Source organism: Myodes glareolus, chromosome 6, assembly GCF_982192425.1.
Source record: "Myodes glareolus chromosome 6, mMyoGla1.1, whole genome shotgun sequence".
Taxonomy (NCBI): Eukaryota; Metazoa; Chordata; class Mammalia; order Rodentia; family Cricetidae; genus Myodes; species Myodes glareolus.
Window position 1 is genome coordinate 33,401,310 of NC_142031.1, and position 72,089 is coordinate 33,473,398.

Genomic DNA, 72,089 nt, shown 5'->3' on the forward strand with positions numbered 1-72,089 from the left:
CTTTCACAGGGGCTGCCAAAGAAAACATAGATATTTATACTTCAATTCATTACACCAGAAAGGCTACAGGTATGAAGCAGCAACAAAACTAATATTATGATTGAAGATCATCACAAAATGAGGAACTGCATTTAATGGTTGAAGCTTTCAGAAGATTGACAACCAGTGCTCTAGAGTGTAGCCTATGCTCATATATTATTTTTTCAATAACTGTGCGCAGTGTTTTATCATGCTTTTGTGGTAAATTTCTACTCTTATTCTGCTGGTTGAGTAAACTCACTTCCTAATTTAGATAGGTATATCAATGAGGTCTCTATTTTCTCTCTGGCTGTCAGCATAGGTGACATTGTTTCTTGTTTTTATTGAGCTCCACATTTTTCTCTGCTTCCATCTGTGCCTCTCCCTTCTTCAACCCTCTCCCAAGGTCGCCATACTCCCAATTTCTACTTCCTGTATATATTAGATCCATGTATGTCTCTCCTAGAGTTCTCATTATTGTCTAAGTTCTCTAGGATTGTGATTTGTGGGTTGGTTTTCTTTGCTTTATGTTTAGAATTCACTTATGGTGAGTACATGTGATAATTGTCTTTCTGGGCCTGGGTTACCTCATTCAAAATGATGTTTTCTAGCTCCATCTGTTTGTCTGCAAATTTCAAGAATTCGCTATTTTTTCTGCTGTGTAGTACTGCATTGTGTAAGTGTACCACATTTTCCTTATCAAGTCTTCAGTAAGGACATTCAGGTTTTTTCCAGATTCTGGTTATGACAAACAATGCTGCTATGAACACAGTTGAACACATGTCCTTGTGGTATGATTGAGCATCATTTGGATATATACCCAAAAGTGGTATTTCTGGGTCTTGAAGAAGGTTGTTTCCCAATTTTCTGAGAAATCACCACACTGATATCCAATGGGGCTGTACCAGCTTGCATTCCCACCAAAAATGCAGAAAAGTTACCTTTAACCCACATCCTCTCCAGCATAAATTGCCATCAGTGTTTTTTGATCTTGGCCATTCTTACAGGTGTAAGATGGAATCTCAGAACTGTTTTGATTTTCTTTTCTCTGATGACTAAGGATGCTGAGCATTTCCTTACGTGTCTATCAGCCATTTTAGATTCCTCTGTTGAGAGTTCTCTGTTTAGGTCTGTACTTTTTTTATTGGATTATTTGTTCTTTTGAAGATGATTTTTTTGCGTTCTTTGTATATTTTGGAGATCAGACCATTGTCTGATGTGGGGTTGGTGAAGATTTTTTTTTCTGATTCTGTAGGCTGTCATTTTGTCTTATTGTTTGAGTCCTTTGTTTTATAGAAGCTATTCAGTTTCAGGAAGTTCCATTTATTAATTGTTTCTCTCAGTGCCTGTGCTACTGGGGTTATATTAAGGAAGTGGACTCTTGTGCCAATGCGTTCAATTGTACTTCACACTTTCTTTTCTATGAAGTTCAGTGTGGATAGTTTATGTTGAGGTATTTGATTCATTTGGACTTGACTTTTGTGCATGGTGATAGATATGGGACTATTTTCATTCTTCTACATGTTGATATCCAATTATGCCAGCACCATTTGTTAAATATATTTTCTTTTTTCCATTTGATATTTTTTGTTTCTTTGTCAAAATCAGGTATTCAAAAGTATGCGGATTAATATCCGGGTTTTCATTCGGTTCCATTAGTCCTCCTGTCTGTTTTTATGCCAATACCAGGCTGTTTTCAGTACTGTAGCTCTGAAGTAGAATTTGAAGTCAGGGATTGTGATGCCTCCAGAAATTCTTTTATTGTACAGGATTGTTTTGTCTATCCTGGATTTTTGCCTCTCCATATGAAGTTGAGTACCATTTTTTTTCAAGGTCTGTGAAGAATTTTGCTGGGACTTTGATGGACATTGCATTGAATCTGCAGATTGTTTTTTGTAAGATTGATAGGGGCATTCTTACTTGGATTCCTTGGCATAATATCATTTCCATCTTCAGGGGCACCTGCCCCTGCTCTAACAGAGGATCCAAATTCAGTTTCAAACACCCATACCAACTGGCTCATAATTGCTTATAACTCTTCCTCTATGGGAACAGATACCCTCTCTGGCTTCCGAGAGCATCTGTGTGACTGTGTGCACAACCACACACACACACACACACACACACACACACACACATACACAATTAAAAACTGAGAGAGAGAGAGAGAGAGAGAGAGAGAGAGAGAGAGAGAGATGTACATTTTATTTGGTGGGTCTTTGCTTAATACAATTTCAGTTTATATTATACTGCCTTGTATTCCCTGGTAATGAAGTCCTTTGTAAGCCTTCACCATCTCTTTATCTCCTTATATAAAGTTCTTGATCTAGTTCACTATTCAGCAATCTCAGACCAAGTGGAATTATACGGGTAAGGAAATAAACTTTTTAGTCCTGTTTTAAATGGACAGTTACTCAGTGAATTTTAGGCATGAATTCTGTCTTTTAATATGAACAAAGACTGTGATGTCAACAGCGCCAAGCACTTAAAGCTCTGGTAATATCACTCCAGGAGCAGAACAGAACTCTATCAGCCCACAAAGAGTTTGAATTGTTAAGCATGCATTCCACTGTGTAGTACCTTATATTCTAATGTTATAGAGATTTCAAATAAAAATAATATTGAATTTTGCATGAAAATGAATGGAAGTAGAAAACACTATCCTGAGTGAGATAACCCAGACCCCAAAATATGAATATGGTATGTAATCACTCATTAGTGAATTCTAGCCATAAACAAAGGACATTGAACCTATAGTTCATGATTCCAGAGAAGCTAAGTAATAAGGTGAACCTAAAGAAAAACATAGATAGATCCTCCTGGAAACTAGAATGTAGTAAGAGGAGCGGGTCATTTTTGTTCAGTCCCACCCGGCTAGCTTATACCCAAAATAATTAGAGAGAAACCCTATTCATTAAATCACTGCCTGGCCCATTAGTTCTAAACTCTTTTTGGCTAACTCTTACATATCCATTTAACCAATCTCCATTAATGTGTATCGCCACTTGACTGTGGCTTACCGGCATGAGTCTCATCAGCGTCTGTCTTGGGCAGGAGAAGCACAGCATCCACCACACTGCCCTTCTTCCTAGCAATCTGTTCTGTCTACTCCACCCACCTAAGTTCTGCCCTATCAAAAGTCCAAGGCAGTTTTCTTTATTCAACCAAGGAAAGCAACACATAAAAAGAAGACCCTCCTACACCACTAGACAGCAGACAAAATTGCCAGGCAAAAGTTGGGAGCATGGGGGCTGGGGGGTACAGGGAAATGGAGAGGGGGAGAGAGAGGGAAGAAGGGGAGGTTTGGGGAGAGCTTGAGGAGTGGGATGGTTGAGATGGAGGAAGGCTGAATATGGGAGCAGGGAAGGAGATATCTTAATTGAGGGAGCCATTTTGGAGTTGGCAAGAGGCTTTGCTCTGGAGGGGTTCCCAGGAGTCCATGAGGATGACCCCAAATAGGACATTGGGCAGTGGAGGAGAGGGTGTCTGAAGTGGCCTTGCCCTGTAGTCAGACTGATGACTATCTTGAATATCACCATAGAACCTTTGTCTGGTGATGGGTGGAGACAGAGTCAGAGACCCACATAGGACCACAAGACTGAGCTCCCAAGGTCCATTTGAAGAGCAGAAGGAGGGAGAATATAACAAGGAAGTCAGTACCATGAGGGATTGTTTCACCTACTGAGACAGTGTCCCTGAGCTAATGGGAACTCACTAACTCCAGCAGGACTGGGAATGAGTGAGCATGGGATCAAACCAGATCCTCTGAATGTGGTTTACATTGAGGTAAACCACAATTACTTACATTGAGGTAGACAGAGGGGCCAATGATAATGGCACTGGGATTTTTCTCTACTGCATGTACTGGCTTTTTGGGATCTTATTCTCTTTGGATCCATTACTTCCTAAGCCTGGATGTAGAAGGGAGGGCCTTGGATTTCCCACAGGGCAGGATGCCTTGCCCTCTTATAGGACTTGAGGAGGGTGGGGCAAGGGTGTGTGGGGGATCAGGAGGGAAGTGGGAGGAGGGGAGAAAGTGGGAATCTTGTTTGGTATTATTTATAAAGTAAGAAAAAAATAATAATCTAAGAATGTCAGGAAACATGAAAAGCCCTAAGATTTTACTCAGTTTTCAAACTAGGTTATTCTTCCACAGGTTTTTCTTTCCATATTGAAAGCAAAACATGTTGTTATTGCAGTGAGCATAAACTTAGTTCTTCACCCTCTTGTCCCAAGAGAGAGACGTTGATAAATGTCTCCACATGCGTGGAGTCACATTACAGGGAAGAAATTACCCCTGTGAGAAACCAGACAACATATAGTGGGCAATAAGTAATGTGACCATTTATTTAACCAAAAATTTATACTATACTAGGAACAAAGCAGGCCTTTTGTTTTCTAGGAGACTATGTGCCAACTTTCTCTCTTGAAGAAAATGTCAATACGTCTATCTTCAAATTTTTTGAAAGACCATCTAGACCAGTGATTCTCAACTTTCCTAACTCTTTATCTCTTTAATACTGTTCCTCATGTTGTGGTGACAACCAACTCTAAACTTATTTTGTTGTTATTTTATAATAATTTTTGGTACTATAATTTTTGTACTGTTATGAATAGTAATGTAAATGTCTGTGTTTTCCAATGGTCATAGGTGACCTCTATAAAAGAGTCATTTGACATCAAGATGGGTCACAGTCCACAGGTTGAGAATTATAGGGAACTGTTGAGAACTTGCTTTATAGGGAAATTTCATCTTTATGTCCAAAAACTCTGAAAGACATTTCGATCAAATGTACCTACCACCCTGATTGAAAAATGTAAAAGATAATAAGAGGCACATGGAGGATTGGTTCCAACTTCGCAGAACATCTTTTACTATCTCAATAAAACAAGCAAGATATTTTATTTGAGATCACTTCTGAGTGTCCATTATTTATAAATATTTTATCAGAATCTTAAACAAACTTGAAGCTTTTCCCAGAATATTTTTATACATTTATTTAATATTTGCTAGGTAAATATCCTACTTATACTTGGGTTTTTAGATAAGGTTATTCTGAGGAGTGTAATCTTATGGAGGAGCTTATGTGAAATGGTTGCAGTGAAGAGAGGAGAACATTGGAAAATGGTTAAAACATGGGAATAGCAGGGAAGTCTACAGCAATAATCATATACCTGAAATACTTCTTTCATCCTTATGATGCATTTATTCATATGCCTAAGATGAAGGCAGATCCTGAAGAAAGCATCTTTGTTCAACATTTTTCTAAATGAAATTCTCTAACTTCAGTGTTTATCTCTCCATTAAATAATAAACTATTTATTGTCCAAAATATTTCCCTGTGATATATTTGTTTTAGTGTATCACAGCATAACATAATTTGACAATGTTCATATTACATTACCTTTCTTGCTAATCTCATTTCTCTTTTCTGGTTGTTTTTTTTCAATTTTTATATACACATGCATATGTGTACCTTTGTGCAAGTGTGTGTGTGTGTGTGTGTGTATAATGTGTTAGTTTCACAAGTGAGGATATGAAGATATACATGACAACTATCATCCTTGATTTGACTAATATAGCTTAATATGATCTGTGATTTTGTTTCTTCCTCAAGAATCTACAAAATACCCTCCCTTTTGCTGCTCAACGCATCCCTTAAATGATAGCTTCTTATTCCTTGATTTTTATCAGTACAAACATATATATGTATAGATACACGTGCATCTGTGAATATATATTGTCTTTTCATTTATATCATGGCTCCTGCTTCTATGGCTCAAGTAATATCATGGAAGAAGGGGCATCGAAAGTGTAGGAGTCAGAATACAATGAAGTCTGTAGCCATCAGATTCTATGTAGGCATAAATACATCTTTTAGATTTCTAGGGGTAAAACATAAAGAAAAATAAAAGCAAATTGTTCCCTGTTTCCTACTTGGGTTTTTAGATAAGGTTATTCTGAGGAGTGTAATGTTATGGAGGAGCTCTTTTCTTCATCTGTTCTCCCCTGATTTGTCTTTATTATTCCCTGTAGAATGTTTGTGTTCTTGGCTACTACAACCATCTTTTACACACTTTCCGGGAAAATCTTTTCTTGACCTTTCTGAGTCCCAGGACTGTGGGAACTGGGCATCTGATTACACACCCAAAGAAGTTAAATTCTATCATTACTTGACTAAAAGTTTGTTTTGATTAGGCTATCTTACCTCTGCCTGGAAGAACATCTCAGCATGCCAGAAACATCCCTGACCCACCTCCTTGTATGTATGTTCTTGTTCATGGTGTGGGCTGCTTTGTGTGATTCTCAGTGTCCTAAGCTGCCCTGTGACTCTCCTTGCAATGTTTTCTTGTGTTTGATTCATTGGCTACACACTGATTTCTACTCTGGGTGCTGTGCGGCTTATCTTCCCTAGGTACCCTGGTAAGAGCTGAACAACAAGTAAGACTATAAAAAGAGTTCGTGAGTAACTTCACTTTTAAAATTTTAAAATTTAACAAACCAGAAAAAATGTATTGCTACTAAGAATGGTGAAAATCTATTCATCTCAATACTTTCACCACATTTCCACCTTAAAGTAGGCTTTCTACCTCTGTATCCAAGACCAGCTTGAAACTCACTATGCAGACCAGATTGTTCTCAGACTCACAATGGTCCTTTTGCTTTATTCTCGGACAACTAAATGGTTATAAGTTATAGGTGGTAGCTAGCAGCTCTAATTTCTTAAATACATCTGTCTTGCTGAATGCCTTTCTTTTTCATTTTTAAAGATTTATTTCACTTCTAATTATGTTTGTGTGTCATGCGGAAAGGGCTTCTACGTCAGTGTAAAAGCTTGTGCTGTCCAGGACATGTCAGAGCCCCTAGAGCTGGAGTTACTACAGATAGCTGTGAGATTCCCAAGATAGGTGCTTAGAAAAAGTAAGGTCTTCTTACAGAGCAGTACACACTCAACCTACAGAGCAATGCCTCTAGTCCACACACCAGCATTAAAAATAATAATTTAAATGTAATATATTTGAAGGGCAAGATAAATATGTGAAACTACGTTCTCATAAATTATCATTTCAAATGTACATGTTTATAAGAGTAGGTGAGGTTTTTGTTATATTAACACAAAAATACTTGTTTCTAAAACAATACCTGGGAATATAGAATCGCTTGGGTTTTTTTCTACATTCTTAAGGAATCACTTGGTCTGTAGACTGAGAATTCTACAGCGCCTCACTGGAGTTATAAGTTAAGTATGTCCATATTGATCCCATCATCCAAAGAGAAGCAATGTCCAATTTAACACTGACTTAGAGAGATAAAGCTTCAAAAATATTATTAAGCCATACTATCAGAAATCTTCCCATACCATTTAGTCTCCCTGAACAGTGGGTATCATTTTCATTTCATTTTAACAGATGGTTCCCTCACTCCCTACTTGCCTAAAATGTACATCAGCAGACTTATATGTGAAACTCATATCACCTAAACTTCAGTATCATTGAGTTTAGTTACTTTCAGGAGTCAGGGTATAGTCAAATGCAGCTGAAGAAATAACAGAACTAAAAGAAATTATAATGGAATGTTGGCAACATAAATTGAAAAAAATTGAGAAAGAATAAAAGGAGAAAATTAAGACAGTGTATCTCTGTGTAGCCCCACACTTGCCATGAACTCACTGTTCCTTGCCCCATCACTCTGAGTTGTGGGATTATAGGGACATTAAAGATATGTGTCACCACACTTGTCAAAGAAGAGTGCATTTTATATATTTTATAGCTGCCAAGTATCAGTAGTTAGGTGACAATAATAAAGTGGGGAATCTCTGAGATGGGCTACGTATATCTGTACCTTATTTGGTTGGTTCATTTCATTTATTTAATTATTCATTTAAAATCTTGTGTGATGTCTTCTCTCTCTCTCTTTCTCTCTCTCTCTCTCTCTCTCTCTCTCTCTCTCTCTCTCTATCTATCTATCTATCTCTATCTCTCTCCTACTGAATTTCTTTGATAGTGTGGATGAGTACAGTATGAGTGTGCACATGTATACCAAAGTTTGTGGAGACCAAAGGTAGATTTTCAGCCTTCCTCAATCATTGATCATCTAATTTGAGAGTCTCTTGCTAAACCTAAAGCTCAAATCAAGCTCACACTTGATTTTTCAAATGTGGCTAATCAATAAACATTAAGAATCTACTTGCCTCTGTCAACCCCACCACCACCACACTGGTGCAGGTGTGCACCTACACTCTTGAGTTTTTTGAGTAGGTGTTGATATCTGAGCTCTAGCCTTAATGGGTTTGCACTAGACATTTTACTGACAGTGAGGTCTCCAACCTCTGTTTATTTTTCAAAAGAATGTTGTATTGTAGTTTAGGATGACAGTCAACTGTATAGACTAGGATAGCCTCAAACTCACCGAAGTCATTCTGCCTCACTTCTCAAGTGATGAGCATGTAGGTACCTTGATTGACCTCCTGTCTGTACCTTGCTTCTTTGGATGGCAAAAATAAACTGAAGGTTACCAAATGAAAGGGGCTTAAATCATGACACTTCCCCTTTCGTCATGTTTGATCACAGCATCACATCTTGGCACCCATCACCCTGTTGTTTTCCTGAGTGTGCGCAGTGACAAGCCTTGGCTCCATCCCTGACCTCACTGCTCCCCTCACCACCTCCCAAAACAGCACCCATGCATGACTCTAAAAAGACACTTCCACTCATCTTCAGTCTTCAAGACTGTGTCTACTAGAAGTTCTGTTGATAATTATCACACTCTAATTATCCGGACAGTTTAGAATTTTTATAGTTTAACGAATTTCTATAGAGAGAATACTCTCTTTGTTGTAACAACAATGCTGAGAAACAGTGGGTCAAACACATGTCCCTGGTCATGGGGCGGCCTCAGGTAAGCTTAAGAAGAGTAGCTCAGAATTCTTTTGTAATTTCAGCCCAGAGACTGAATTCTCTCTTATCGCTCAGGTGGGGCATGGATAATTTTAGTTGCTTCTGGCCACTATCTTAAGCTGTAAAAACAAGCAAGAAACAGGGAAAAGGTATAGATTAAAGAGTGCTCAAGCAACTTCCCAACCAGAGAAACAGCATTTGAGCACTGAAGAAACAGAGTATAAAGACAACCTTACTGTTTGGGTTATCAGATAGATGGTTGATCCCCAAATTTTCTTTTTGAATTTTTAAAGTCCCTTTGTGTAGTGACTGTTCCATGTATAAGTGAGAGCATGCTGTATTTGAAGTTCTGTGTGAAAGAATCAGGCAGACACCATAACAGGCTCCTCAGCCTTCTCTCAGAAATCAGGCCTCTATTTCAGTTTCCTGAGACTGATGAAGCAGTTTCTGAGGAAGAGCCATGAACGAAAGACAATCCAATGTCCAACACCACAAACGGCAAGAAGGATACCTGGTTCATTCAGTACTGGGTCAGGCCAGGCCTGAGCCAGTCTCCACAGTCAGTAAGCTCAAGGTGATAACCAAATAAGAACAAAGCCTGAGACTTGTCCAAGACTGTCCAAAAATGGAAAACTGTAGCCCTCACCAGCCCCTAACTAGCCCTAGTCAATTAGAATATACTAGTATGATTGATGCTTATTTAAGCCAATCATATCTGAGATGAGTTAATTACCATAGGCCCTCCCTTTTGCTATGCTCAAAAGGAGACTAGGAATACATGTCCAGATCTTTGACATCTTGCCTTTGTGTAGGATAGTCAGCCCAGCATACTGGAATAATAAATGTTCTTGTTGACTGCATATGTGGATAATGATCTTTTGTGAAACTTCTCCAGGACACTAAAAAAATTCTTGGACTTTTCAACTAATATAATATCCTGTAGGTTCACTAATCTGCTAACAGATGACAGAATTTTCTTGTACCTAAAGACTGAATAGTATTCTATCATAAACATAATATATAAGAAAAATCAAGACCAGGAGAGATGCTGTTGCAGAAGACTCGGGTTCTGCCTTTCATTTCAGCTCCAGGATCTCCAACTCCCTCTTCTGGTCTCCACTGGAGCATCAAACATGCATTCCACCCCCCCACACACACACAAAATTAAAATTAAATGAATCTTTTCAGAGGAAAGTCTGTTCATGTACATCTTTTCAATTATGAGCAATGTTGAAAGAAACAAATAGGCCAAATAAATTTCATTTCATATTGATGCTGTTTCCTTTTGGTGTTTATCAGGGAACTGTTGAATCACATGACACTTCTATTTCTAGGTTTTTGAACAAGCCCCGTATTTTACATAATGGTTGTAAAATTACCTTCCTTTTAAACATGTACGAACATTCCCTTTTCTCTGCACCTGCCCCAACATTTATCTTTCATCTGCTGCTAATAGTCATGGTAACAGGTGCAAGGAGAGGACACATGATGATATTAATTTGCATATGTCTGATATTAAAGAATGTTAATCCTGTCTTTCAAACACTCCTGTGGCCGTTCCTGACTCCTTTTGAGTGGTGCTATTCAGTTGCTTTTAAATTAGGTTAATTCTTCATACATGATTAAATTGTTTTAGCTCCTTCTACGTTTTATGTATGAGCCATTGGTCTCACATACAATCTCTAAGTACTTTCTTCTGTCTCTAGATTCCCTTTCCATTCTGATAACTGCTGCACTGTGTCACAGACAATTTCCCACCTGTTTTCATTTTTAATATTTTTATTTTTGAAATTATAATGTAATAAAAAGATCTATCCATTCCCTTTCCTCTTTTCCTCCAAACCCTTCAATAGACCCCTACCCATTTTTTCATGTTATTGGCCTCTTTTTTCCTATACGTGTACATATGTGTGTATATATATATATGTGTGTGTGTGTGTGTGTGTGTGTGTGTGTGTGTGTTTTTCTAAATAGAACCTGTTCAGTCTGTATTGTGTTACTTATATTTACATTTTCAGGTAGACATTTTCTTTATTCTTGGTAGACTCACTTGTCTCTTTTTTTCTTTTTGCCTGTACTTTTGAACTTTCATCCAAAAATATTGTTCATATTAATTCATAATATAATTAGTTCATAACTAATATATTATCAACATTTCATAAATGTTTTATGATTTTGATAATGCAATCAAGTAATTTATCTATTTTATATTAATTTTTCATTTTATTTACTTTAAAAAATTATTAATTTTCATTTACTCTGTATACATATATGTGATGAGGAAGATACAAGTGTGCTACATGTGTGTGGAAGTCAGAGTTCTCTTTCTATACTATTTGGGTCCTGAATTGAACTCCCACCCTAGGCTTGACAGCAGGCACATTTACCCACTGAGCCATCTCTCTGGTCTTTGAGATAATTTTTAACTGCTCATATTTTTTCATGTGGCTATCAAATGAGTATTGATACATGATTTGTATATGTATACATAATTTTTGTTCAATTAGTTCTTAATAAATTCAAACCTGCCATTTAGTAATAATCATTGTTCTGTACTTTCACAATTTTCAACTGCATGTTAATTGGCAGCCTAACCACTGTAATAAACAAGAAATCTAAGTCTATAGGGATTGGTTTGAATCACAGCTTTGTGGGAGTTAGATGTGTGGGCATCACTGATTTAGAATGGTTCCTGTAGTCATGAGGAATAGCCTAGTAGCAGGGCCATGGGGTATTATCAAATCCTGAGGTCTGTTTTAATGGGAATTACTCAGTGTTAACGTATAAAATGAGAAAAGGCTATTGACAGAGGAAAGATTGATCAGGCACTCAGCATTCCTAAAGTTTGTATCTGTGAGTACTGGGCTGGTGGCTAGGTACACAGGTATGTCTTGGAGTATCAGACTGTAGAGTCTAGCCTGAAGACGTAGTAGGTGACTGTAGAGATTGAGACTGTGAGGCTTGATAAAGTCTGAATTAAATGGATGAGATTTAGCTAGCAATAAGCACATCCTAATATCTTGAAGAGATCCTTGATGATCATAAAGTTTGGCATAGAGCCAAAGCATGTTGGGGCATCCTGGAACATGGGAGAAAGGAGGAGACAGGCCATAAAGAGTTGATGTAGGTAGACCTTCTGTCTATGTGTCATTTTTATTGGTTAATCAAGAGACTGTTTTGGCCCTTTGATAGGACAGAAAATTAGGTAGGCGGAGTAAACAGAACAGAATGCTGGGAAGAAGACAATGAGGCAGACACCATAGAGCCAGCCACCAGGTCAGACATGCTAAATTTTTCCTGGTAAGCCACCACCTCGTGGTGCTACACAGATTATTAGAAATGGGTTAATCAAGATGTGAGAGTTAGCCAGTAACTATCTCTCTAGAGATAATGGGCCAGGCAGTGTTTAAATGAATACAATTTGTGTGTTGTTATTTCCAGGGCTAAGCTAGTCATGCATGAGCCATGCAGGATGAAAAGCAGGCCTGCTCGCCCCTTCACTACAGATGGCGCCCACATGGATAACTGAATCCACAGAAAGCATGAGAAAGCTTGGGAAAGAATAGAGTAAAGCATGGCTTCTTGGTAGCAGCAATTTCTCAGGTCTGCTCTGCTTGCTAGATGCAAGCAAGGCTCTCATCTAAGAGAGGCTTCCTGACTCAACTTTAGGTACAAAACCTTGCAGCTTTTTTAAGAGGTCCTGCCACGAAATACTTAAACGGTGTTGATGAAAAACTGAATGCATGCTTTTCAGGTTTTCAGCCTTAACAGGAAAAAAGCTGTGCTGTTTTAAAATGCTGACTTTCTGGGCTGTCCTGCCATGGCAAACTCTGACTCTTATAGGCAGGGAGTCCGACTGAATGTGGTCTGTGAGCAGAATGCTGCATCTTGCTTGCTGGCAGGGACCTCGAAACGCCACAGAGTTGTGGCAATAAAAATGGTTCCAGTGTTACCTCTTCCATGAGGCTGGAAAACTAAGGAATGGGCTGGATCTAGCCATCAAAGCCATGGCTCTCCATATTGCTTAGTAAATTAAAGGCTCATGTGGTCAGAAAAAGAGAGGTGTACAGTAAAGAGAGATTCAAAGAGGAATAAAACCTCTAAATGGTTTACAGTGTGTTAAAAATATATGCAGGATAAAAGTTAAAGTTCTAAAGTTAAAAAGAAAGAAAGAGAGTACTTGGGTGTGGTAGTGCACACCTTTAATCCCAATGCCTGGGAGGCAGAGACAGACAGATCTCTGTGAGTTCAAGGTATTGTAGCACACACACCTTTAATCCTATCATTGGGGAGGAAGAGACAGAGGGATCTCTGTGAGTTCAAGGACAGCCTGGTCTACAGAGTTATTCCAGGACAAAGATATACAGAGAATCTGTCTCAAAAAGTAAAAGTAAAAATAAAAAAATAGAGGTTAAAATAAAGCCACATAAAGATGGAAAATACACAGAGAATCTTGATACTGTATGCTATTATGCTCTCTTTAAATTGTTTGAATGCTGAGGAAGGAGCAACAGCTACTAAAAGATACTTGTTTATAAATGCTGCTGAACTAATCCAAGATAGATATTTTGAAAATACCTTGACTTCAAAATTTGGATCTAAGGTTATGATGCTTTGGAAAAGTTCTTCTTTTGTTTTCACAGAGGATGAGACCCTGTGGATTGCTTCTATCCCAATATGGTATGATAGACCCCGTCCTCCTGAAAGGTTACTATGAACACCCTCAACAGCCGACTGAGATGACTCTAGCACATAGTTTATACCATGAAAGACCTGATTAACAGCGCTCCTGTATAGCAGGAAGAAGTTTGGAGAGAAATAACTACGTCCGTATTCCCAGATATTGTTTATAAATGTTCTTTTACATTTAAAGGGGGATATGATATAGATATGAATAATTTGCATTGGTACAGATTTTAAGATCAATTTTGTTATATGTATATATATTTCTGATCTTGATTGAGGTATTGTGATTGTGTAGTTCATTTAAAAATGCAATGTTTAATTAAAAATATAAGTTGTTAATGGATAATCATCCATAATAGTCAAACTTGTAGTAATGTTAGTTTGATTTTCTAGATGTACATAGATATATTTCAGATAAGCATTCTTCATATCTTTCAAACACTACAGGACATGGCATTTAATGTTTTAATAACTTAGGACTTTTCATGACAATGAGACACATCTGCTCCTGATGGCACCAATCTACTTCAAGAGGAAGATGGGCATCAAAGAGGCTCCTTATGGAGTTGGTTAGCCATTTGGGCAAGAAACTGCTCTTTACTGTACTGTTGTATAAACTGGACACAGAGAACCCGCAGAGAGAGGACTGCTGAACTTGCCTAAAGGTGAGATGATCTTTTGGGGTTCTTGATTCATGAAAGAGTCTGCTAGACATTCTGCAGGACCCAGCAGATAGTGACTGAACTGCCTTTGAAATTTCCTGCTTCATAGAAATGTCTCTGGACACTATGGGCCTGTAGGGTGAAGATGGATGCCCCAATGGTTCAGAGGAACTTTGGGTGACTGTCCAGACAGCAAGATGTCTCTGTCATTTCTAGAGTTTTTTTAAGTTGCTTACTTCTTGTTTACTTAGGTAATATTATATCCTTCTGGAGTCTTTGATGAAGTTGAAGAATGGTTAGTTATAGTTATAGTTATAGTTTTCCTTAGTTATGATAAAAGATAAAATAGATATAGATACTGTAACTGCAATTTTTACTCGATAACTGTTTTGTTGTATGTAATTTTACTATCTTAAAGTGAAAGTCTTTCTTTTTTGTTTAAATAGAAAAAGGGGAAATGATGTAGGTGGGCCTTCTGTCTATGTGTCATTTTCATTGGTTACTAAAGAGACTGCCTTGACCCTTTGATAGGACAGAAAATTAGGTAGCGGAGTAAACAGAACAGAATGCTAGGAAGAGGGCAATGAGGCAGATGCCATGGAGTCAGCCACCAGGTCAGACATGCTGAATTTTTCCCGGTAAGCCACCACCTCGTGGTGCTACACAGATTATTAGAAATGGGTTAATCAAGATGTGAGAGTTAGCCAGTAACTATCTCTCTAGAGATAATGGGCCAGGCAGTGTTTAAATGAATACAATTTGTGTGTTGTTATTTCCGGGGTAAGCTAGCCATGCGGGAGCCATGCAGGATGAAAAACAGGCCTGCTCGCCCCTTCACTACAAAGAGTGGTCTTGAGGGTGAGGTTTAGGGTTAGAATACCAGCTATAGAAATCACAGCACTGGATTTAACTAGGTTACCCTACAGTTACTGCCCTGGGTAGATATGGAAAGTAGTTTTATCCTCCTTCTTTCCAGTAGTGAGTGTATGAGATGGCAGTATCTTCATCTTTCTCCAAGACAATAATCAAATTGAATCCACACTCACCATGGCACACCAGTTGGAAAGCACTGAACTGTAGTGAACCTGCAGCTTCCTTTCCCACCCACTCTCTGACCTCCACAGAGTCTTCTAATAAAAGTAAAATGCTAAAGTACAACCAAAGTTTTTTTTTTAATTACATATTAAAATCTGCAAGATTTTGAACCATGAATTGTACAGAAAACCCTGAAATAAGGGCAAGGAGATGAATGAAAAAGCTAGAAAACTAGAATCACAACTCTGATGCAGAATGGTGAAGTGAGCACAGGCTTGCTGGGTGAATCATTGTGTTTGATCCATCATCATATGAGCTTCATTATAAACTCAGGAATCTACCTTCTTATTCCTTGAACTTGCAAACAAAAGGTAATTTCCCATCACAGTGATGGTCTCCCCACTTCAGAAACCCTGGAGAGAGGAAACACATTGGCTCTTGTGGATACCATGGTGGCGCAACTCAGAATCAGTACCAGTGGGATCATGGAAACTTGAGGCCTCTTCTGTCATCAAGTCATACTTTTTGACATTATCTTCAACCCCACCTTTCTGCACTCACATCTGCTTGATATCAAGATTTGGGTGCCGTAACCAGGACAGAGCAGTGGGAGTGATAGGACTTGGAGCCCATTGGACAGCTAATACTTGGAGAGGGCAATTCCTTCTGGGAGTCTGCACCTGGAAGTTGAAGGAGATAAATAGAGGATAAAATGAGATGGAGAGTGGGAGTTGGATGACAAGGTCAACTTAAGAGAATATTTATAAATCCTATTTTTTTGGAGTGGTAGCTACCGTCATGACAGTGATAGCCTCTGTAAATATTCCTTCTTGCTGTCTAATTTTTTGTTTGTTTGCTTTGAGACAAGGTCTTAGTGTTGCTCAGGCTATCTCGGGAACTCACAATGTAGATCAAGTTGGCCTTGAACTTGCAGAAATCTTTCAGCCTTTGCCTCCTGAATGCTGAGATGAAAAGAGAAGCTCTTCTTCATAGAACAGCATTATAAAAGCAAGGAACCCAGCTTCTCTTTTCATTTTATCATTTTTTCACATTCCACAGTCTGTGACACCCAATTCGCTGCACTGTCTATGTGTAAGCTTCATTATGGATCCTCATACCTCACTTTTCCAACACACTAACATAATCTAGAGCTTCCTGACAAAATGGAAACCCTCTGACTTCCCTGTTGATGGACCATTGTGCTGTTTCTCACCAACAGTAACCTAGAAGAAGGCAAGATGATGATGGATGAGTTGCATGCTGTTTTGATGCATGAATATTCCTTACAATTCCCACAGGAAACTCACTAGATCCTTCCTTTGCTTTTTGGTTCAAAACACTCCCAACATATTCAATTCTAAAGGCAAAGAAACCTTACCTTGCACCTGAGATAATCAGGTAGGAGAACAACCAGGACACACCAGTGAGAGCTAGGTGATGCAGCATCTTGTCTGTGAGGTAGCAGCTATCAGGTTTCTAAAGAGAGTGTGGTCAGAGAAAACATGCAAAGAGGGGCAAGCCTCCCCTTCTGCTTTGTCTAGATCTGTAAGGATACACTGAACCCCATTTCTGTTTTTCTATGGCCTGCAATGAAATGAGAAATCTGTATTTCCCTCCTCCTCTGGAAACTCCTCAGGAAGCCGTTGCTGATTCTCAGAATCCTATGCTTTGTGAGGACTACTATTCTACCATATCTTCTCCTGAGTTATGAGAGGTGAAGCCCCGCAAGGCTCTCATCATCTTTCAGCTCCCACTTACCTGTCTTGTAGAGATCTGGGATGGTTTGTCAGGGAAGAGATGACTGTGCTTTTATAACAGGATTTTGAGGGAGGGCAGCAAAGTGAGTGAGTGAGTGATTCTGCGGGTCAGGGTAATGGGTAGTGCTTGGCATGCATTCAGAAGTTCCCAACAAAAGCACAGGTCTCTTCCTGGCAAACACCAGGAACGACTACACAATGGGCCATTTCTCGTTAGAAAACCTGCTCTGTTATCAGGTGCAGGTGATGTTTGAAATTCTATCTTGTATCCTATACCAGACACTGTCTTCCCCAAAACTTTAGTGAGGCTAACTCATATCCTCATAATCACATGCTACAGAGATTTATGTAATTTTGCAATACATATATACATACTTACTTACTTACATCTATGCAGTATACAACCAAGAAGAAATCATTCACTACATACAGTGACTTACTTTTTCTATTCTACCATGTCAGCTTAAAGTCTTTATTTTCCAATATGACTATAGCTATTTCTACCCACTTCTACATTCTATTTTCTTAGAACATCTTTCCCATACCTTCCCTTCCACTCTGTGTTTCTTAACCTGTATGAGGTTTATGAGGTATACCTGTATGCAGATAATATGTTACAGAATCTTGCTTTTTAATATAGTTAGTCATCAAAAATGTTTCACTTACATTCTCTTTTACTCTTTATCATTTACATCCAGGGTTATTACTGAAAAGTATGTGATTATTCCTGTCACTTTGTTGATAGTTCTTGCTGCTTTTGGTATTCTGTGCCCATTGATTCCACTTCTAACCACTTAATCATTCACTATATTGAAATTGGTTGGTTTCTTCATATTTCTCATTGGTTTTTCTATTAATATACTTCCCCATATTATCACAAATGTGTTTATTTTTCTTCCTCTTCTGTGATTATTATTCTTATACCTCTATTCATCAGTGATAGTTTAATGACATAATTTTTTTTAGTGTTTTTTCTCGTTATATCTTTTTTTCTTTTAAACATGAAGCATGACCCTCGTACATGTATTTATCTTGAGTGATGATTATTTTCTTTCAGGACCTAATACCATTCCATGCTCTTATGAACCCTGTAATTTCTGCTGAGAAGTCAGTTTTGTACATGACTAAGCCCTTGTTTCTTGTAAATTTTAGCTTTTGTTATTGTTGGTTACATTTGACTAGATTAGTTTTAGAGGCGCTCAGTCAATCATTACTGTAAATAACAAACTTTTCATCAAATGTGATAAACAATTGAATATTTCATCAGAGAAATAAAATATTAAACTAGAAGTTTGTAGTCTGTAACATTTTCTTCAAAGTGAAGAATCAGTGTAGACTTTCTCCAACAAGGTCAGGGAAAACTCAGCCCCAGCAGAAATAGTAAAAGATCTTTAGGATGTAAGAAAATGATAGAGGTCTCACAACCCACATCTGTTTAAATAGAAGTGATGAAGGTATGGAAAAGGAACCAAATACTGTAGGATTTGTATTTTAATAAAACCTAAAGATAATATTTACTGAAAAGAAAGTCAGTGATTAAAGAGGACACTATCACACAGATGGCAGAACATAGAATGAACTATCTCAGAATTATTTTTCCCTGATTTCTTTAAATTAGGACAGTTCAGAACATACTATTCTTATTTTTTCAGAATGTCTCGATGTAGCCCAACTGTCCTGGAGTTCTTCTTCCCTAAGGCACCCAAGGGCTAGGATGACGTTCATGACTCCCCATGCCTTTTTAAATGTTATACTGAGTGGTGTGGTTCTGAGTTATTATATTTATCCTTATTGTTGTGTTATGGGAAGCAGAAGACTCTTCTCTTAAAGGGTTTCTTACTTTTTATACTTTGATGATTATACCCACAAGTTGTAACTATCTATTTATTTTCATGCATTTGTGAAATAAGTACTCTTTGTTGATCAGGGTTCTTAAAACGTCTGATCTCAAGACTCTTACCGTCTTGAGGAAATGTTTGAGTCTTTACTCAGTGATCCTGGGTGAAAGACCCCATACCACAGATATGGCAAAACTCTAAAACCTTAAGGCTAGGAATGTAAATTAGTCATCCAGTATTTTCTGGTATGTACAAGGCTCTGATTTACTTGTCAATAGCTCAAAGCAAAAGAGAGATTCAAAAACTCTTGCTGCCTGTGAAGTAGATAGATAGAGAGATAGATAAATAAATAGGTAGAAAGGTAGATATATGTTAGATAGATAGATAGATAGATAGATAGATAGATAGATAGATAGATATAGATACTTACATACATACATACATACATACATACATACATACATACATAGACAGACAGCCAGGTAGCTCAGAACAAAAGGCCTAACATATAATAGAGTTGTGCATCAGGATTCCTGGGACATTGGTTCCAGGACCCCTATAGTCACCAAAATCCAAAGATGTTTAAGTACTTTACATAAAATTGCATAATATGTTCATGTAACTTTTGTGCATTCCTGTGCATGTTTTAAAAAATCTCCAGGTTACTTATAACACCTAAAAATGTAAATACTACATAAATAGTTGCTATGCTATAATATTTAAAGGTAATTGTAGCATAAATTCTATTTGCTTCTAATAATAAAATCCCTGAGTCAGATATTAGTATGTGAAAACTGAAAAATCAGAGAAACAGAGCAGTCAGCCACTAATTCTTACCTCTATGAAATCCTCAGGTTGAATGGGTTATCCTATCCCTATGAATCTTCAGATTCAATGGGTAATCCTGTCTCTAGAAATCCTCAGAGTGAATGCCTTGAGCTTGTGTCTGCCCTGCCTTAAATTCCTTTGACTGTGCAACCATATCTCTTCTTGTCTCTTCCTCCCTAGTGTTAAGATTAAAGACCTGTGACTTCCAAGTACTGGGATTGAAACTGTGAGCCCCACCGCCCGGCTGTGTTTCAGTCTGAAGCTACTTCAGTCTAGTGCAGCCCAGAGTGGCCTTGAGCTCACAGAGATCCATCTGCCTCTGCCTCCTGAGTGGTGGGAATAAAGGTGTGTGCCACCACTGCCTATCATCTATGGATACCTAGTGGCTCACTCCACACTCTGATACTCAGACAACTTATTTGTTATAGCACAAAAAAAATATCGCCACAGATAGCGACAATAAATATTCTGTACATTTAGAAGAGATGAAGATTTAAAAGTATTTTACCCAACATCGACTGAATTTGTATGTGTAGAACTTCTGGAATTAAAGAAATTACTGTTCTTTATAGATAAACAGCAATAGACTGTAAAATTGCAAGTTTTAAAGTATTTGCTAATTCACAAGGGTTATTGCTTTGAGACATCTGAATAAATTTCCCATATATGAATCACTGAACTTTCTGTGTTGATTTATATAAATGCATGAAAATCATGACTTTCAAAACAACTGCATAGCAGTTTGTCTTAGACAACACTACTACTGAGCTCCAACATCAAGCCCCTCACACCATCACACAGATGAAGGAAGTATGTCTTTGATGGCAGATCTTTACCTTGGTTAGTTAGTCCATGGACTCATCAAGCTTGAGGGCATTTACAAAAGATAATGTCTTTTGCCTGTTGCAATGTGTAGATGTAGTTGGCACAGGGTGATGATTTGGACTTACTTAACATTAAAGAATTACACTTTAGCCATCCTTTTTTTGCCTCTATGAATAAAAATATTAGCACATTGGAAACAGCTAATAACATTTAGCATATATAATATAGAAAGTAGGATGCTGGAGAGATGGCTGAGCGGTTAGAAGCACATGTAGTTCATAACTATCAGTAACCAGATAATATAATGCCCTCTTCTGGTCCTCTTGGGCACCTGCATGCACATAATTATACTTACACAAAGGTACACACACTCACATACACATGGAGATATGCATGCACATAGTTAAAAAAATAAATCTCTCAAAGAAAAGAAAACTGGAATTGTTTTGAAAGAGTCTTTCAAACACTGTGAGTATATGATCAATGTTAGTATACTATTCTGAGGTATACTCCTGAGGTGAAAATCCAAACCTTCCAGCAAACTCCCTCTCAGTATACACACATAGCTAGGAATCAAATCTATTTAGCTGTAACAAAAAATCCTGGCTACAATATAGACTTAGTGGTTGCATTAAACTTTATGTCCTGCTAGAAAGTTGAAGCAACCATTTGAATCAGAAATTTTAGTTTTTCTTAAATACTTGTTCTCCATCACTCAACAAATCAAGTTGGCTTATTTGGCTTTCTTTTGTTTTGCAAGACTGGTTTCTCTGTAGCTTTGGGGCCTGGAACAAGCTCTTGTAGATCAGGCTGGCCCCAAATTCACCGAGATCCACCTCTCTATGCTTCCCGAGTGCTGGGATTAAAGGAATGTGTCACCACAGCCTGGCTAATAAATTAAGTTTTAACACATCAAATATTGCCCTTTTGATGTATCTTAAATCTTATTAGATAGGACTAAAATGTAAGAAGTCAGTTCTTCAGTACAACTGAAAATGTATTCCTGATTATACACAAATATACATATTTTCTTTAAAAAACTAAATTTAATTTTTATAAATTGTGATTCTTTTTATAAAACTGCATAATCCGCAGCACAAGGTTGCCTGTGTTTGCCTAAGTTTTGCAGAACTTGACATTGGGCAAGATTTTAAACTTGACCTGCATTTGGGGACAGAGCTGGCTAACAGGAATGGAACAACATGTGTGACAGTTCCCAGTCTTTGCTGTGAAAAGTCCTGCATTGTTACTGGAAACCTCCTTGCATCCAGGCCAAACACCACCCACAAAGGTTACCTTCATAAGCCCTCACTCATTCACTTTGGTGCCCCTCCCTCAGATCTTATAATAAAAGCGTGGTCATCTCTGTCCTAACAAGCTGTCCCAGATCTCTGCAAGATGGTGAACTGGAGTTTAAAGATGAGAGAGATTGACAGGGATTCACCTCTCTACACTGGAGAAGGTGTAGAAAGTTCTCTTATCCCAGAAGACAATGTTCTGAAACTCTGCAGAGCTGGGAGCTGAAGATGAATATAGACTCTCCATTTTGTTCCAGACAGGAAAGGGATCAAGGCCAAATGAGTGCTTTCTTGCAGACCTAGACAAACATGAAAGAAAAAGGCCATAGTCTCTTTTCATGTTCTTTCTGACCACACTCCCTTCAGTGACTTATTCCTTTTCCCTCAAAATGTCATGATGGCTCCCAAGACCTTCCATAGCATGTTCTGGATGCTGCTTTCCTACCTCATGTTCCTTTTAGGGTTCAAGAAAAACTTGCTCTGCATATAGCATGGGGTTCCACATGAGTATTCAGAGTCAAGAAGAAGAGAAAGGACTCTGGAGAGTCTCATGTGTTAAGTAGGAGGAGTATCCTCACAGGAAATCTTCCTCATCCTGCCTCCCTCTGGACCATCTGAGGAGGTGGAATATGACAAGGTGCTTCATTGTTATGGAAAGAAAGCTTTCCCATGTTGTCAAAAGACTCTATTTTATGTTGACAGATTAAAAAGGGAAAGTGTAAATGTCAAGAGTGAATTCTAAGGAAGGAGACAGAAGTCAGAAGATGAACCCCACAGCCTGTCATCTCCATTATGGGAAAAAAATAAAAGACTGTTAAATGCAGGAAGGGTAAAATAAAGTCATGCATTTCCTCAGGAAGAAGTCTATTTAAATTAAGAACCTAAAGTTGAGGATATGATAGCTTAGTCAATGAAGTGCTTGTTAAGCAAGCATGAGAATGCAATTTGAATACTTGGAGCCCATGTAAATTGAACCTGACAGGGTGGTGCATGATTTTAATCCAAATTCTGGGGAAAAGGATATGGAAATATCCAAGGGGAATCACTGGATTGTCACTCTAGCAAAATCTATGGCCCCAAATCAGCTAGAAACCCTGTCTAAAATATAGACTATAAATAGGGACTAAGGAATGAAACTTGAGACTGCCCTCTGGCTTTTATCTACATGCTCATATATACTCCTGTACAAACTAGGGAAATGATAAGAGTGGGAACTCAGGATTGCAGTCAAAATTTCAAACGTGGTTATAAAAACAATTTTACGCTGATCTCCTTTCTCTAAGCACCAGTCTTCTATTCACTCCATCACCATCTATATCTCCCTCTAAACCAAGTGACGAATCTCCAAAGAAACCACCTGGTCCACGTATCAGGTGTTCTCAACGCTTCTAGGACTATGGCTCCTAGAAGTTACTCACTGATTTTCATAGCACAGACCTAGGCTAACACAGAATTGAGTGATGACAAACAGAGCTGCGATCAATAGAAGAAAGAATTTCTGGATCACAAGGAGTGTTGGATTTCAACCTCTACGGTTTAGTTGAGTGAGGTGAATCCAATTCCTCAGCTCTTTTCTACCATTTCCCAGTGGGTTTTTAATACCTTTTCCATTCTGTCCTTCAAAAAGCTAGCCTGCCAGATGCATTTCTCAGGACACTGGCATTTCTTCTCAGTACAGGTGAAACTACCTTCATGTCTTTAGTGGTAAAGAATATTTTGACCACCTACTAACAGATCTGGACTGGACTCCATGATCCCACACAAGTGTGATCCTAGCTTTGCCTTGATTTTTCCGCATAGTGACTTTTATCTCGGTGGAAGACATCCTGTGACTTCCCAGAAAAAAAAAAAGTGGATCATAGTTCTCCAATGCTGGGTGGCATTAGAGCAAGAGAAATATCAGCTCTAATCAGCTCTAATGAGGAACTGAGCTTTGTAGAAGTCTCAGATTTCACATGAAGTTTGTATGTCTGCTACTGACTTTTTCTAAGTTCTCATGTGAGACCTCAGAAGATGTTTTCATCAGTCTCATGGAGTCTGATTATACGATTGTCAGGAAATGCTGGAAAAAGTGTTATATATTTTCTCTCTATAGAAATGAGTTTTGCTCATTTGTTTCTGAAGAAATCTCAAATGTACCACCAGTTGTACTTATCAAGGACAGAAAAATTTCTGTAAATCTCAATTTCATTCCATAGTTTCTGGGGTTTGTAAATAGGACTGAGGAATTCTAGAATATTCCACCAGAAGATTCTTTGCAGCTGGGTATGATCATACCAAGTTATGGAAGGGTAAACAGGCAATCAGGTTTTTCAGTGAAGGTACCATGGAAACAGAGTACTAATGAATCTTTATCACCCACTGATTTCCACTCTAGAGGATACACTACCCAATGGAAGTGGATAGAAGTGGAGCACCTCTGATGTGCTGACCTATTATCATGGGAAGAAGAACTCCTCTGTTGTTACAGACTGTGGTTATTGTGTGCCTTTTTCTCCTGTCACAGGAAAGACAGGGAAGAGTCACCTCTGACTAAACTCATCTTCCCACATCCAGTTTGACCTCCTGGGCATGATCATATCTGAGAAATACAGTGTTGACTTGAGATCTTCCATCTTCTATCATGGCTCCCTGTGTCTCCTTCCCTTGGAGATGCAACCATGATAAGCATGTGGAGAGATGTCTAAGTGCAGAACAGAGGACTGAGTTGTTCTTCTTTGAGTTCACAGATTCACCTGCCCCATTCCCTTTACCGCTTGTCTTTCCACAAGTTATCAAAAGTGAAAAGATCATAATTGTGATTATGATCACTATTTTCCTATGTCAGCAAATTCAAGGGTTAAGGAAGTTCTAATTTCAACAGCTTGGAAATACTCTGAAGTTCACATGGACAAGTGAGCAAGTATGATGATTCACCCAGAAAGAGCAAGTTTTGCCTACACACCCACACCAAATCCCTCATCTCATCCCTGCTGTTCTTTCATCAAAATATTCTCCGGGGACTGTAACCTGAAGACTCAGAGAACAGCAATAAAATGTAGTTAACACTCTGTGTTCTTGTGTTATTGTGTTCCAGTTTTGCATGAAGTCATGCAGAGTAGTTATAGAGGGAACTTCTGGGAATCAGTACATCCCAGTTCTAACCACTGTTGCTAGGAAATAGTGTCTAATGATGTGCCTACTGGTACACTGTGGTTCAAGTGTGGACAGTGATTATAGAAGTTGATGTTGTGAATGCATGAAGGCACTGCCCTCCCTCAATACTGAATGTCCAAACATATTCTTCATGTTGGGACACATGGAATCTGATGTTATTTAAGCAGCCTTCCTCAAATAATATCTTTGAAGCATAACTTTTAGCAAAGCACAATCTACCTTGAACAAACTTTTATAAAATAAACTTGCCATAAATGTACAGGTAAAGAGTCTCAGACCTTTTTACTCCATTTCCAACAAGGTGAAAAAAAGATGATATTAAATGAATATCAGGATAAAGGTTAAGAGGAGAAGAAAGAAAAAGAAGACAATTGAAATTAGAAGGAAAGAGAAAACATGGGCAAGAAAGACAAAAGAAAAAATCAAATTAAAATGGGGCATTAAATAAAGCCCACAAGAGAAAAAAAAAACAGTAAAATGTTGGTTTGTTTTCTTCAACATTAAGATTCACAAATAGTCTAGGAAAGTTCTATACAGATGAGATCGTCAACAAATTTTTAAAATATCAATAAAAATTTCCTTCATGTCAAAGGGCTTGAGTTGAGTGAGTCAGAATAACTATTCTAGCAGATTTTTTTTCCTCTGTACTTCTTAAGCCATGTGTCATAAACAGCCAACATTGGGTGCTCTCTGCTTTCATATTGTGTATTGGAGCAATTGTTCTACAAAACAAAGCTCGGCACATAAGGATTCTCTCCAGAAATCATTGCTCTGCCTGTGCTCCCTATACATGTTAGAATTCTCCAGATTTTTTTTAATAGAGTACTTTCAGTTACTCACTATTGTTTTGCACTTGATTCATCTTGCAAAGACATCTTTTTGAAGGTGGATGTGGTAACATATTCTGTAATCTCAGAACTGGGTAAACAAAGAATGATGGATCTCAGCTATCAGGACTGAAGTGAAGAATTCCAGGCCTCTGAGACACCCTATATTATGAGACAAATAGACAGAACCTGAGGATGAACACTTCCTAGGCACCTTAAAAACACTGGTGTGATCACTGATGCATGTGTACATGCACACTCACACACAAAACCAATCAATAAAATATAAATACTAGTGTTTGTGTGGTCCGATGTTCCAGGTCAAGACCAACAAAGCCAAGCCTTAGCTTTCTCCATTATAGAACAAACAGGAAATATCAATGAGGAAGAAGCAGCATAAATACTTTGCCCAACCTGTATTTGTAAGAGCTAAGTGCTTTTTAGGCTGACTTCAAATGCTGACTTTGCCCCTCCATCTGAAAGGTCTTGAAGCAGTTATTCTTGGATTTTTGTCATGAAACCCTGATGAATGCTGTGAGAAAAACATCCCCATGGGAATATTTGTGTCTCCCTAGAAATGGAGTGTCTTCCTCTCATCAAGGATCCACACTTAGCCTTGTGCCTTTTTCCCAACATTTTTTTTAGTTTTTGAGGGAGGAAGCTGAAAACACAAGGAAAAGATTTTACCTACTGCTTCCATTCTTTCATTACTGCAGCAGAATTTGTTAAAGTACTGCCAGATTTTTTCTTTTGCTTTTTGGAAAGAGGGTAAGAAGGTTCTAGTTTTTATGACTGCACTATTATGTTAGCTCCATTTTTTTTACCATATTCAGCAAAGAAAACCATTCATATAGATTGCATTTTTAGTGTTAGACTTCAAATATGATTATTTTTTTTAATTTTTTTAAAATTTATTTATTTATTAAAAATTTCCACCTCCTTCCCACCTCCCTTTTCTCTCCCTTTTTCCCCTCCCCCTTCCTCTCCAGTCCTAAGAGCAGTCAGGTTTCTCTGCCCCGTGGGAAGTCCAAGGTCCTCCTCCCTCCATCCAGGTTTAGGAAGGTGAGCATCCAAACATACCAGGCTCCCACCAAAGATGATTATTAAACTGTTGAAAACATCAGTTATTGCTCCACATCTGGAGCCCGGACTGTGAGGGAAGGTGATGCTTTCATATAGTCACAGTACAACCCTCAATGAGCATGGCCTACATTCTTAGTTACCGTGAAGTAGTAAACACCATTAGGCACTGTCTGGACAGATAGAGATGAGATGAAATCATCAGCTATCTCCTATGCCATCTGGACAAACTTTATCTTATTTGCAACTTGCTTCAATCTCTTCAGTCTCCATTTTCATGTCTTTTCAGAGTTTGGGTCTATTTCTTATTCTTGATTTATTTGTTTATTGTTTTTAAAGTGATGGATAAAAACGTTGGTAGGAAGGTGGGGATGATCTGGGAGAAATTGAGAGAGGAGATAAGTGATCAGAATACATTGTATAGAAAAAAATCAATTAAGAATGGTGCACAGGGCAGGCAAGATGGCTTGGTAGGTTAAAGTTTCCTTTCTCCAATCTGATGACCTGAGTTGGTTTGTCCCTATTCCCAGGGGAAATCACTAAAAATAGCTAGACGAAGTGGCTCACATCAATAAACTCAGTACTCCTATGGAAAGATGGGAAGCAAAGGAGTTAGGACGATTACCCTGACCCTTGTAAGTTCACTATGTGGCAAAAAAAAGAAACCTTGTCTCAAAAGAGAAAAGGCAAGAACTGATTCCCGATAGTTACCTTCTGATCTCCACCATAAAGCTAGGGTCTTACACACCCATATTCACATGCATACATAACATAGTGATAATAGATAATATTTTAATGAAACACAAAAACTCAAAGTGTGACTGGTTTTATTATTGTTCTCTGAGACTTGAGACCACCCCATCCTATTAGACATGACTAAGACAGCATCTGAAAAGAGCAGATATGGGATTTGATGTGAACTGTGGTTAGGAGATGCTCTCCCTGGGTGATTCTTTATATTTGGACCCTTGTCCATGATAAGCTTCAAGACAAATGCCAGCTGTTTGGTTTTGGATAAGCTTATCCACTGAATTTGCAGACATAAGGCAGCTTCACATCACAGGTATTATCTCTCCATTTCAGAAATCCTGGAAAGAGAAAAGAGGTTAAATAATTGAGGATATGGATCTTGAGAAGATAATGAAGAAACACCTCAATCTGTGGCTTCAATTTAAAAGTCACTCCCTCAAGCTCACCAGAGGTACAATCCAAATGAAGGTGATATCCAAGAAGCCAATAAAGAAGATAGAACAAAACCACATTCCATTTCCTAGCTCAGAGGTGCCCAGAAGTGTGAGAAGATGGGTATGCCTCTAGGTGAGGTGGTTCTTACCTGAAGCTTTTGACAAAGTGCCACAAAATCCACGGTCTAAGGCAGTGGATGGGTTCCTCTCCCAGCTGAGGTAATTCATCACGTCATTGTTGCTCCACTCCCATCCACCTCCATTGGGTTGTTCACCCTGATGAGGAGGGAACCAGACACAAGTTTGGGTTCTGAAAGCTCTGCACGTGTGAAACCTTCAGTGAAACTCTGGATTCCCTCCCAACCTCCACAACTCAGTCGGTCATAATTTTCAAGAACATAGCATTGGAATGATTGGTGTATTCATTTCTCTTTATATACCCAGAAACTACTGATAAAATTAGGACCCACTGAAATTTATTTGAAATATAAATGGTAGTAAATCAGCAATTTCCTCTAAAACTGGAAGAAGGATGTTTATTCTATAAAGAGACACTATAGTTTGTCACTTTACTCTATATTTCTTGGTAATACTGTAGGCAGGTCCCCTGAAACTGACTGAATTTTCCCAAGGCCTCTTGTGAGACCTTTCTAAAGGTCAGTAAAAGTCACATGAACTTCATCTGAAATCTAGGAATTCTTATAAAGCTCAGGTTTACAACAGACCCTGATGATTTCCCTTGTTTCCGTGTTACCCGTGTTTGACCTCTGTGTCTTTTAGGGCTCTTTCTGGGGAGTCTCAGCAAGTGTGCCTATGTGATAATGACATGTGAGAGTAAATAGAGAAAAGGAAATCGTACCAGGGTGGGATCATGGAGCCCAATCCAGACGTACGAGTAGCTGTTCCCGGTGCTCTTCACCAAAGAGGACAGAAAGGAAGCCTCAGCTCCAGTGAGAACAGACACGAGGTGCCCTGAGGGCCTCTTTTGGCAGGCCAGCTGTGTGAGGAACAGAATAAAAAGTTGTAGACTTCACTGGATAATGACAAGGCAGAGGTAAGTGAGGGGGCAGGCTATATTGAAATTCAAGTATTCATCTCTGACACAAAGTACTAGAAAAAACAGAACACCACATCCGCCATGACCCACATGTACTTTCCACATCCCAGCACTCACTTCTGCATCGAACCAGGTCTGTGGTATCCGAAACAAGGCATAGCAGTAGGAGCCGTAAGCCCTGGAGCCTTGGGGACAGCTAATGCGTGGTGATGGTGCTTCCTTCGGGGAATCTTCACCTGGGATGGAATAAGATAAATAGAGCCATGGGGTGAAAAGAAAAGTGGAACTTAGTTGGGTTGGTCAAAATAGGGCTATTGTGGTAAACTATTTCTTGGAAGGAAATCAATATCAAGTCTCCGAGTAGTCTTTGAGACTGTTTATAATGCACAGACCTAGTAAATGATGCAACCTCATTTTCCTCTTCCTTACTATCTATTAGTTCATGACTCTACCAACTCTAGGCTGATAGGCTTAACTTCCACTGCCTCTCCTTCTTTCCCCATGGAGTTCATGGTTTATCATCGCTTCTACCCTTCATCCTACCAATATAAATTATAGCTTCATGACAAAATGACAAATCCTCTTATTCCACTGGTGACAGACCACCATGATATCTTCCACAACCAATGCCCTGGGGGATTCAGGATGGTGGAATTATCACAACAGTTTTCCAGTATGGATATGCCTCATTAATCCTTATGAGACTTTCCTCTACTCCATGATCCTACACACTCACAAGAAGTCAATGCTAGAGACAGGGAATCTTACCTTGAACCTGAGAAAAGAGCATCAGGCAGGAGAGCAGCACCCAGGACATGCTGGTGAGTGCTATGCGAGACAGCATCTTGCCTGTGAGGAAGGAACAATCAGAGTCACTCCAGGTGGTGTGACTAGAGAAGGCTGGCAGAAAGGACCATCACTCTCCTTCTTTTGCTAGTTCTGCAGGGATACACTAATTTTGTCCTATCTCCCCCTGTGGTCCAGAAATCTTTACTTCTTTCTTGCTCTGAGAGCTCCATAGGTACCTTTACTGAGTCATAAGCTCTGTGTTATGTGAGAGCAAAAACCATGGAACACCTTCTTGTAGTGAGAGGTGAACCCTGAAAGGCTCTCATCATCTTCCAGCTTCTACTTACCTATCTTGCAGAGACGTGGGATGGTTTGTCAGGGCAGAGATGGCTGTGCTTTTATAACAGAATTTGAGGGAGGAGCACTAATGTAAATAACTGGAATACTTGTGCAGGTTAGGATTGTGGGTAGTGCTTGGCATGAACTAAGGGGGTTCCCAGAACGAGCAGGAGGATCTTCCTGGCAAAGATGAAGAATTTTCACAATTACCTCCTTCCTGTTAGCAGCACTGCTTTACCCTAGGCGTGAGTGAAGTTTAACCTTCCACACCCTTTACTAGATATTCTGTTCCAGGAAACAGAAGTGAGCTACAGCAGCATTGGAACATAAATTATGCTGTGACATAATTTATAGATATTATTACATGGGCAGTTAAGGAAAATAAATGTAAGAGTGTAATAAAATCAATATGGAAAATCTCACTTGTGAATGTATTTCTTTACACCTGTCTGAAATACTTTAATTAGCAAGAATTCAGTGACTTAGACAATTTAAGTGAAAATTAATTGATTGCAAATGATAAATTTATGAAATAATGACAAATATGCTGATAAAGTTTCATATCAGTGTGGTGTGTAAAGTCAGCTTTCAATAAGTCAGCATTCTTGTTAGAAAGTTAAGAAAAACCAGCTGAACAAACATACCTGCATATACTTCTATTAGGTTAAAGTTCATTGTACTTTAGTCGAGCAATTTGTTACCTACCTGGGGGGCCATCCACAGAGTGGGATCTCAGCTTTACTGGGATCATGTAGAACCTTTCACAGTAGTTGAATGAATCTACTCTTCACTTCATATTCAGTGTATAAGGGTGTTTTCATGGATACCAAAGAAATGATTTAGTGTGTTAGCTTTGATTAATGCAGAGTTATCAGCCTGCATCCTTCCCACTTACATACTTTTAAGTAGCAAATAGTCATCGGCAATCAGGTCCAGCAATCCAAGATACTCAAAGGCTAAGTCAGAAGAATTGAAACTCTAAGGCTAAAAAATAAGTTCAAGGAATCTTATTCAAGAGCCTATCTCAAAGCAGAAAATAAGGATAGGTCTTTGGGTGTAAACTGATGGTAGAATATTTGCCTCCCATGTGCAATGCCTTGTTTTCCATCCATAGTAGCACGTATACACAATAAAGATTTCATCACTTTCAAATACTCTTTAACTTGATTAAACAGAGAAATTGTTAACTGAAATAAATTTTAACACTTGTGTTCAAATGTTTTAATAGTCTTTATGACTAAATAGAAAATCTTCATATCGAAGTACAGTGATTGCTTTCTAGAAAAAAAAACAGTTGTAACACAGATAAAAATATGTAACTCACAAGTTTTTTTTTGGTATGGTACATTGCTTCTTACATAAAAAAGCAAGTTGACAAATTTCAGTTGTGAGTCATGTGTGCGCGACTTATTATCATATCTAAAGTGGCCAATACAAATTAGTAAACAAGTATTTGAAAAATGCCCCATCAAATAAATATCAACAATTCATAAGGAAAAAGGAATTTGAGTTGTTTGATAATGTTTAGGAATGCAAGAAAGCTCTGTGGTCAGAACAGTTTACAAATTTTTATGGGTATATAGCAGTTATTTTAGACGAAAAGAAAAATGAGAAATAGATTTTATGTTATCACATGGAGATACAGTATACCGTTTCTCCAGCAATTGAATACAAGGAAAATATGGAAGTCCTAATACATGAAGAGTGTATCTAGATCAATGCTGGCTCCTAGTTTAAACAAGCCAAGGAAGAAGCATTAATTATGAGACAGGTTGTACACACTACTCTCTTTAATCCCTTAATGCATTGCCATGATTTCTTTCACTAATTCTTTTGCTATAATCATCCAAAAGCCTGTCACATCATTACTTTAAAACTGTTTATACTTAATCTCTGTTGGAAGTAGGAAAATAATTGTATCTTCTACATATGTTTTCAAAATATTTCTTGAAATAACTGTGTGTACCTGGACTTTTGCCACTTCTCTTTACCCTCGGCAACTTTACCATTCCTGGTGGGACACATGTGATGGAAATCAATTCTGAAAAGCTTTGCCACATAAAGTCTTTATTTCTCCTTTGAAAATAGTATTTCAGTCAATAAAATTCTATTTTGTATTTGTCTCTTCTGCCAGCAAATTTACTAGTTTGTTCTACTTAACTGTGTTTCTGAAAGTCTTATTTGATTATTTTACTTCTTTTATATGCAATCTATACCCAAAATGACTGGCTTTTATTTCAGTATTTTGCAATCTACTCTTGGTAGTCTGCATACTGAATATTATGCATCCAAATTCAGCTTGGGTTATCAGTCTTACTTGGTTTTCTTTGGTATTATTGGATCTAGTAAGTGCTCTTCATTATTGATTTGAGGGAGTGTGGAATTACATTTCTTCTACCCCTTTCTCTTTCTCCTCTTTTCTTAATATTCTTATTGTTTACAAGTTTTATGTTCATCCCACATTCTTTGCATATGATGATCCATGTTTTCATCACATTATCTAATTATGTTTTCAACTCAGATGATGTTATTAAATCCATAAGGCTACTAGCTCTTTATAGAATATGTTTAGTTGACTGGTAAAAGAGCTGTTTTTCATTTTTCTTCTTATGCTTTATTTATAGAAATGCTGTTTGATCCTTTCCTAGAATTTGCCTCTCTCTGTATATATAATACAATTATTTTTATTGGAAATAGTACATTTTTTTCTATTACATCCTTTATCAAATGATGCAACAGTTACTTTTTTTCTTCCCACTGCCAGAGGAAGGAGGGGTTGTTCTTGGCTCTGCATCATCAAAACCAGCTGGGTCCTTGTTAGGAAGCATAAAGTTCCATGAGAGTATTGTGGGCCTACCAGGAGGTACAGATTACAAGCATTTCCTACCCTTGATGATTTACATTATAAATTCAGGAATTTCTATAATAATATAATATATTCATATATTTATATTTATAATAATATATAATTATATAATATAATATATAATAATAATATAATTTATTGCCATTAAATGTTCCTAATGGATAGTAACACTAAAGGTTGCACAAAATAAGCAGAAACTAAAAGGTTTTGGTGTTTCTACAAATACCAAACAACATTTCCTTGATCACATCCATTCTCTAATTAGTCTAAAGAAAATCTATTGTTTTAAAGAATTTTCAGATATTTTTCCTTGAACTAAGAATGTAATAATTTCTAAGACTTCTTATATCATCACTAACTATATGTCTGAGTCACATTTTACAAATGTCTCCTTCCAAGGTAAATTGGAAGTGAAAGAAGAAAATGACTTTTCATGGAATAGATAATGCTTTTGCCTTCTCATGGCATAGCCTTGCATGAGCCAGCTCCATACTCTACACAGGAAGAAGTTAAGCCTGTATCATTAGGCATGTTCTCATAGGCCTGAATGGAATGTAAGAGTACTCTTGAGTTTACAGTTAGCGTCCTCTAGAAAGCCCTATTGTGAAAAAAAAATACAACACAAAAGCACAGAGTATGAATTAAAATGTTTATTATTGTTCTCTGAGAATTCAATTCACCACACACAGAGAAGCAACAGAAGAATGGAGAGAAGGAGGATGTGAGAAGGCAGAATGCAAGTCAGATTTGTGAGTCTTCACTCTAATCCCTTTCTTTATGATAAGATTACTGAAGAATTTTAGTTGTTGGTTCTCCATCTCCCTACTCTTGTATGTGCAGAAACCTCACACACCTGTCCTCATCTCCCCACTTCAAAATCCTAGATAGAGAAGACATAAAGTGGGTAGGGAGGTTGACCTTGTGAATCTTGTAAAGCCACATCTCTCACTCTGGTCAAGTTCCTGGCACAGGGCCTGAAGATAGAAAACAGGAGCTGGGGAGATGAGAAAGAAAGGACATGATAAGATGAGATAAGACAATGAGCAAGGAATTCTGCAGGTTTAGGAAAATTCTCAATGCCAAGATCTAGAAATGGGGTGGGGGAGATGGAAAACTCAACTCACAGATAATTTTTGTTTCTCACATGGACTTTTTGACAGACTCCTGCAATAATAGTGTTCTGAAGCAATGGAAAGATGTAACATGAGGGGCCAGCTTGTTGGGGTTTCTATCCCGCCCAGTACCCCACAGCCGGCAAGTCCCAAAGAAAATCACACACAAGACTCCATAAGATTATAAACTGATTGGCCCATTAGCTCAGGCTTCTTGTCAACTCTTGTAGTTTATATTAATCCATTATTCTGATCTATATTAGCCATATGGCTTGGTACCTTTTCCAGCTGTCAGCTCACATGTTGCTTCTTAGGTGATCTGGGCAGGAATGGCAGAGGAAGCTTGCTGCTTCCCAGAATTCTCCTGTTCTCATTGCATCACCTCTACTTCCTATCTGGTTTTCCCACCTATACTTCCTGCTTGGCCAATCAGCATTTTATTAAAATACATGATTGACAGAATACAGATAATTCTCCCGCACCAGAAAGAATCCTCTCCTCATTGATGTAACTCAGTATATTGTTGTTAGTTTTTCTCATCCACCTCCACTGGTTCTTGGCCCAGTAAAGGAGGGTGTCATTAGAAGAGAATGGCCAGTAAGCTCTGCCTCATGTTCATGATACCTTTAGCTGGAAGACTGGGTTCTCGTTTCACCTTCACAGAGTTTGGTCTGCTCATTCATATAGTGCTAACAGCCAATTTATAAGCCATTCTCTCTGAATTCCTTGCTCCATTTGGAAGATCCAAGGAAAGTTGCTATAAATACTCAGAAGCCATTAAAATTTATATTTCAGTTTAAATAAAATATATTCTATATATATGGCTTTCTTTGCACCTGGAAAGGTAATATTAAATACCTAAAGAGAAATTACAGATCTTATCTTCATATGGAGTTCACTGGAAACCCCAGATGCAGCCATTCAAGCTTAAAGTAGAGATTTCTAAGAGCTCATTTGAGAATTGTATAAAAGAAAACAATAGGCTCATGAACTCGTTCTAAACATGAGGATGATCACAGACCTCAGTAACTCAGTTTACCACGGCTACCTCTTTTTACTGAACTTATTACCAGCAATTAAGCTCATTGTCCTGTGTGGTGCTTTGGAAAGCACAGAAAATGTGCCTGGTCACCAATTGTACTTGAGAAGACACAGAAAAGATGGAATTGCATCAGGATAGCATCATGGAGATTCATTCAAATGTGTTGGTAGTTGGTCACATGATTCTTCACCATGGACAGCAGGAAGTCTTAGCTTCACTGAGCATAGAAGACATGTTCCCAGGGGCTTCTTCTGAAAGGCCATCTCTGTAGGGTACGAGACGAGAAAAAGTGACCTCTCCTGGTAAAAAGCAGGGCAGACATACGTAAAGGAAGCGGGTTAGAAGAAAAATTGGGGTGTTCACGCTAATTCCCAAATAAGCACAGAAACAAGCAAGCAAACAAACAAAAGACACCTTGCCCTGTGATTGACAAGCACATTCCATACTTGCCCACCACCACAATAGACACAATGCCCAGCCCTCAACATCTGCAGCAAGCTGAGATACTGGTGTCCGAAATAAAATATAACATTAGGAATCATACCCCTTGGGGCCATTGAGGCAGTTGGTGCATGGAGAGGACATCTACTTCTGAGAGGCTTCACCTAGAATGTGGGGAGATAAATTCAGGGATGGTCTGGTGGAAAGTGGACATTAGGTGGAGATGTAAATTTGGAAAATATTTATGGTGTTTGATTGTTTCTAAAATATTGACAATATCTCACTATCTCTCAGCCACTTTTTTCATTTAAAGTATTTACTTTACTGGAAAGTCTTTATTTTATCCTTCTACCTCATTCTAGGACTAAAAGCTGCCACGCTGCACTCACTGGTTCACCTCTTTCACACTGTGTCACTTTAATCCACCCACTGATTTAAATTAGAAGTTGCTGATTATGGTCCACTATGCTACTCTCCATTGTTAGTGATCTGGAAGAAGACACAATGTGGGAGATACTATAGACAGTTTTCTGTGTCAAGATTCCTTCTTATTGCCACGTGAGGATCTCAAGAACCTTCCTCTGCTTTTTGGATCTGAACACTCTCAATGTTCACTTTGATCTAGCAGAGAATCCCAACCTTGTCCTTGAAAAAGGGATATTAAGAAGAGAAGCGTCCTTGAAACCATGTTGGTGGTGGAATGCAGTATCATGCCTGTGAGGAGGCAATCAGTCACTTACAGGAATGTGATCAGAAAGAAGACATCCAAACACCCCACTGCCTCCTGCCTATTGCCTGTGTTCAATCTCCTACCTCTTAGTCCCTTTTACTTTTTCTAATATCAGTAGAGTGTTTACACTCTCTGCTTCCACTGAGAAATCCCATGTCAGAAGTTGTTGAGTCTCAGACTATCCACATTCTCTGATGATGACACTGCTTGTTTCTTCTACTACATGAGCTAGAACCATGTCTAGGGCCTTCATTATTCTTCATCTCCTAGTAATATGACTCTCAATCATCTAGAGTAGTTTGACATTCAGAAAATAGAAGTTTTTTATAACAATATCTGAGGAAAGGGCATTTCTGTGAATGATAGTAATGCATATGATAAGGTTGTGGGTAGGGTTTGTCATTTTTTTCAGGAAAAAATTTCACCTCCCTTCAGTTTGCTATGAATACTTGCTCTTTCCAAATATCATATAAGCTTTTTCTTCAAGATCCATGAGTTTTGTTTTTGCCTTAGTTCCTTCTTCATTATTTGTCTATGATATTAAGTCTTAGATGTTCAAAGTTCATATCAAAATGAATTGCTTCTAGATTCACCCAGGAACTTACATTTAGTATAGCTGGTGTAAGTATGTAAATTCTGAGTTTCAAGTATAGTTGAGAAAATGAGTTAGAAATTGTACTAATATTTAAAGTTATATAAAAAACTGAGGTTTAGAACAGGCATGAGTCAGGTATGTTGTTTCTGATGGCAAAGTGGTAGGAACATAGGCAACCAGGCAATCTTAATGGGGCCACAGTGAAATGATACAGTACAGATGGAGGGAGTAATGAATAGAGGCTAAGGAAAGATCAGATAGAGCATTGTATAAAATCAACACAGTAGTTCATTGTTTATAAAGGACACCTCAACTTCAGCATAATATAGTGCCCTTAGGCTGCTTGGGCTCTCTTACAAAGTGGTCATTGTCTAGGCTTAAAACTATTTCCACATAATTTTCTTTGGGAAAAATTCAGTTCCATGCAGATGTGCTTAAAAGGGGAAGTTCTTTGTTTTGTTTTATTTTGATTTTTTTTTGTTAGGCTAGGAATTTCTTTAGAATTTCATCATTACACTGTTATTGTTACTGCATAGCATTATATGTAGTGCGGTTATAAAAGTAAGTTCATAATTTATAAAATCAAGTCTTAAAAGTTAATGGAGTCTCTTCAAGTAATCTAATTATAGACATCATATTCATTTTCTAAAACGATATATGTATTTTTAAATAAAATACATGAAGATCTATAAAGTAAAAACCTCATACCATCATTAGCTTAGGTAGACAAAGCCTCTTAGGTAGAGGCTCAGTAGACAAATTTAACATTTAAAAAAGGTCAGAAGACTGACTTCAGAGGATGAGTTACAGGGAGTTGGAGGGAAATAGTGATAGATATGATCATAATTCATTGTAACCATAGATTAATTTCTCAAAGAATAAAAAATACTTAAAGCGCTAGAGAGATGGCTCAGCAGTTAGGAGTGTGAGCTAATCTTGCAAAGGAGAAAGTTCACCTCCCAGCATCCAAGTTGGGTGGCTCAAAATTGACTGTTACAACAGTTCCAAGAGATCTGATGTCCTTTTGGCCTCCATACATATCACACACACACATGCACAGGCACACACACTTGCATACACACACACCCCAATAAAAACAATAAAAGAAAATTAAGGAATTTTCCTACATAGGGTGGTTCAGATAATTAGGAAGATAACTTCAGTATAATTGGAACAAGCTAATACTAGCAAATGAGCAAAGAATGGAGTACATCTCAAACCCTTGAAAAACACTGTATAACTGAAGGAAGAAACAGTTTAAGATTAAAAGAACTCAAACTACTGATATGATGAGAGCTCACTCAGTAAAGTGCTTGCCTTTACAGGCATGAGGACCAGAGTTCAATCACCAGAACCCACATTTGAAAACAAAAATTTGAAATGAGGGGGTTCACTAGTGAGCCCAGGATGGGAACGCAGAGACTTTAGATCCCCGAGGCTCACCATCCAGATAGCATAGCCTATATAAAAAGGCTTTGTCTGTATAACAAGGGTGAGAATGGGATGGTACTTAAGAGAAAGCACCAAAGGCTATCATTTTGCCTCTGCATGCATGTATATTTATTATACCCAGTCATACAGGAATATGTACGTGCATACACACAAAACCAAAAATAGACTTTTTAAAAATCTAATTAGATTTAAATCTAATTAGAAAACTTATGGCATTGCATTCAATAAAATGTCATCTGGAGGACAACTGAGCAACTATGAATAAGTACCGATATTTGGCTATGAGAAAATTTAAATTTTTTCTATTATGATTAATATTACAAATACATAGTGTTAGTAAGAAGGCTCTGTGAATAGAAAGATTTTCAAGTGGGCCTTATGACCTGAGTTGATCATTGAGATTCACTGGTGTAGGAAGATAACGCTGCAAGTTGTGCTCCAACCCACACGCACACAAACACACACAGACAAGTGCACACGTATATGTGTACCCACACTCCTCCTTCCCCATTAAACAATACTATTAAAAATCTATATGTGTATATATACATGTATTTAAGTAGAAAATTTCTTGCACTATTTATTTTTATGATTTAAATACTGTACCACACGTATATGAAAATATTTTTGTTCCTATGATATTTAGGGTAAAATATTACAGGCTTAGCCTTCAAATAAGTTAAGAAAAAATAGGCAGAGTTAGATTGAAAAGAGAGAACCACAGCAAGTATTTTAAATTTTAAAAATTAATGAACAATAATAGAACAAAGACTTAAGAACAAGCAACTAGGATTGTTTTCTACATTACTGTATGCTGAATTTTTTCCTAAGGAATATTCTAGTATAGTATACAAACTTTTATTCAATGATAAGACATGTTGTTTTCCTACCATTATTATAAAGAATAACAGAAAATAATAATATTAATTATGCAGAATCACATAATCATGTAGGTATATCAAAAGACAACGGAATAAATGTAAGTAAAGCAATGTGTACAACTGATGATCCTTCTGACAGTGATGCTGTCATCCTTCTGTCAGAGCTTTTGAAACTCAATCGTACATAATCTCAAAAATACAAGAAATATTTAAAGAAAACCTCAGTCTCATCTTGCCTTTAATTGAAATAATATATCTAATAAACTTTTGACATGTAATGTCTATAACTGCAATAGATAACACCTTTGCTTCACTTCTGACCAGAAATTTGTTCAATTTCTATGATTCCAAGTTGGCCGTGGAATATTTACAGTTCATTTCTTGGCAAGAAAGGCACTATTCTTGGAACGACCTAAGCTAGATTCTAATGTTTCCCCTGTCAAAAGATAAGAGATCCTCTTTGTACTTTTTTTTAATCTATCTTCTCTCTTGTGTCAAATAATATTTCTTGTAATTATATTTAGAATACGAGTGAGAAATTATCCCTTTACCAGGGCCCAGTACCCTTGTTCCAAGTATGGCATATGTGGAGAATTACTGGAAGATGTAGTGTCAGGCTCGACATCAAAAATATCCTGGAGCTAGTTCTTTTTGAACATAGGCCAATCAAACACACCACTTTAAGATACAGTAGTCATATGTCCAGGGTGTTACTTTAGCCCTTGCGTCTTATTTTAAGGTGATCATAAAAAGTGACAGAGATAAAACAAGGCTATATGCTCCATGTAAAATAAGGCAGAATGACAGACTTTCAAATCTCTGAAACCAATAAGCAAAGCTATTAAGGAACTGGAAGCTGATGTTGGTTACTGGAATTGAGGCAGTCACATGAACTCATTGAACTGTGCCTATCTCATGAACTGTGCCATTATTAGGGCCAATAAAGCTTTTATCAGAAAGCTGTGTCAATTTCATTAGATTTCCAACTCACACCTTGAACTTGGAACTGTTTCTTGTTGTACATCATGTTAGCTGTAATGCTAGGAAAAGTACTCCAATTACATATTTAATAATGATTGTTGTTCATTGTTAATTTTTGTTTTAGAGAAAACAAGATATAATATCAAATGGTCTTCATTCAGAAAACACAGTATGTTTCAGTCTCATTATCCTCATGTTTACTCACACAGCTTGTTCATGTCAGCCTAACTTTGTACTTCTGAAAATGGTTTCATGCACCTTGTAATAGGAGATAAAAAATAATGAGCACTTCCTTTACCTTGCTGTTTTTCTTTTTGTTGTGAATTATTGTATGATGGAAAATATAAAGTTATAAGTAAGCATATATTGTCATCTTTCTTACATGGTGCTGAGATTGAACAGGGGATTCATACACGCTAGGCAAACACATAAATACTTAAATATCCAGCCTTCTTTTTACTATTTACCAAGGAGTCAGAGTCTCTCTAAGTTCTCAGGCAGACCCAAAATTTGTCATCCTCCTGTCTCAGTGCTCTGAATAGCACAAGGTATAAGCCTGTGACACTAAGCCTAGCTTATATATTCATTTTTAAGAGAAATAAAGGAGAAAACAGAAAGAAATTAAGAAATAATAGAATAGAAGTCCATTATTTATTATTGAAAATAACTTTTTAGTTTTCTTTTATTGAAAACATATTGTTTCATCTAATATATTCTAATTATGTTTTCCTTTCCCCCAACTACTCCAAGATCCTTTTCATCTCTCTTCCCATCCAAATCCACATCTTTTTGTCTCTCGTTAGAAAATAGGAATCTAAACAAAAATAATACTTAAGGTAAAACAAAAACAAAGAAAATGGAACATGACAAAACAAACAAAAGCAGAAGAGTCAAAGACAAAGCACAAGAAGCATATAGATGGTGAAGAGACACATATTTGTACCCACAGGCATCCCACAAAAGCACAAAATAGGAAGACATAATATATATTCCAAAGACCTGTAAGGTTAAAACTAACAAATAAATAAATAAGCCTTAAGAAAGCATTATGAGACAAAGAACCTCCAAAGATACCATTGTGTTTGTTTTGTGTTGGCCATCTACTACTCGCCATGACACCTGACCTTAGGAGAGGTTTGGATCTCAAGTGAGACTCCGTTGACATGAACTAATTTCTAATTTTTCATTTGCAAATGGTTATAAATTGGGATTACCTTCTGGGTTAAGGAGCTGGGTTAAGGGTTCAGTACTTGTCAGAGCCCTGGGATTTCATCTTACATAGATTTGTGCAGGACCTATGCCTGCTGCCTCAGTCTCTATGTTCATATGTGCATTGGACATGCTGTGTTTAGATGGCCTTGTTTCCTTGGTGTCTTCTACCTCCTCTGGCTCTTACACTCTGAGCCCTGAGGGAAAGGGTTTGGAAGAGTCATGCTATTTAAGATTGAGTGTTCCAAGGTCTGTCACTATCTGCACATTTGGTGGCTCTGGCTCTCTGTATTTGTTTCCATCTACTGCAGGAAGAAGCTTCTCTGATGATGGCTAAGCAAAACACTGCTCTGCAACGTGTAGTAGAATATCATAATAAGTCATTTTATTTCTACGTTCATTTAGTAGAATAATAGTATCTTTTCTTCTTCTAGGTCCTTAACCTGTCTAGTCTCAAATTCTTGGCCACCCAAGTGGTGCCATGAAAGGGTTCCATCCTTTGGATTGGTCTTAAATCCAAGCAGGTATTGGTAAGTTACTCCTATAAGCTTTGTGATACTATTAAACTAGTGCATCTTACAGCCAATTTATCTTAGGGGATAGAAGGATTTGTAGCTGGCTTGGTGTTGACTGTTCTCCTCTCGTAGCACAGAGTACCTTCAGAGTACAAGCAACATTAGTTCACAGCAGTGAGGCTCTAAGTAGGCACTAGCTTGGCTTCTCCATATTAAATGAGTTTGCAGGTGTTATATGCAGTAATATAACCTTACAGTCAGTTTTATGGAAAGCAATCAATAAACTTCATAGCCTGAATTGTTTGGGGGTTTCATGGGTCTTATAGCTCAGCAATATTAGATAACTATATCACATCTAACTTTACTTACACTACTGGAAGTTTTGGTGATGAAATGTTCAGTTAGAGTTCTGTTTCTCCCATTATTTGGTGATTTTGTTTACATTGCACACACACACACACACACACACACAATTTTTTTGCATTAAGTATCTATTCTACCCCTTTAACGGCCCTTACTTTCTTCTGGCCCCCTCCTACTTTCTCCCTTTTTCTTACCCTTCCCCATCTGATCTTCTCATTTCATCCCCCTCACCCCCATCCATCCATGAGTATATATTTTCTTTTCTTTGATCACTTAATCTCTACATAACCTCTGCGATTATATGGGCTATAGTTTGCTTTTCAAAGATTTAAAAGCTGACTTGTTCATATGAGCAAAAACATACCATATTTGTCATTGTTCATTACCTAACTTGGGAAGATATTTCCACTCATTTGTCTTTCTTTTATTTTTTAAATGACTGATTATTATTTCATTGTATAACTTACAATATTCTTTTTCCATTCAACTATTGGTGATTTCTAATTTCTGACCTTTGTGATTAGAAGAACAAAGAACACAAAGAAGCAGTGACTCTGGAGTAGGATGCAGTATCCTGTGAGTTTGGGCCCAAGAAGAGTAAAACTGAATCGTGAGGCAGATCTATTCCCAGCTTTGTGAAAACCCACCACACTAATTTACATAGTGGTTGTCCCAGTTCACAAGCCCAGCAGCAATGGATATAAGCTCCCTGTGCTCCTCACTAATGCCAGCATGAACTGTCATCTGCTTTATTGATTTTTGGCCATTCATGCTGGTGTTAAGAAAAAAATCTCAAAGAATTTTTGACTTGCATTTCTCTGATGGCTACAGATGTTGAATTTATCAGTCACTTGTGTTTTCTCTTCTACGAATTCTCTGTTTAGATCTGTACCCCATTTTATGGCATTATTTGTTTTCTTGCTTTCCATTTTTTTAGGTTATTCAGATATTTTAGATATTAGCCCTCTAATATCTAATATCTATTCTGCATCTAACAAAATGATTATGCAGTTTTGTCTTTCAGTTCTGTTTATCATGTGGATTATATTTATTGGCTTAAATATATTGAATCACACCTGCATGTCTTAGGAAAAGCCTGAGTGATCATGGTTGGCCTTTTTAATGTGTTCTTGGATTCAGTTTTCAAGCATTTCATTGAGAACTTTTGTATTTATGTTCATAAGAAAAATTGGTCTACAGTTCTCCTTCTTTGTTGATGCTTTATGTGGTTTTTATATCAGGGCCATTGTGGCCTTGTAAAATGCACTGGGTTGTTCCTCCTGTTTCTATTTTGTGGAATAATTTGAAGAGCATTGGTATTAATGCTAAAGCCAACTTACCCGAATCCTGATTGTTTAAGGGGTAGGTCGAAGACTTTTAATTATCACTTCAATTTCAGTCGGGTATATAGGTCTCTTTAAATTGTTTTTTCATCTTGACTTAAGTTCCGTGAATTGTATATAGCAAAAAAATTATCCATTTTTTTTTTTAGATTTACCAAGTTGTGGAGTATAGTTTGGTTTTAAGTATGTCCCTATGATTCTCTGGGTTTCCTTGATGTCTGTTATTACGCCACCCATTTAGTTTCTCATTTTGTAAAATTTGGATCTTATCTCTCTGCCTTTTAGTTAGTTTGGCAAAGGGTTTATCGGTCTTATTTATTTTCTCAAATTATCAACGCTTTCTTTGCTTATCCATTGTAAATTTTCTGGGTTGTTTTCATTGTTTTTAGCCCTGAGTTTGAATATTTCTTGCTGTATATTCCATTTATGTCTGATTTCTTCTTTTTTGTACTATAGCTTTCAGATGTGCTCTAAAGTTACTCTAAGATGTGATTTTCCCATTTTTTAAAAAAGTACTTAGTGTTATGAACTTGCTTCTTCTAACTATGTTCATTTTCCCCCTGTTTGTTTATGTTGTATTTCATTTTTATTCAATGTTCAAAAGTTTTTAATCTTTAATTTTTCTCTTAATTTTGTCTTGACCAGCTTTTTCCTCAGTATTGAATTATTTAGCATTCTTGTTTCTGTTGCTGCTGATACCTGCTTTTAATCTGTGGTGATCAAATAGGATTCAGGGTGTTGCTTCAGTTTTCTTCTATCTGGGGAGACTTTTTTTTGTTTTAAATATGTGATAAATTGTGAAGAAAGTTCCACGAGGTGCTGAAAAAAAAGATATATTCATTTGTGCTTGGGTAAAACGTTCTGTAAATATTTGTTTGAACTACTGATTTCTTTCTTTCTTTATTTCAGTTAGCTCATATAACAGAACGTTTTCTGCCTTGCCATCCAATTATCAAATAATGATTTCTTATTAATTATGAAAGTTTGGTCTGTAGCTTAGATTGTTCCTAACACTTAAAACGTAAATTACTCCAATCATATTAATCTATGTTCTAGCACATGGCTTTATCTCTCTTCCATCTTGTGTCTCCTGCTTCCTTTCTGTGTCTCCTGGTGGCTCCTATGCACCTAGGTTCCTTCTCCTCTTCCTTTCTCTCTCAGAGATCCTACCTATACCGTCTGTGTAACTATTAGCAGATCAGGTTTTTATTATACCACTCACATCTTCACACACTGTACAAATACCACAACCACCGCCAGCATTTCTATGTTAGTTCTTGTCCTTTACCTGTCTATTGGCAAGAATGGGGTAATGAAGCTATCCACCACACTGCATGAAGGTCAATATGTGATTTAAGCTGTAATAGTGTTTCTTTTATGAACACGTGTGTCCTTGTATTTGGTGCATAGATGTTCAGAATTGAAATATTCTTTAAGTGGATTTTTCTTTGATGAATATAAAATGTACCTTCCTATCCTCTCTGATCATTTTTGTTTAAAGTCTAAATTTTATCAGATATTTAAATGGCTACTCCAGCTTGCTTCTTAAGTCCATTTCTTTGATATTTCTTCTTCTATTATTTTACCCTGAGGTGATGTCTATGCTAGATATTAAAGTGTGTTTCATGCATGTTACAGAAAGATAGATCCTGTTTTTTAATTCAGTCTGTTAGGCTATATCTTTTTACTAGGGCATTGAAATTATTAATGTTAAAAAAGTACCAATGAGCAGAATTTTCATTCCTGTTATTTTGTTGCAGTGTTAAGGGTTTTTTTCCCTTTTTTGATTTGTTGGTTTGAGATTATTTATTGCTTTTATTTTCTTGCATGTGATTAACCTCTTCAGATTAAAGTTTTCCTTTAAGTGCCTTCTGTAGAGCTTGGTTTGTAGATGGACACTAGTTGAATTTGTCTCCCCCTCCATGGCATATCTTTCTTTCTCCATCTGTTGTGATTAACAGTTTTGATATGTCTCATATTCTGGACTGACCAATAGGTTCTCTTAGAGCTTGTGCAACACTTTTCAGGTATTACTCTAATACGTCTGCATATGTTATTTGTTTTTTTCCCTCTGGAAACTTTTCCCTTGATACTTTTAATATTCTTTTTTTCTGTACATTTGGTGGGTTTGTTAATTTCGCTTTATGTGAGATTTCTTTTCTATGCTAGTCTATTTGGTATTTTGTATTTTTCTTGTATTTTCATAATTAACATTATATTAACATAATTAACATCATTTTTAGGTTAGAGAAATTTTCTTCTATAATGTACTGATATTTTCTGTACATTTCACCTAGTTTTTTTCCTTCCTCTATTCCTATTATTCTTAGATTTGATCTTTTCATAGTGCCATAAATTTCCTCAATGTTTTGTGCCTGGATTTAATATTTCCTGTCCCTAAGTTATCTATGTCTTCTATCAAGCATCCAATACCTGAGATTCTCTCTTCCATCTCTTGGATTCTCTAGGTTAATAATCATGGTGTTAAATTTTTCCTTTTTAATTTTATCTTATCTTGGATTTTCTTTAGTGAATCTGTTTCTACTTTCCTGTCTTAAACAGTTTTCTTCATTTTATTCTATCCTTTGTGTGTGTTTCATAGATTTATTTATATCCTCTTCAAGGATTTATTTATGTCCTCTTTAAGGTCCTTGAGCATATTCATAATAGCTATTTTAAAATCCTTGTCTTGTGCTTCATTTGTGTCACATTTCTCAGGGCCTTCTCTAGTAGTGTTAATCTAGATGTTATTATGTTTTCACACAGTCATCTAGGCATCTGGGTTTAGGATGGTTGCAGCCTTAGGAGGTACTGATATCTATTCTTGTGGTTTGGGGGTAAATGCTCCATTCCTCAGTTTCTGCCACTCTCTCTAGAAAGTGTGATGACTGTTGAGTTGCCTGATAGGAAATATTTCTGAAAATCTGCTATGTGTGGCCTCTGGGAGTTCAAAGTAGAGTGTGTTTCTAAGTATTAGGAGCTGACACTAAGAAATAGAGATGGGCTAGAATGGGTAGGGTGGCTGAGAGGATTCATGATATGGGGTACATAAATGGATATATCACCAGGATCTGTGCAGAATCCTGGGAACATGGTCAGAGAGAAAGGGAGGCCTCAGCAGGTGATCTGATATGAAACTTGGGAAAAGACTGGGAGATTAGAATTGGAGAACCAGATAAATAGAGAAAATTACATATGTGATTTCCCGGCCAAGGGAAAGGGTCAAGAAACAATTTTATAACTAAATCAACCTATTTAAAAATGCTGGCAAAAAATTTAGGTTCTCTGGTCAGTCACAATATTCATCATATTAGACGAAAAATTCAAATTTATTGTCTAGAAAAAAACTGTTACAAAATGGAGCCTGATTCAAGTTTGAAAATAAGAGTCCAATATAAGACTGTAAAGATCCAAATTCTCATTCCAGTGATTGTCTCTAGTGCAGAGGTAGGGTTCATAACCATGTCTCTCATTCACACACAAGTCCTTGATCAGTATGAGATCCACAAGTGGATCCCTAGTTCAAAGTCGAGGCCAAGCGTCATATCTTGTAATAATTCCACATTTTAAATCAGTTCTAAGCTTCTCTCCCATATGTTACTTTATAATTGTAAATTCTTCTAGATTTTATCCTGCCTTTTCATCCTCTCACTCAAATCTAACATATGTGTATTCCCCAGGATTAGTCCCTAGTCTCATCTATTAGATTTTTGATTCCCCTTTTTTGATAGCTGCTATCTTCAATCATCTAATCTTTATTCTTTTTCTGCTTCAATGCACACTATTTCTAAAATATCATTATTAGAATTTTAATATGAGTTGTGAGTTATACATTTCTCTCAAACTTAGGCTCTTAGAACTTTTATTTCTATTTTTCAACTGATGACTGAGATGACTGAGAATCAGACCTCAAACAGGAGATCTCAACTGAGTCCACGTACACAGTGTACTCCGTGACACAAGAGACAACACTGTAATGGACACCCCATAAAATGTGTACAAGTGCTATTGAACGCTTGCTCAATACTTGATGAACCCTAATCTCACGGTTCCATATCCCTATCAAACATGACTTCTTTGCTTCTTTCATCTATTTACACATTATATTTGTTGATAGACAGGATAGAGAAGTCTTTCATATAGGTATGAAAGCTTCCACTGGAGGTAAGAAGTCTCTCCAGCTATCTTGTCTTCCTGATAAGATAGTGTGGTGACTATTGGAAGTTGGATTCATAGTTCGTGCATATGAATAGTCAAAGATCTTTGAGAATATTGCAGAAGGCCCTTGTGCCTGAGGTGTTCTTGGAATACCAGGTATCCCTATTTCAGTGCTGAGGAGTTTGATCCAGACAGGTGAAGCTGTGCTATCCCGGGGCAGACTATTGTGGAGAGAGTACAGCCCCCCTACCCCAGCTCCTGCTGCAGGGGCTCCTGTGTTCCACTCAACCCTGCTCTGCCCCCACATTCGCCCTTTTTTTCTGTGATTTCCTTGGACTAGCAAGAGACCCTGTGTTTGTGCTGAGGAGTTCATCCAGAGAGGAACAGTTCCTGCTCCTGCACTGAGGAGATCCACCCAGAGAGTCAGTCACAGCAGACTGGACCAAGGCACCAAGACTCTCCTGGCTCCATCTGAAGGAAGAGATGGGCAGGTGCCAATGCAAGAATTCCTCCAGCAACCTGAAAGGAAACATGACATCACCAGAAACCAAGGATCACGATGCAAGAAGAATTGAACACCCTACTCCAGAAAAAATAGAAGAAATCGACTTTAAATGGAACATTATGAAAATACTAGAGGACCTTAAACAGGAGGTGAAAAACTGCCATAAAGAAATAGAGATAACAAGCAAAAAGGTAGAGGAAATGGATAAATCTCTCAAAGATACCCAAGAAAAACAAGAAAAAGCAATTAAACAGGTAAGGAAAACAGTTCAAGACTTGAAAAATGAAATGGAGGTAATGAAGAAAATACAAATCGAGGGAAGACTGGATATTGAAAATCTGGGTAAATGAACAGGAACTACAGAGACAAGTATTACCAACAGAATACAAGAGATAGAAGAAAGAATTTCAGACACTGAAGATATTACAGAGGAAATAAACTCACTGATTAATGAACAAAACAAACCCAACAAAACATCTTAATGCAAAACATCCAGGAAATCTCGGACACCGTGAAAAGATCAAACCTAAGAATAATAGGGGTAGAAGAAGGAGAAGAGTTACAACTCAAAGGCCCAGAAAATATATTCAACAAAATTATAGAAGAAAACTTTCCCAACCTAAAGAAGGATATTCCTATGAAGGTACAAGAAGCACACAGAACACCAAGTAGACTGGATTAAAAAAAAGCATCCCCTCTCTATATAATAATCAAAGCACAAAGCATACAGAATAAAGAACAAATATTAAGAGCTGCAAGGGAAAAAGGTCAAATAACATATAAAGGGAAACTTATCAGAATTACACCTGACTTCTCAATGGAAACCATGAAAGCCAGAAGGTCTTGGATAAATGTACTCCAGAAACTAAGAGACCATGGATGCAAGCCCAGACTACTATATCCAGCAAAGCTTGTATTCACCATCGATGAAGAAAACAAGATATTCCAGGACAAGAACAGATTTAAACAATACATTGACAGAAACCCAGCCTTACAGAAAATACTTGAAGGAAAATCACAAACCTAGGAAACCAACAACACCCATAATAACACAAACATTTGACATCCCACCACCAGCACAACTCAAAGAAGAGAAACACACAAACTCTATACCAGAAAAAAAATACTGGAGTTAGCAACCACTGGTCATTAATATCACTAAATATCAATGGAATCAATTCTCCTATAAAAAGGCACAGATTAAGAGAATGGATATGAAATCAGCATCCAACATTCTGCTGTTTACAAGAAACACACCTCAAACTTAAAGACAGACACTACCTCAGGGTAAAGGGATGGGAAAAGGTTTTCCAATCAAATGGACCAAAGAAACAAGTGGGTGTGGCTATACTAAATCTAACAAAATTGATTCCTTACTAAAATCAATCAGAAGAGATGGAGATGGACACTTTATACTCATAACAGGAACAATTCATCAGAAGGATGTCTCTATACTGAATATCTATGCCCCTAATATAAAAGCACCCATTTATGTAAAAAAACATTACTAGAACTCAAAACATACATCAAACCCCACACTCTAATAGTGGGTGATTTCCATTGTTCTCTCTCACCAATGGACAGGTCAACGAGACAGAAACTTAACAGAGAAAAAAGAGAACTATCAGATGTAATGAACCAAATGGACCTAACAGACATCTATAGAACATTCCACCCAAACAGAAAAGAATATATCTTCTTCACAGCATTGCATGGAACCTTCTCAAAAATTGATTACATAATTGAAAACAAAGCAAACACACATAGATACAAAGAAATTGCAGTAACCACCTGTGTACTATCAGATCACCATGAAATAAACCGAGAATTCAACAACAATTCTAACCCCAGAAAGCCTACAAACTCATGGAAAACTGAACAGTCAACTCCTGAACCACACCTGGGACAAAAAAGAAACAAAGAAAGAAATTAAAGTCTTCCTTGAATTCAATGAAAACAAAGACATATCATACCCAAACCTATGGGACACTATAAAAGCAGTGCTAAGAGGAAAGTTCATAACACTAACTGTCCACAAAAAGAAAATGAAGAAAGCACACATTAGAGACTTAAGAGCACACCTGAAAGCTCTAGAAAAATAAGAAGCATATTCACCCAGGAGGAGAAGAAGATTGGAAATAATCAAACTGAGAGCTGAAATCAACAGAATAGAAACACAGAAAACAATCCAAAGTATCAATGAAACAAAAAGCTGGTTCCTGGAGAAAATCAATGAGATTGACAAACCCCTAGCCAAACTAATCAAATGCTAGAGAGAGAACACACAAATTAACAAGATCAGAAATGAAAAGGGGGGCATAATCACAGACACAGAGGAAATTCAGAGAATCATTAGATCTTACTACAAAAGCCTGTATGCCAGAAATACATTTTCACAGAAAATGTGAAAGAAAGGGACACTTTTTTAGATAAGTACCATATACCAAAATTAAATCAAGACCAGGTGAACAGTTTAAATAGACCTGTAAGTCACGAGGAATTAGAAGTTGTCATCAGAAACCTCCCTACCACAAAAAGCCCTGGACCAGATGGTTTCAATGCAGAATTCTACCAGAACTTCCAAGAGGAGCTAATACCTATACTCCTTAATGCGTTTCACAAAATAGAAACAGAAGAGTCATTGCCTAACTCCTTTTATTAAGCTACAATCACCCTGATACCAAAACCACACAAAGACTTAACCAAGAAAGAGAATTACAGACCAATCTCACTCATGAACATCCATGCAAAAATTCTCAATAAAATACTGGCAAACCGAATCCAAGAACACATCCGAAAAATTATCCATTATGCTCAAGTAGGCCTCATCCCAGAGAGGCAGGGCTGGTTCAACATATGCAAATCTATCAATTTAATCCATCATATAAATAAACTGAAGGAAAAAAACCATATAATCATTTCATTAGATGCTGAAAAAGCAATTGAAAAAATTCAACACCCCTTTATGATAAAAGTCTTGGAGAGATTAGGGATACAAGATTCATTCCTTAATATAATAAAAGCAATATACAGCAAGCTGACAGCTAATATTAAATTAAATGGAAAGAAACTCAAAACCATCCTACTAAAATCAGGAACAAGACAAGGCTGTCCACTCTCTCCATACCTCTTCAATATAGTGCTTCAAGTTCTAGCAATAGCAATAAGACAGCATAAGGAGATCAAGGGGGAATTAGAATTGGAAAGGAAGAAGTCAAATTTTCATATATTACAGATAACATGACAGTGTACATAAGCGACCCCAAAAAACTCTACCAAAGAACTCCTACAGCTGGAAAACACCTTTAGCAATGTGGCAGGATACAAGATCAACTCCAAAAAATCAGTTGCCTTTGTATACACAAAGAACAAAGATACAGAGAGGGAAATCAGAGAAACATCACCTTTCATGATAGCCACAAATGGTATAAAGTATCTTGGGGTAACTTTCCAAGGAAGTGAAAGATCTATTTGACAAGAACTTTAAGGTTTTGAAGAAAGAAATTGAAGAGGATACCAGAAAATGGAAGGATCTCCCTTGCTCTTAGATTAGGAGGATCATTATAGTAAAAATGACAATTCTACCAAAAGCAATCTATAGATTCAATGCAATTCCCATCAAAATCCCAACAAAATTCTTCACAAACCTTGAGAGAACAATAATCAACTTTATATGGAAAAACGAAAAAACCAGGATAGCCAAAACAATCCTATACAATAGAAGTAATTCCAGAGGCATTACCATTCCTGACTTCAAACTCTATTATAGAGCTACAGTAATGAAAATAGCTTGGTATTGGGACAGAAACAGGGATGTTGACCAGTGGAATAGAATCGAAGACCCAGATCTTAATCCACAAACCTATGAACACCTGATTTTCGACAAAGGAGCTAAAATTATACAATGGAAGAAAGAAACCATCTTTAACAAATGGTGCTGGCATAACTGGATGTCAACCTGTAGAAGAAAGTAGAACCATTTCTATCACCATGCACAAAACTCAAGTTCAAATGGGTTAAAGACCTCAATATTAATCTGACCACACTGAATCTGATAGAAGGGAAAGTGGGAAGTAGTCTACAACACATGGGCACAGGAGACCTCTTCCTACGTAGACCCCCAGTAGCACAGGCAATAAGAGCAACAATTAATAAATGGGACATCCTGAAACTGAGTAGCTTCTGTAAAGCAAAGGACACAGTCATTAAGACAAAAAGGCTACCTACGGACTGGGAGAAGGTCTTCACAAACCCCGCAACAGACAAAGGTCTGATCTCCAAAATATATAAAGAACTCAAGAAACTAGACTCTAAAATGTTAAATAAGCAAGATACTCATCCGTGTGGCTATAGGGTAGGGCCACTTCAGGCTCCCTTTCCTCAGCTGCCCAAGGAACTAGCTAGGGACATCTCCCTGGACACCTGGGAACCCCTCTAGAGTCAATTTTCTTGCCAGCCCTAAAATGGCTTCCTTAATTAAGATATCTTCTTCCCTGCTCCCATATCCACCCTTCCTCCATCCCAACCACCCCATTCCCCCAGGGACTCCCCATCGTCCTTTCCTCACTTTTCTCTCCCCATGTCTCCTTACCCCCACCGCACCCCACCCCACCCCCAAGATCCCAGTTTTTGTCTGGCAATATAGTCTACTTCCAATATCCATGAAGATAACTATATGTTTTTCTTTAGATTCACCTTCTTATTTAGCTTCTCTAGGACCACAAATTATAGGCTCACTGACCTTTATTTATTGCTAGAATCAACTTATGAGTGAGTACATACCATAATCATCTTTTTGGGTCTGAGTTACCTCACTCAGAATAGTGTTTTCTATTTCCATCCATTTGCATGCAAATTTCAAGATGTCATTGGTTTTTACTGCTGAGTAGTACTTTAATGTGTGTGTGTATATATATATATATATATTCCACAATATATATATATATATATATATATATATATATATATATATATATATATATATTCCACACTTGCTTTATCCATTCTTCCATTGAAGGGCATCTAGGCTGTTTCCAGGTTCTGACTATTACAAATAATGATGCTATGAACATAGTTGAACAAATGCTTTTGTAGTATGATTGGGCATCTCTTGGGTATATTCCCAAGAGTGGTATTGCTGGATCCTGGGGTAGTTGATCCCAAATTTCCTGAGAAACCACCACACTGATTTCCAAAGTGGTTGCACAAGTTTGCATTCCCACCAGCAATGAATGAGTGTACCCTTTAGTCCACATCCTCTCCAGCAAAGGATATCATTAGTGTTTTTGATTTTAGCCATTCTGACAGGTTTAAGATGGTATCTCAGAGTGTTTTTGATTTGCATTTCCCTGATCGCTGAGGAGATTGAGCATGACCTTAAGTGTCTTTAGGTCATTTGAACTCCTTCTGCTGAGAATTCTCCGTTCACTTCAGTGTCCCATTTTTTAATTTGGGTTAATTAGCATTTTAAAGTTCAGATTCTTGAGTTCTTTATATATTTTGGAGATCAGACCTTTGTCTGTTGCGGGGTTGGTGAAGATCTTCTCCCAGTTCGTAGGTAGCCTTTTTGTCTTAATGACAGTGTCCTTTGCTTTTCAGAAGCTTCTCAGTTTCAGGAGGTCTCATTTATTCAATGTTGTCCTTAATGTCTGTGCTGCTGGGGTTATTCATCTGGCGATGGATGGAGATAGAGACAGAGATCCACATTTGAGCACTGTACTGAACTCCAAAGGCCCAAATGAGGAGTAGAAGGAGGTAGAACATGAGCAAGGAAGTTAAGACCCCGAGGGGTGCGCCCACCCACTGAGACGGTGGGGCTGATCTAATGGGAGCTCACCAAGGCCAGTTGGACTGGGACTGAAAGAGCATGGGATCAAACCGGACTCTCTGAATGTGGTGGACAATGAGACCTGACTGAGAAGCCAAGGACAATGGCAATGTGTTTTGATTCTACTGCATGCACTGGCTTTTTGGGAGCCTAGTTTGTTTGGTTGCGCACCTTCCTGGACCTGGATGGAAGGTGGAGGACCTTGGACTTTCCACAGGGCAGGGAACACTGACTGCTCTTTGGATTGGAGAAGGAGGGGGAGGGAATTTGGAAAGGGGGAGGGAAATGGAAGGTAGGGAGGAGGCGGAAATTTTTTAATAATAGTAGTAAAAAGAGAATAAGAAAAAACATTTAAAAAATAAAAAAATGCTAATGACCCAATTAAAAAATGGGGCACTGAAGTGAACAGAGAATTCTTAGCAGAAGTTCAAATGGCCAAAAGACACTTAAGGTCATGCTCAACCTCCTTAGCGATCAGGGAAATGCAAATCAAAAACACTCTGAGATACCATCTTAAACCTGTCAGAATGGCTAAAATCAAAAACACTAATGATATCCGTTGCTGGAGAGGATGTGGACTAAAGGGTACACTCATCCATTGCTGGTGGGAATGCAAACTTGTGCAACCACTTTAGAAATCAGTGTGACGGCTTCTCAGGAAACTGGGTGTCAAACTACCTGAAGACCCAGCAATTCCACTCTTGGGAATATACCCAAGAGATGTCCAATCATACTACAAAAGCATTTGTTCAACTGTGTTCATAGCAGCACTATTTGTAATAGCCAGAACCTGGCAACAACCTAGGTGCCCCTGAATAGAAGAATGGTTAAAGAAGTTGTGGCACATATACACTTTAGAGTTCTACTCAGCGGTAAAAAACAATGACATCTTGAACTTTGCATGCAAATGGATAAAAATAGAAAATGCTTTACTGAGTGAGGTAACTCAGACCCAAAAAGAGGAATATTGTATGTACTCACTCATAAGTGAATTCTAGCCATAAATAAAGGTCAGTGAGCCTATAATTTGTGGTCCTAGAGAAGCTAAATAAGAAGGTGAATGTAAAGAAAAACAAATAGTTATCCTCGTGGATATTGGAAGTTGACAAAATTGCCGAGCAGGGGTTGGGAGCACGGGGGTGGGGGAGGTAGGGATAAGGGGAGATGGGGGAAGAGAAGGGAGAAGGGGAGGATGATGAGAGCTTGAGGGAATGGGATGGTTGGGATGAAGGAGGGGTGGATGTGGGAGCAGGGAAGTATATATCTTAATTAAGGGAGCCATTTTAGCGTTGGCAGGAAAATTGACTCTAGAGGGGTTCCCAGGTGTCCAAGGTCTCCTTGAGCAGCAGAGGAAAGGGTGCCTGAACTGGCTTTGTCCTATAGCTACATTGATGAATATCTTTCATATCACCATAGAACCTTCATCTGTTGATGAATGGAGATAGACACAGAGACCCACACTGGAGCGCTAGACTGAGCTCCCAAGGTCCTAAAGAGGAGCAGAAGGAGGGAGAACATGAGCAAGGAAGTCAGGACCGCGAAGGGTGTGTTCACCCACTGAGATGGTGGAACAGATCTAATGGGAGATCACCAAGGCCAGTTGGAATGGTACTGATAGAGCATGTGATCAAACCGGACTCTCTGAATGTGGAGGCTGACTGAGAAGCCAAGGACAATGGAGCTGGGCTTTGATTCTACTGCATGGACGGGCTTTGTGGAAGCCTTGTCTGTTTGGATGCTCTGCTTCCTGGACCTGGGGGGAATGGGGAGGACCTTGGACTTCCCATAGGGTAGGGAACCCTGACTGCTCTTTGGCCTGGAGAAGGAGGAGGAGGGGGAGTGGGGGAAGGGCAGGGGAGGGAAGTGGGAGGAAGGGAGGAGGTGGAAATTTTTATTAAAAAAAATAAAAATAAAAAAGAATATTGCAGAATAAACAGATGAGACAATAGAACATAAATAATGTTTTTTCTAAAGATAAATATAGAACATTTAAAAATGTGAAATCCCTTAAAGCAAACCTAGATACATGCCATATAATTTATAAACATCATAATACATGACTATTTTTATATCAATTTAAAAATACCAGCAATACAGCAAAAAACATTAAAAGGAATGTGATTATACAGTTAACAGTAAAGGAAATACATTTTTTAAACATACAAAATTCTGGCCAAGTTGTTTAGTAACTGTATAATAAATTTTATAATACATAACATTAACAAATTAAGTCACATTGTATTATATGGAAATATTCTATTTTTCTGGTCTGTTTTACTATAAACCTATAACTTATTAGAAAATAGTCTATCAATTCACATAAAACTGTGCTGAATCTGTCATATTGGGAAAGGTCTAGAGGTCTAATTGCAAACCATGTAAGTAGGACAGCAGCAAAATAGAATTTGTATACATAAAAGGAGGGCAGATAAATTGGTGTCCTACCTGCTCTTCTATAGGGAAATTTGATCATATTTATCAAATTAAAAATGTGTGCTCCTATTGCCCTAAAATGTTCCTTCCCAATATTTATTCCACAAATATAATTATATCATCCAAAATTAAATAATTATGTTTAAGCTATTCATTGAAAGACTGTTAGCAATAGGAAAGGAATGGAAATAATGCATATAAACACCAGAAGAAAAGAATATGCACATGGAATCTTTACTCATTTAAAACCAGGTCTGCACTCTCTGAAGCAGACGTGTTCTGGAACTCAGAACACTTGGATTAAATGTAACATAACAGTATATTACATGATATTTCTGAAAAGAGCCCATTCAGATCCTCTGTATCAATTACATCAACATTATAAAGCAATATGTTTGGAAAAAGGTGAATTAGATGATAATACATTAAAGCCACAAATATTTTCTTTTCTTCCTGTCAGTAGCTAATGAGTGCATTTACAACAAGGTGAGATGTTGCTGGTGTGGGGAAAATACAGAGTCAAAGATGACCATTTACTCAGTCCTCAAAAGTACAAGCTCTAGATACACATGGTTATATCTTTGGTTAAAAATGACAAAAGAAACTTTACAGATGCAATTAACATAGTGGATACTTTGTGATTCCATTTCTAGATTGACACAATCTAATTTATTATCTAAGAGACTATATACAGAATAGAATTTTTGATCAGAAGAGAGTAGGAAAGTATGACAGATACAGCAGAAACAAAAGTCACAAAGAAAGATTCTATACACCTCTTCCTGCCTGAGAGTTGGAAGTTACAAAATAAAATTTAGGACTCCTTTAAAAACTTAGAGAGAATGACAAGCAGCAAGCAACTGAGCTCAAGTGTGAAGGAGTCCCAATCTTACAAGGTGAATGGACAGAATCATGCCTTGACAGTAGAGGAACCATAACTCTATTTTAAAATGAAAACAAACAAGTGTGTCAAGATGTTTTATAAAGCCATGATTACATTTAGAGGTAAAATACTCTTTTTGTTTAAGGCATTCAGGGGAAACATGCTATGCATAGTGGTTGATGAGTCTAAACTGTGGTACATGCTTCTGACCCAAGAGTCTGGTAACAGAAATTTGAAAACTATGATTCCACACTAATGAAGATCTGATGTATATTATCCAAGTGTTTGTATGTGTGTTCTTTCATCTAGGTAAAGAAATATATTTTTAATCACTTACGTTGTTAGGTTAGACCTAACCAGAGCCTGCATAATTTATCAACTGTATCATCATCTTTATAATTGTATCAATTGTAGTCATTATATCTGTAAAGTCCTTTTTCTCATTTAACTCAATAATATAAGCAAATGCAGTTAGTCATTTCACCATGTCACCCTGCAAGTCATACTTATGATGAATTAGCACATGGATATCTTTTTTTTATTATATTACTTTCAAAAATACCAATCCGAATTCCCACTTCCTCCCCTCCTCCCATTCCCCTCCCATCCCTCCACGCACCCTCCCACCCACTCCCTCCAATCTTTTTTTTTTGAAAGTAATTTTATTAAATTATAAAAGTTTCCATTTACGCCCCTCTTCCCAACACCCTCCCACTCCTCCCCTCCCTCTCCTCCTCCTTCTTTGTCCCTAAGGGCAGTCAGTGTTTCCTGCCCTGTGGGAAGTTCAAGTTCCTCCCCCCTCCCTCCAGGTCCAGGAAGGTGAGTATCCAAACAGACTGGATCCCAAAAATCCAGTATATGCAGAGGAAACTAGTCCCAGTGTCATTGTCAATGGCTTCTCAGAAAGACTCCAGGCCAGCCACATTCAGAGAATCCGGCCACATTCAGAGAATCTGGTTGGATCACGTCCTCGTTCAGTCGCAGTCCAACTGTCCTTGGTAAACTCTCATTAGATCCGACCCCTTGTATCAGTGGGTGATAGCATCCCTCGCAGTCCTTCGTCATTTTCTTCGTCCTTCTGCTCCTCATTTGGATCTTGGGGGGCTCAGTCCGGTGCTCCAATGTGGGTCTCCGTCTGTATCGCCATCCAACGCCAGATGAAGGATCTATGGTGATAAGCAAAATATTCATCAGTATGGTTATGGGCCAAGGCCGGTTCAGGCACCCTCTCCTCTGTCCAGAGAACAACCTGGGGATCTCTCCTTGGACCTGGGATCCCATATATAATCAAGCTTCCTGTAAACCCTAAAATGACTCCCTTAGTTGAAATATATTCTTCCCTGATCCCATATTCATCCTTCCTCCCTTCCCCCCATCCCGGTCAACCGAGCTTTCTCCATTCCTCCCCTACTCCCTTCTCTCTAACCCTCTCCCCTTCCAACAACCCTCCCACCCCCCATGCACCCAAGGTTACCTGGGACTCTTGACTATTTCCTACCTCGTGGCGGATAGCTAAATAATCTTCATCAGGTTCGTCTTCTTATTTAGCTTCTCTAGGATCACGAATAATAGGCTCAAAGACCTTTAATTATGGTTAGAATCCACTTATGAGTGAATACATACCGTGTTCCTCTTTTTGGGTCTGGCTTACCTCACTCAGTAAAGCGTTTTCTATGTCCATCCATTTGCATGCAAAATTCAAGATGTCATTATTTTTTACCGCTGAGTAAAACTCTAATGTGTATATGTTCCACACCTTTTTTAACCATTCTTCTATTGAGGGGCACCTAGGCTGTTTCCAGGTTCTGGCTATTACAAATAGTGCTGCTATGAACATAGCTGAACAAACGCTTTTGTAGTATGTTCGGGAATCTCTAGGGTATATTCCCAAGAGAGGAATTGCTGGGTCCTGAGGGAGGTTGACTCCCAGTTTCCTGAGAAACCGCCACACTGATTTCCACAGTGGCTGCACAAGTTTGCATTCCCACCAACAATGGATGAGTGTTCCCCTCATTCCACATCCTCTCCAGCATAGGCTATCATTGGTGTTTTTGACTTTAGCTATTCTGACAGGTGTAAGATGGTATCTCAAAGTTGTTTTGATTTGCATTTCCCTAATCACTAAGGAGGTTGAGCACGACCTTAAGTGTCTTCTGGCCATTCGAAGTTCATCTGTTGTGAATTCTCTGTTCAGATCAGTACCCCATTTTTTAATTGGGTTAATTAGAGTTTTAGTGTCTAGTTTCTTGAGTTCTTTGTATATTCTGGAGATCAGACCTTTGTCTGATGAGGGGTTGGTGAAGATCTTCTCCCAGTCAGAAGGCAGCCTTTTTGTCTTACTGACAGTGTCCTTTGCTTTACAGAAGCTTCTCAGTTTCAGGAGGTCCCATTTATTCATTGTTTCTCTTATTGTCTGTGCTGCTGGGGTCCTACTTAGGAAGTGGCCTCCTGTGCCTATATCTTGTAGACTACTTCCCACTTTCTCTTCTATCAGGTTCAAAGTGGACAGATTGATGTTGATGTCTTTAATCCATTTGGACTTGAGTTTTGTGCATGGTGATAGATATGGATCTATTTTCATTCTTCTACAGGTTGACATCCAGTTATGCCAGCACCATTTGTTAAAGACGCTTTCCTTCTTCCATTGTATACCTTTAGGTCCCTTGTCAAAAATTAGGTGTTCATAGGTTTGAGGGTTAGTATCTGGGTCTTCTATTCGATTCCATAGGTCGACTTCTCTGTTCTTATGCCAATACCAAGCTGTTTTCAATACTGTAGCTCTGTAATAGAGTTTGAAGTCAGGGATAGTAATGCCTCCAGAAGTTCCTTTATTGTATAAGATTGTTTTGGCTACCCTGGGTTTTTTTGTTTTTCCATATAAACTTGATTATTGTTCTCTCAAGGTCTGTGAAGAAGTTTGATGGGATTTTGATGGGGATTGCATTGAATCTATAGATTGCTTTTGGTAGTATTGCCATTTTTACTATGTTGATTCTCCCATTCCAAGAGCAGGGGAGGTCTTTCCGTTTTCTGGTATCCTCCTCAATTTCTCTTTTCAAAGGCTTAAAGTTCTTGTCAAATAGGTCTTTCACATCCTTGGTTAGAGTAACCCCAAGATATTTTATGCTATTTGTGGCTATCGTGAAAGGTGATGTTTCTCTGATTTCCCTCTCCGCTTCTTTATCCTTTGTGTATAGGAGTGCCACTGATTTTTTGTAGTTGATCTTGTATCCTGCCACGTTACTAAAGGTGTTTATCAGCTGTAGGAGTTCTTTGGTAGAGTTTTTGGGGTCGCTTATGTACACTATCATATCGTCAGCAAATAACGAAAGTTTAACTTCATCCTTTCCAATTCGAATCCCCTTGATCCCCTTATGTTGTCTTATTGCTACTGCTAGAACTTCAAGCACTATATTGAAGAGGTATGGAGAGAGTGGACAGCCTTGTCGTGTTCCTGATTTTAGTGGAAAGGCTTTGAGTTTCTCTCCATTCAATTTGATGTTAGCTGTCGGCTTGCTGTATATTGCTTTTATTATATTTAGGTATGATCCTTGTATCCCCAGTCTCTCCAACACCTTTATCATAAATGGATGTTGAATTTTGTCAAATGCTTTTTCAGCATCCAATGAAATGATCATATGGTTTTTTTCTTTCCGTTTATTTATATGATGGATTACATTGATAGATTTGCGTATGTTGAACCATCCCTGCATCTCTGGGATGAAGCCTACTTGATCATAATGGATAATTTTTCTAATGTGTTCTTGGATTCGGTTTGCCAGTATTTTATTGAGAATTTTCGCATCGATGTTCATGAGTGAGATTGGCCTGTAATTCTCTTTCTTGGTTGTGTCTTTGTGTGGTTTTGGTATTAGGGTGACTGTAGCTTCATAAAAGGAGTTTGGCAGTGACTTTTCTTTTTCTATATTGTGGAATACATTAAGGAGTATAGGTATTAGCTCTTCCTGGAAGTTCTGGTAGAATTCTGCATTGAAACCATCTGGTCCTGGGCTTTTTTTGGTAGGGAGATTTTTGATAACAGCTTCTAGTTCTTCACGACTAACAGGTCTATTTAGATTGTTCACCTGGTCTTGGTTCAACTTTGGTATATGGTACTTATCTAAAAAAATGTCCATTTCTTTTACATTTTCCAACTTTGTGGCATATAAACTTTCGTAGTAAGATCTAATGATTCTCTGAATTTCCTCTGTGTCTGTGGTTATGTCCCCCTTTTCATTTCTGATCCTATTAATTTGCAAGTTCTCTCTCTGCCGTTTGGTTAGTTTGAATAGGGGTTTGTCAATCTTGTTAATTTTCTCCAAGAACCAGCTTTTTGCTTCATTGATTCTTTGAATTGTTTTCTGTGTTTCTATTTTGTTGATTTCAGCCCTCAGTTTGATTATTTCCAGTCTTCTACTCCTCCTGGGTAAATCAGCTTCTTTTTTTTCTAGAGCTTTCAAGTGTGTTGTTAAGTCTCCAATGTGTGCTTTCTCTGTTTTCTTTAGGTGGGCACTTAGTGCTATGAACTTTCCTCTTAGCACTGCTTTCATTGTGTCCCATAGGTTTGAATACGTTGTGTCTTTGTTTTCATTATATTCAAGGAAGACTTTAATTTCTTTCTTTATTTCTTCCTTGACCCAGGGGTGATTTAGTAGTTGACTGTTCAACTTCCATGAGTTTGTTGGCTTCCTGGGGGTACCATTGTTGTTGAATTCTAATTTTAATCCATGGTGATCTGACAAGACACAGGTGGTTACTAATATTTTTTTGAATCTGTGGAAGTTTGCTTTGTTACCAAGTATGTGGTCAATTTTCGAGAAGGTTCCATGAGCTGCAGAGAAGAAGGTATACTCTTTCCTATTTGGGTGGAGTGTTCTATAGATGTCTGTTAAGTCCATTTGATTCAGTACCTCCAATAAATCTCTTATTTCTCTGTTAGGTTTCTGTCTGATTGACCTGTCCATTGGTGAGAGAGGAGTGTTGAAGTCTACCTACTATTAGTGTGTGTGGTTTGATGACTGCCTTGAGTTCTAGAAGAGTTTCTTTTACATATGTGGGTGCCTTTATATTAGGGGCATAGATATTCAAGATTGAGACTTCTTCCTGATGAATTGTTCCTGTTATGAGTATGAAATGTCCATCTCCATCTCTTCTGATTGATTTTACTTTGAAGTCAATTTTGTTAGTTATTAGAATGGCCACGCCCGCTTGTTTCTTAGGTCCATTTGCTTGGAAAACCTTTTCCCAACCCTTTACTCTGAGTAGGTGTCTGTCTTTGTGGTTGAGGTGTGTTTCTTGTAGACAGCAGAATGTTGGATCCTGTTTTCGTATCCAATCTCTAAGTCTGTGCCTCTTTATAAGTGAGTTGAGTCCATTGATATTAAGTGATATAAATGACCAGTGATTGATGACTCCGGTCATTTTTTTGTGTAGTAGAGTGTATGTGTTTTCCTTCTTTGAGTTGTGCTTGTGAAGGGTCGCTAGATGTCTGAGTTAATGTAGGCAGTGTTGGGAATGTTGGATTCCTTGGGTTGTGATTTTCCTTCTATTATTCTCTGTAAGGCTGGATTAGTAGCTACGTGTTGTTTAAATTTGTTTTTATCCTGGAATATTTTGTTTTCTCCATTGATAGTGAACAATAGCTTGGCTGGGTAAAGTAGTCTGGGCTTGCATCCATTGTCTCTTAGTTTCTGCAGTACCTCTATCCAGGACCTTCTGGCTTTCATGGTTTCCATCGAGAAGTCTGGTGTAAGTCTGATAGGTTTACCTTTATAAGTTACTTGACCTTTTTCTTTTGCAGCTCTCAATATCCTTTCTTTATTCTGAATGCTTTGTGTTTTGATTATTATATGACGAGGGGATGTTTTTTTCTGATCCAGTCTATTCGGTGTTCTGTATGCTTCTTGAACCTTCATAGGAATATCGTTCTTTAGGATGGGAAAGTTTTCTTCTATAATTTTGTTGAGTATATTTTCTGGACCTTTGAAATGCAATTCTTCTCCTTCTTCTACTCCTATTATTCTTAGATTTGGTTTTTTTATTGTGTCCCACAGTTCCTGAATGTTTTGTGATGAGAATTTGTTGGATTTGCTGTTTTCTTTGGTCAGAGTGTTTAATTTCTCTATGGTGTCCTCAGAGTCTGAGATTCTTTCTTCTATCTCTTGTATTCTGTTGGTTAAGCTTGTTTCTGAAGTCTCTGTTCGTTTACCCAGATTTTCCATAGCCAGTCGGCCCTCGGTTTGTGATTTCTTCATTGACTCCATTTCAGTTTTCAAATCTTGAACTGTTTCTATTACCTGTTTGATTGTTTTTTCTTGGTTTCCCAGAATTTCATTTACGGATTTACTCATTTCTTCAAACTTTTTGGTATATTTCTCTTCCATTTCTTTACTCATTTCCTCAATTTTTTTTGTTATACTTATCTTCCATTTCTTTACGGCAGATTTTCACCTCCTGTTTAAGTTCCTCTATTATTTTCATAAAGAAGCGCTTAGAGTCGATTTCTTCTATTTCTTCTAGAGTAGGGTGTTCAATTCTTCTAGTTTCGAGCTCCCTGGATTCTGGCGATGTCATGTTGCCTTTCAGGTTGTTGGAGGAATTCTTGCATTGGCGCCTGCCCATCTCCTCCACTCTGGATGAAACTCCTCAGCACTTTCTGGACAGAACTCCTCAGCACTCTCTGGGTAGGACTTCACAGCACTCTCTGGATAGAGCTCCTCAGCCCTCTCTGGGAAGAGCTCCTCAGCAGTGCAACAGGGCTATCTGGTCTTCCCAGGACCCCGGAGGCAAAGGGCCCACAGCAGTGGGGGGGAGGGGAGGGGTCCCTTGGAACACCGAAGACCCTGCTGCAGAAGCTGGGGGGGGGCTGTGCTCTCTTCCCGGACAGGCAGGCTGGCCAGGTGAGCACCCACTCACCTCTCTGGGAAGAACTCCTAAGTAGTGCAACAGGGCTAGCTGGTCTTCCCACTCCCTCCAATCTTAAGAGAGGGCAAGGCACCCTGCCCTGTGGAAAGACCAAGGCCCTCCCCACTACATCCAGGGTGAGCCAGGTATACATCCAAAGAGAATAGGATCCCCAAAAGTTAGTGCATACAGTAGAGGCAAATCCCACTGACATTGTCATTGGCCCATCAGTCTGCCCCAACTATCAACTACATTCAGAGGGACTAGTTTGATCTCATGCTCATTTATTCACAGTCCAGTCAGAGTTGGCGAGTTCCCATTAGCTCAGGTACATTGTCTCAGCGGGTGAACCTCTCCTGGTCTTGACATCCTTGTTCATATTTTCCCTTCTTCTGTTCTTCAAATAGGCCTTGGGAGCTCAGTCCAGTTCTCTGGTGTGTTTTTTTTCCTCTAACATATTGATCTATAACCTTGGTTTACTTGATTAAGAAGGTCAAGTTTAGATATAAGAAAAATTGATGTATAGTTAATAGTTTTATAAATACATTCATAGTAGGATAGAGTGATAGATCAATATATAGATATATAGATAGATAGATGATTGATAGACAAATGACACATCTGAGAAATTAAAAAGTATCTGTCTAGTAACTGAAAGGACAAAGACCATTGTTTCCCCTTTCCATGATATGGATTATATCCATAGCCTAGGCTTCTGAAAAGATCAACTTCATGGCCACTAAGCCTTCTTCCTCCCTAGTCTCATTTGGTTCTTATGCTGCAAAACATAGGGAAGAATAAATCCACATACTCTGCTCTCACATAAAGTTAAAAGACATTGTGACTGTGAAAGTGGCTCACTGTGCCTGGCCCCAAGTCAATGCTCAATAAAAGCTTGTACCAGTTTCTTCCAATCAGCACTATAAGTATGACTTCCTCTGCACAAGAGACTGTCATAATTTATGGCTACATTCCAAAGAGAAAACAGTCAATATACTGGGCAAGTCTTCCCATTCATTTCTCGTAAGGCATGCACGCAATTTATGACCCTTCTAACTTATCATCACTCTAAGAATGTATTGATTTATTTTTTTAAACTGCATAGCTGGCAACTGTGATTTGTGGTTCCAAGTGAAACTGATATTTAAACACTCCAATTCATTTCAGCTTTCATATTTGTAAGAGGTCAGTGATTCTCATTATCGTACCCTAGTTTCAGTAGGCATTCAGCAGAGACAGTCTGGAATTTTCAACCATTGTGTTGAAGGGATAAATGAGCAACTTTTGATTTACCAAGACTTCTAAAGATTTTTCAATCCAATACTCTCATTCCTTTGTTTCAATGTCACACTAATTTAGATGATGTAGCAAAGAGCTTTGGAAAATATAATTGAGATTTTCAATCAACTGACCTGGCATGAGAGAGGCAGTAGATGCAGAAGACAAAGTAACAGACATTTAAAATTGACAAAGACTATACCCATTATTACAGGTGTTGAAAACAGAGTGGGGGGGGGATTAGCCATGAAAATGGCTGTCTTTCAGAAGCTTAACCCAGTCCCCAGCTGCAGACAGCAAAGCAGTACAGACCACTAACCATGAGGAGATTAATTTCATCAACAATGAGTGAGTTAAACTGAGTCATTTTGGCATCCATAAAGAGGAATATAGACATGTGGTTTTCTCTTCTATTTCTTTAATTTGACACATATCTCTTATTTGATGTTTCCTTCTAACAATATTCTTGGTTTATTTCTTTGCTGATTATTTGGTTGATGGTTAGGCTTATACAATAAATTCAGAGATACAAAACTAAAATTTCTGAACATTTTATTCACCTAGGACTAAAAATATATAATGTGTAATCATATTTAAGACTTATTTTATTATAGGCGCATGAGTACTTTGCCTTATATATGTAAATTCATTGCATGTGTGCCTGGTGTTGGAAGATGCAAAAAAAATAGCAGCAGATTCCCTGCAGATGGAGTTACAGATGATTGCGAGTCATCATTGGGTACTGTGAATCAAACTTAGGCCCTCTGCAGAGCTGCAAGTGCTCATAAATACAGTATAATCTTTCTGCCCCATTATGGTTGTTATTATTGCCCTAGAAAAATGCTACTTGAATCTTCTTTGTGTTTTCTGGATACTTTCAACTCTCTCTTAGTGTCTGGACTGAAGGACTAAGTGTTGGTGATGTGTAATATGTTAGTTCTTGACTTGCTTGGGTGTAGGAGTTAGCAGCAGTGTCTAGAGCCAATGGGTAAAAACGAGCAGCTGGCAGCTGCTGACTCTAATTTGGGCAAGTGCTAAGAGCACTTGCCAAATTTGAAAAGCCATCTGCCTGAGAGCTTTATGTGCTCCCCTCATTAGAAGTGTTGGACTACCCAAAAGTTCATCCTCTGAGGAGAGCAAATTACTTTTTTGGGAAACAAGGAACTGTGAAATTTTCTAAGCTCCTAACTTTGCCCTGCTGGTTAACTTATCTCAACTGTCATCTGAACTTGCAAGCTTCGGTCTCGGCTCTTTTATAATTATTTACTGTGCTTCATTCTTATACCTGTTAGTATCTTTGCAAATGAAGAGTCCCAGAAAGCTTTGGCAATATAAGGCTTTATTTCTTAGGGGTTGGTTTATATTTATAAAAATATACAAAGAGGGTAAATTTCATGTATAAATTTATTTACTACCAAGAACAAAGAATATCTATAAATCTTATATATCATTGTGAGTTAAGTAGTATTTTTAAGGGCTTATTATTAATTTTAATTATGTGTCTGTGCTTGTGATGGTGGGGGTTGCATACACATGCAGTGCCTGCAAAGACCAGAAGAGGACATTAAATCACCTATAGCTGGAGTTATAGGTGGCTGTGAGAAGCTTGACCTGACATGGGTGCTAAAAACCAAACTCAATTCTTCTGCGAAAGCAGCATGTACTCTTAACTGCTGAACCATCTCTCCAGCTCTTAATAGTTCAATATAATTGAAGATATCTGGGGGAGATTTGTTTTATATGTACTTAAATTTTCAGTATCCTTACGGATCTCACCCTTTCCTAATCTCTTAAAGCCATTAGATCTGTAAGTGGCTCCATGAATAAAGGTGATTACTTTGCAATCCTGGCAATCCAAGTTTGATCCTTAGAGTTATGGAAACGTGAAGGAGAGAAGCAGCTCCATAAGTTAGTTTTCTGACTTCTATGCACATGCAGAGAGAATGGGGGAGGAGGTGGGGGAGAAAGATGATAAAGAGAGGGAGGGAGATAAAGAGATAGAGAGATAGATAGGAGAGAATTCTAAATCAAAATCTGAATGAGTCTGTAAATCAGTACTTTTATGTATGTTGGCTAGAATGGGTTAATTTTTAATTTTTTTCAGTATTAATAATTTGGGCAAGAGTGGAGAATTGGATAATTCTGACAAAGGCAAGAAAGCTGATTATTTCCCACTACAGGAATTTCTGCCCCACCTAATGAGATTTGAAAGTCCTACTGAACAATTCGCTGTAGAGAGGGGAGCTTATCATCATGACAGCATATAAACTACCTGCCAAAATCAACAATCCCTAAATAACATTGCAGTGAGGGTTCAAACTTCAACATACTAATTTTAAGGAAACAAAATACAACCCACAACATTAGCCAACACTTCTACAGCAATGATGACTTTCAGCTAGTAGTTATCATATATTGACTCCCTTAATCATCATTATTACCCACTTCCCAGTATTTTACAAGGCAGAAAAAGAGACTTGGCGATGTCTTTGTACAAACTGCACAGCAAAGAAATAAGGGACTCAAGAAGTGAACCAAGGCTGTCTCAGCAGCATCCCAAAACCCTTATTTTTATAATCTATCAGTTGCTTCAATATCAATACATCCTGCAAACTTTGAGATCAACACTTCCATTGATATTGCACCACTGAGGAAACACATTGTAAATGGAAATACAAAGACCTTCACAGACTTACAAGAGAAATCAAGGAAAAACTTGATGGACAAACAGAACTTGTGTAGTCATCTGATGCCTTAATTTAAGGAAAAAAAATACAAAGGTAACTCAAACGGCCATTGTTAACCTCTGGAGGTGCCAATGCCATTAAGGAGCATTAAGTAAGTAAACCTACTGATTCACTGTCCTTGTGTTTCAACATTTTTTTTACATTTTTTTAAGTAATTTTATTAAATTATAAAAGTTTCCATTTCCGCCCCTCCTCCCACCACCCTCCCACTCCCCCCACTCCCTCTCCTCCTCCCTCTCCATCCCTAAGAGCAGTCAGGGTTTCCTGCCCAGTGGGAAGTTCAAGTTCCTCCCCCCTCCCTCCAGGTCCAGGAAGGTGAGTGTCCAGACATTTATCAGGAAACAGAAATTGGCAATAGGAGAAAAGAATCTATTTCTCCTTTCAAAATTCATATGTCTGATTCATATGGCTTAGATTTAGAGGATGTCCTCTGTCTTTCTAGCATCCCTCAGTGCATAAAATTATGGTTATAGGGAATCAGACTGTCCAGAAGTATGTATCAACACACTACATGCATTTTCAATGAACTATGGTTACTTTAACCCAATTGAACATCTTCTAGCAATTCATTAAGTGGCAAACACTGAACCACAGTAGCCAGTAGTTAGATTCTTTCCTTTTGTTAGCCAATCCTCTTCAATTTCACAATCACCTTTTCTGCAGTTAAATGGAGGAGGAGCATATCTGAGCTTTGAAAGAAGATAATGTGACTTTTTTATTGAATTTTCTCCAAATTACGGCCTACAGAAAACATCTCTCCATTTCATTATCCTTTGAATTGTATAAAATATTCCAACATCCTCTTCCCAGTGTCACCTGAGGGAGAAATGCCTGCCACTTCTTATGACATCCGTAGCTGTGCCCTCTCTCATCCCAGCTATTCATCTCAAGATATTAAATGTTGGCGCCAATAATATTAACAGCCAAAGGTTAAGGCTTTAATTTCTTGCCTATTAAGGAACTCTTCAGTATTTAAAGCAATAATAATGGGATTTCAGAAAAGCAGCGCCAGCAGGGATCTTAAAAATCATCAAGTTCACTATCATATTTTACAAATGAAGACACAGAGGTCCCGGAGGGGACGCCTGACACTGACGACTTGTGACACACAGGTTCTGCGACTCAGAATGCCATGTTGACCGCTTCTGTTTCCCTCCGTATTTCCTCTGTTGCTCCTGCAATTCTTTCCTCTCCTACAAACATTCTCTTCACACACTTGACATCCCTGGCACGGAACTCTGAGTTCCTTGCTAATTCCTTGTTAAATAAGGAACTCTTCCTAGGTGGACAGCAATGCATCAAGTTGTTCTCTGAACTCCACATGCACAATATGGTGAGCACCATTCCCGCAACAAGCAATCCATAAATGAAATTTTAAATATTCCAAAATAATAAAAACCCATGCACATACATCAAAACTTTACAATTTCCTAAACACTTCAAAGTGTTTCATTATATTTATAATTAAAGATAATATACATTATTGGTCTTTTTCAGGGAGGAGGGCCTTAGTCTCCTCAGGTTCCTCCTGCCATCTAATGATCTCAAGTGACTGAAACAAAAACGAAGTTTTCATTTCCTTTCAAAACAAATCTTCACATATAAACCACAGGAATGAAGATTTGTGCACTTCTCTCTACTTCTTTATTTCTTCCTTTGTTGATGTTTGTATATCTCATTTTTACTCTTAGTGTGTGTGTCTTTGTGCGTGTGTCCTCCATGCCCCACAGCATGCAAGTGAAGGACAGAGAACAGCTTACAGAAGTTGGTGCTCTGTTCCACCTTGTGAATTCTAGAAACTAGTCTTGGGGCATCAGTTCTGGTGGTCCTAATCCACACAGTCATCCCATTGATCTTTCATAGATATTTTTAGAACAAAGCATTATGAAATTGGATTCTTCACCCTCAGATTTCCCACACCTGTGCTAAGTTGAAGAACATTGAGATTAAATTCAGCAGTTAGGGAATTGATTCTTTTATAATAATGCAAAATTGAAAAAGAATCAGGATAAGTTCCATTCAACCTGCTAAGTAAAGCTCTGTGACTAGAACAGCAAGGCAGTTTGTTTCACTGCTATGATTTCTACAAATCTGGGTAAAAACTAACTAGGCAGTTCTCAGCTGCATGTTATGACATCAAAAAGATGGATGGCAATTTTTTAAAAAAAAATCAATAAAGAATAAAACAGAGCTCCAGTAAAAATACATAAGACTCACTCAATACCCCATTTTTAGTTATAGTGCCAGATATTGTATAAACTAGCATGGGATGTACGGTTGTTTGTGTTGTTTTCTTTTGCTCTTTTGGCTCTAACCCTTTGGCAGTCCACTACCCATGTCCCCAATAAATCACACATAGAGACTTATTCTTTCTTACAAAGCCCCACTTTAGCATGGCATGTTTCTAGCCAGGTTTTCGTAAATTATCCTGTCTACCTTTTGTCTCTGGGCTTTTACCTTTTTCTATTTCCATATGTCTTTTCTTTCCTTCTTCTTCCATGTCTCTGACTGTGTAACTAGACGCTTGGCTCTCAAAACCCTCCTCTTCTCCTTTTCTTACTTCTTGGTCTTCTTTTCCCAAATTTCTCCCATTTTTTCTCTCTGTCTGCCAGCCCCACTTATTCTTTTTCCTGACTCACTATCAGTCATTTAGCTCTTTATTGGACCATCGGGTGTTTTCAACAGTTGAGCTAACACAGTTTCATAGAGTTAAACAAATGCAACATAAAAGAATGCAACATATCTTTGCATCATTCAAATGTCCACAGCATAAACAAATGAAGACATCTTAAAATAATAGCCCACAACACTATGTATCCTTTTTAAAAGTTATTTTCATTTAAAATATGTGTCTGTGTCTATGTGTTTACATATGGGTATGTGAACTTCAATATAATGCCCACAGAGGCCAGAAACGGGTACCAGATCTTCTGGAACTCGAGTTGCATGCAGCTCTGAGCCACTCAAAGTGGATGCTAACAACCAACATTGAGTCCTCTGCAAGCACAGTATGTATTTCTTTTTACTAAGTCACCTCTCCAGCCCACATCTTGTTTTTCAACCAAAAGAATTCTACCTACAACCAAAAGAATCCCATCCACAAGAATCTCTTGTCTTACAGTACTCAGCAAAGATTTCTCTCCTGGCAACAAGGCAGAAGGCATTCTTCGGAGTAACTGAAAGAAAACAACTAAGAATGCCAGATGTCCATCTAAAAACATCTTCCTAAAATATCAGACTGATGACAAAATGATATGAAAACATTATGGAAAAAATCTACATGAAATCTGGAGCCCAAGCATAAAAGTCCCTTTATCCTAAGGAGACAGCAAAGCAGACAAAACAATACCAGAGTCTGAATACTTCTTTGAAAACTGTTGAACTCAGGAAGGCAGAATATATAATCCAAATCCCAGACCAAATGATTTTTACCAACTACACAGCTGACAGAGAACTAATATCTAAAATATCTGAAAAACTCAAAGAACAAGCAAACAGGAAACAAACAATTCAAATTTTAAAATAAGATACAGATGTAAACAGAGAAT

General features: G+C 37.9%; 1 protein-coding gene across 1 annotated transcript; it reads right to left on the reverse strand.

Annotated features, from left to right (window-relative positions):
• Positions 1 to 27,718: 27,718 nt before the first annotated feature.
• LOC125388471 (regenerating islet-derived protein 3-beta) lies at positions 27,719 to 30,331 on the reverse strand. Its single transcript, XM_048416578.3, has 6 exons — positions 30,286 to 30,331; positions 29,918 to 29,998; positions 29,267 to 29,385; positions 28,952 to 29,089; positions 28,242 to 28,368; positions 27,719 to 27,996 (listed from the first exon to the last, which is right to left on the reverse strand). Exons 2-6 carry the CDS (start codon positions 29,991 to 29,993, stop codon positions 27,929 to 27,931), a joined length of 528 nt encoding a protein of 175 aa, XP_048272535.2. The 5' UTR covers positions 29,994 to 29,998; positions 30,286 to 30,331; the 3' UTR covers positions 27,719 to 27,928.
• Positions 30,332 to 72,089: the final 41,758 nt, after the last annotated feature.

Excerpts from the sequence above, each read along its gene's own strand:
- LOC125388471 (XM_048416578.3), bottom strand. The coding sequence starts at position 29,993 with ATGCTGTCTCGCATAGCACTCACCAGCATGTCCTGGGTGCTGCTCTCC. Across the intron at positions 29,386-29,917 it reads GCTCTTTTCTCAGGTTCAAG|GTGAAGATTCCCCGAAGGAA; the intron begins GTAAGATTCCCT and ends ATTCCATCCCAG. Across the intron at positions 27,997-28,241 it reads CACTTTGTCAAAAGCTTCAG|GATTTCTGAAATGGAGAGAT; the intron begins GTAAGAACCACC and ends TTCTCTTTCCAG.